The sequence below is a fragment of the Gymnodraco acuticeps genome, unplaced genomic scaffold (assembly GCF_902827175.1).
Source record: "Gymnodraco acuticeps unplaced genomic scaffold, fGymAcu1.1, whole genome shotgun sequence".
Taxonomy (NCBI): Eukaryota; Metazoa; Chordata; class Actinopteri; order Perciformes; family Bathydraconidae; genus Gymnodraco; species Gymnodraco acuticeps.
Window position 1 is genome coordinate 245,858 of NW_022991896.1, and position 56,955 is coordinate 302,812.

The 56,955-nt window shown below is 41.6% G+C and overlaps 6 protein-coding genes across 6 annotated transcripts in view; 3 read left to right on the forward strand and 3 right to left on the reverse strand.

The window, feature by feature from the left end:
* The window catches only part of LOC117535548 (keratin-associated protein 10-4-like), a 2,531-nt gene extending 462 nt beyond the window's left edge, over positions 1–2,069 (reverse strand). The window contains exons 1-4 of the mRNA XM_034200061.1: positions 2,038–2,069; positions 1,077–1,976; positions 843–985; positions 42–797 (exon numbers count right to left, since the gene is read on the reverse strand). Of these exons, the coding sequence (XP_034055952.1) occupies positions 42–797; positions 843–985; positions 1,077–1,976; positions 2,038–2,069 (1,831 nt within the window). The remainder of the gene's footprint in view (positions 1–41; positions 798–842; positions 986–1,076; positions 1,977–2,037) is intronic.
* LOC117535549 (keratin-associated protein 5-5-like) lies at positions 2,069–4,350 on the reverse strand. Its single transcript, XM_034200062.1, has 3 exons — positions 4,320–4,350; positions 3,466–3,512; positions 2,069–3,328 (listed from the first exon to the last, which is right to left on the reverse strand). The coding sequence occupies exons 1-3, from the start codon at positions 4,348–4,350 to the stop codon at positions 2,069–2,071; spliced, it is 1,338 nt and encodes a 445-aa protein (XP_034055953.1).
* A 32,733-nt stretch (positions 4,351–37,083) lies between these two features.
* On the forward strand, positions 37,084–40,897 carry LOC117535550 (polycystic kidney disease 1 like 1-like). The gene is made up of 5 exons (XM_034200063.1): positions 37,084–37,249; positions 37,618–37,838; positions 38,552–38,656; positions 40,010–40,150; positions 40,751–40,897. Exons 2-5 carry the CDS (start codon positions 37,827–37,829, stop codon positions 40,895–40,897), a joined length of 405 nt encoding a protein of 134 aa, XP_034055954.1. The 5' UTR covers positions 37,084–37,249; positions 37,618–37,826.
* A 1,191-nt stretch (positions 40,898–42,088) lies between these two features.
* LOC117535551 (complement C1q-like protein 2) lies at positions 42,089–44,769 on the reverse strand. The gene is made up of 7 exons (XM_034200065.1): positions 44,760–44,769; positions 44,280–44,486; positions 43,785–43,847; positions 43,572–43,613; positions 42,929–42,991; positions 42,620–42,748; positions 42,089–42,439 (listed from the first exon to the last, which is right to left on the reverse strand). The coding sequence occupies exons 1-7, from the start codon at positions 44,767–44,769 to the stop codon at positions 42,156–42,158; spliced, it is 798 nt and encodes a 265-aa protein (XP_034055956.1). The 3' UTR covers positions 42,089–42,155.
* Positions 44,770–44,804: 35 nt separating this feature from the next.
* Positions 44,805–48,046, forward strand: LOC117535569 (polycystic kidney disease protein 1-like 1). Its single transcript, XM_034200086.1, has 5 exons — positions 44,805–44,910; positions 45,036–45,135; positions 47,260–47,347; positions 47,441–47,608; positions 47,692–48,046. Exons 1-5 carry the CDS (start codon positions 44,829–44,831, stop codon positions 47,989–47,991), a joined length of 738 nt encoding a protein of 245 aa, XP_034055977.1. The 5' UTR covers positions 44,805–44,828; the 3' UTR covers positions 47,992–48,046.
* Positions 48,047–49,118: 1,072 nt separating this feature from the next.
* LOC117535552 (cingulin-like) lies at positions 49,119–50,948 on the forward strand. The gene has a single exon (XM_034200066.1). The coding sequence runs from the start codon at positions 49,119–49,121 to the stop codon at positions 50,514–50,516; it is 1,398 nt and encodes a 465-aa protein (XP_034055957.1). The 3' UTR covers positions 50,517–50,948.
* The last annotated feature ends 6,007 nt before the right edge of the window (positions 50,949–56,955 follow it).

The window sequence follows — 56,955 nt, forward strand, 5'->3', positions numbered from 1 at the left end:
GTGGGAGCAGCTGTAGTTGGAGCAGTAGTAGTTGGGGTCACAGTTGTGGGAGCAGCTGTAATTGGGGCCAAAGTTGTTGGAGCAGCAGTTGTAGGAGCAACTGTAGTTGGGACTGCAGTTGTTGGAGCGGCTGTAGTGGGAGCAGCAGTAGTTGGAGCAGCTGTAGTTGGGGCGGCTGTTGTGGGAGCAGCAGTAGTTGGGGCCACAGTTGTGGGAGCAGCTGTAGTTGGAGCAGTAGTAGTTGGGACTGCAGTTGTCTGAGCGGCTGTAGTGGAAGCAGCTGTAGTTGGGGCTGCAGTTGCTGGAGCAGAAGTTGTAAGGGCAGCAGTAGTTGGAGAGGCTGTTGTGGGAACGGCAGTTGTTGGAGCGGCAGTAGTTGGGGCGGCTGTTGTGGGAGCAGCAGTTGTAGGAGCAACTGTAGTTGGGGCTGCAGTTGTTGGAGCGGCTGTAGTGGGAGCAGCTGTAGTTGGAGCAGCTGTAGTTTGGGCTGCAGTAGTTGGAGTAGCAGTAGTTGGGGCGGCTGTTGTGGGAGCAGCAGTAGTTGGGGCCACAGTTGTGGGAGCAGCTGTAGTTGGAGCAGTAGTAGTTGGGGCCACAGTTGTGGGAGCAGCAGTTGTAGGAGCAACTGTAGTTGGGGCTGCAGTTGTTGGAGCGGCTGTAGTGGGAGCAGCTGTAGTGGGAGCAGCAGTAGTTGGAGCAGCTGTAGTTTGGGCTGCAGTAGTTGGAGTAGCAGTAGTTGGGGCGGCTGTTGTGGGAGCAGCTGTAGTTGGGGCAGTAGTAGTTGGGGCTGCAGTTGTCTGAGCGGCTGTAGCGGAAGCAGCTGTAGTTGGGGCTTCAGTTGCTGGAGCGGCAGTAGTTGGGGCGGCTGTTGTGGTAGCAGCAGTAGTTGGGGCTGCTGTTGTGTGAGCAGCAGTAGTTGGGGCCACAGTTGTGGGAGCAGCTGTAGTTGGGGCAGTAGTAGTTGGGGCTGCAGTTGTCTGAGCGGCTGTAGCGGAAGCAGCTGTAGTTGGGGCTTCAGTTGCTGGAGCGGCAGTAGTTGGGGCGGCTGTTGTGGTAGCAGCAGTAGTTGGGGCTACAGTTGTGTGAGCAGCAGTAGTTGGGGCCACAGTTGTGGGAGCAGCTGTAGTTCGATCTGCAGTAGTTGGGGTGGCTGTTGTGGAAGCAGCAGTAGTTGGGGACAGCAGTTGTTGGAGCAGCTGTAGTTTGGGCTGCAGTAGTTGGGGCCATGGTTGCTGGAGCAGCTGTAGTTTGGGCTGCAGTAGTTGGAGCAGCAGTAGTTGGGGCCACAGTTGTGGGAACAGCTGTAGTTGGAGCAGTAGTAGTTGGAGCAGCTGTAGTTTGGGATGCAGTAGTTGGAGCAGCAGTAGTTGGGGCGGCTGTTGTGGGAGCAGCAGTTGTAGGAGCAACTGTAGTTGGGGCTGCAGTTGTTGGAGCAGCTGTAGTGGGAGCAGCTGTAGTTGGGGCCACAGTTGTGGGAGCAGCTGTAGTTTGAGCTGCAGTAGTTGGGGCTGCAGTTGTCTGAGCGGCTGTAGTGGAAGCAGCTGTAGTTGGGGCGGCTGTTGTGGGAGCAGCTGTAGTTGGAGCAGTAGTAGTTGGGGCCACAGTTGTGGGAGCAGCTGTAGTTTGAGCTGCAGTAGTTGGGGCTGCAGTTGTCTGAGCGGCTGTAGTGGAAGCAGCTGTAGTTGGGGCTGCAGTTGCTGGAGCAGAAGTTGTAGGGGCAGCAGTAGTTGGAGAGGCTGTAGTGGGAACGGCAGTAGTTGGGGCCACAGTTGTTGGAGCAGCAGTTGTAGAAGCAACTGTAGTGGGAGCAGCTGTAGTGGGAGCAGCTGTAGTTTGGGCTGCAGTAGTTGGAGTAGCAGTAGTTGGGGCGGTTGTTGTTGGAGCAGCAGTAGTTGGGGCCACAGTTGTGGGAGCAGCTGTAGTTGGGGCAGTAGTAGTTGGGACTGCAGTTGTCTGAGCGGCTGTAGTGGAAGCAGCTGTAGTTGGAGCGGCAGTAGTTGGGGCCACAGTTGTTGGAGCAGCAGTTGTAGGAGCAACTGGAGTTGGGGCTGCAGTTGTTGGGTCTGCATTAGTTGGAGCAGCTGTAGTTGGGGCAGCAGTTGTTGGAGCAGCAGTAGTTGGGGCTGCAGTTGTTGGAGCAGCTGTAGTTGGAGCAGCAGTAGTTGGAGCAGCTGTAGTTGGAGCAGCAGTAGTTGGAGCAGCAGTAGTTGGGGCTGCAGTAGTTGGAGCAGCTGTAGTTGGAGCAGCAGTAGTTGGAGCAGCAGTAGTTGGGGGTGCAGTTGTTGGAGCGGCTGTAGTGGGAGCAGCTGTAGTTGGGGCCACAGTTGTTGGAGCAGCAGTTGTAGGAGCAACTGTAGTTGGGGGTGCAGTTGTTGGAGCGGCTGTAGTTTGGGCTGCAGTAGTTGGAGTAGCAGTAGTTGGGGCCACAGTTGTGGGAGCAGTTGTAGTTGGGGCCACAGTTGTGGGAGCAGCTGTAGTTCGAGCAGCAGTAGTTGGGGCGGCTGTTGTGAGAGCAGCAGTAGTTGGGGCCACAGTTGTGGGAGCAGCTGTAATTGGAGCAGCAGTAGTTGGGGCCACAGTTGTTGGAGCAGCAGTTGTAGGAGCAACTGGAGTTGGGGCTGCAGTTGTTGGAGCAGCAGTAGTTGGAGCAGTTGTAGTTTGGGCTGCAGTAGTTGGGACTGCAGTTGTCTGAGCGGTTGTATTGGAAGCAGCTGTAGTTGGAGCGGCAGTAGTTGGAGCGGCAGTAGTTGGAGCAGCAGTTGTTGGAGCGGCTGTAGTTGGAGCGGCAGTAGTTGAGAATGTAGTTGTTGGGGCTGCTGTACTGGGAGCAGCAGTAGTTTGAGCAGCAGTAGTTGGGGCTGCAGTAGTTGGAGCGGCAGTAGTTGGAGCAGCTGTAGTTGGAGCAGCAGTAGTTGGAGCAGCAGTAGTTGGAGCAGCTGTAGTTGGGGCAGCAGTTGTTGGAGCGGCAGTAGTTGGGGCAGCAGTAGTTGGAGCAGCTGTAGTTGGAGCAGCAGTAGTTGGGGCTGCAGTTGTTGGAGCAGCTATAGTGGGAGCAGCTGTAGTTGGGGCCACAGTTGTGGGAGCAGCTGTAGTTGGGGCTGCAGCAGTTGGGGCTGCAGTTGTTGGAGCAGCTGTAGTGGGAGCAGCTGTAGTTGGGGCCACAGTTGTGGGAGCAGCTGTAGTTGGGGCTGCAGTAGTTGGGGCCGCAGTTGTTGGAGCAGCAGTAGTTGGGGCCACAGTTGTGGGAGCAGCTGTAGTTGGGGCTGCAGTAGTTGGGGCTGCAATTGTTGGAGCTGCAATTGTTGGAGCTGCAGTTGTTGGAGCAGCACTTGGGGACCCAGTTGATGGATTAGTTGGTAAGTTAGTGGGTGCAAAAGTTGGTGCGTCTGTGGGCGCATCAGTTGGTGCAAAAGTATTTGGTTTATCAGTTCGTGCAGCAGTTGTCGGTGCAGCATTGTTTGTCACAGATTGCGTGGTGGCAGACAGAGAAAGGTCCACCTGGCTGGCAGCAACTAAATTGAAATTAGAGGAAAATATGGATTAGAGCTGATTCCAAGAAGCTACTGTCGGTCTAATATTCTGGTTTAATTACCGCTATGAACCTAAAATAAGCAAATTCTGCGCTGAACTGATTTAAATAGAAGTAACTTATGCTAATGTTGGTTATTTATACTTATTTTTTATCATTTATTTGTATTATATGTATGAATACATGAACATAACTATTGAATTGATTTTTTTTTATTTTTTAAATGATCTTGTGTTTTTCATTTGATTTTATTATGTGTTTGTCACAGAGTTGGGAGAAGTACTGCAATCTAGTACTTGAGTAAAAGTAGAAGTACTCAGATCTTGTACTTGAGTAAAAGTAGAAGTACTGCGATCTTGTAATTGAGTAAAAGTAGAAGTACTCAGATATTGTACTTGAGTAAAAGTAGAAGTATGCAGAGTAGGAATACTCTGTTAAAGTAAAAGTCCAGCATTCAAAATGTTCCTCAAGTAAAAATAGAAAAGTATTCTCATCAAAATATAGTGAAAGTAGCGACAGTAAAAGTCATTGTGCAGATTGGCCCATTTCAGAATAATATATGATATGTTTTATAATGATTGATCATGAAAGTGTTCTCGAAGCTGGTAAAGGTGCAGCTAGTTTGAATGACTTTGTATAATGCAGGGTAGCTTGTGAATTTACTCCAGGTGGAACTAAAGCTTGATTTAATGATTGTCACATCATTAATCCAGATCTGTAAAGTAACTAAAGGTATTAAATACTACTAAATGTACTGTATTTATTGTTAAGGTGCAGCAGTACCACTTACCTGCCAGTAGGAGGAGCAGGGCGTGCCTCATTGTGATACTGTCACACTGTGTGGAGAACACACACAGTCAGTAAGCCTGTATTACACACACACAGGAAGATTAATTGTGTTGAAGCTGCGGAGAATGCAAATCGTGAGAAGTAGAACAACAAGTCCACGCCTCCGTGTCCTCATTGTTTGTCTCTTTGTATCCATTTGTAGTCCTTTGGTGTACCTTTGTGTCTCTTTGTAGTCCTTTGGTGTCTATTTGTAGTCCTTTAGTGTCTCTTTGTAGTCCTTTAGTGTCTCTTTGTAGTCCTTTAGTGTCTCTTTGTAGTCCTTTAGTGTCTCTTTGTAGTCCTTTAGTGTCTCTTTGTAGTCCTTTAGTGTCTCTTTGTAGTCCTTTAGTGTCTCTTTGTAGTCCTTTAGTGTCTCTTTGTAGTCCTTTAGTGTCTCTTTGTAGTCCTTTAGTGTCTCTTTGTAGTCCTTTAGTGTCTCTTTGTAGTCCTTTAGTGTATCTTTGTAGTCCTTTAGTGTCTCTTTGTAGTCCTTTGGTGTCTCTTTGTAGTCCTTTGGTGTCTCTTTGTAGTCCTTTGGTGTCTCTTTGAATTCATTTAGTGTCTCTTTGTAGTCCTTTAGTGTCTCTTTGAATTCATTTAGTGTCTCTTTGTAGTCGTTTTGTGTCTTTGTAGTCCTTTAGTGTCTCTTTGTAGTCCTTTGGTGTCTCTTTGTAGTCGTTTTGTGTATTTGTAGTCCTTTAGTGTCTCTTTGTAGTCCTTTAGTGTCTCTTTGTAGTCGTTTTGTGTCTTTGTAGTCCTTTAGTGTCTCTTTGTAGTCCTTTAGTGTCTCTTTGTAGTCCTTTAGTGTCTCTTTGTAGTCGTTTTGTGTCTCTTTGTAGTCGTTTTGTGTGTCTTTGTAGTCCTTTGGTGTCTCTGAATTCATTTAGTGTCTCTTTGTAGTCCTTTAGTGTCTCTTTGTAGTCCTTTGGTGTCTCTTTGTAGTCCTTTAGTGTCTCTTTGAATTCATTTAGTGTCTCTTTGTAGTCCTTTAGTGTCTCTTTGTAGTCCTTTAGTGTCTCTGAATTCATTTAGTGTCTCTTTGTAGTCCTTGTGTGTCTCTTTGTAGTCCTTTAGTGTCTCTTTGTAGTCCTTTAGTGTCTCTGAATTCATTTAGTGTCTCTTTGTAGTCCTTTAGTGTCTCTTTATAGTCCTTTTGTGTCTCTTTGTAGTCATTTAGTGTCTCTTTGAATTAATTTAGTGTCTCTTTGAATTAATTTAGTGTCTCTTTGTAGTCCTTTAGTGTCTCTTTGTAGTCCTTTAGTGTCTGAATTAATTTAGTGTCTCTTTGTAGTCCTTTGGTGTCTCTTTGTAGTCCTTTAGTGTCTCTTTGTAGTCCTTTAGTGTCTCTTTGAATTAATTTAGTGTCTCTTTGTAGTCCTTTAGTGTCTCTTTGTAGTCCTTTAGTGTCTCTTTGTAGTCGTTTTGTGTCTCTTTGTAGTCCTTTAGTGTCTCTTTGTAGTCCTTTAGTGTCTCTTTGAATTAATTTAGTGTCTCTTTGTAGTCCTTTGGTGTCTCTTTGTAGTCCTTTAGTGTCTCTTTGTAGTCCTTTAGTGTCTCTTTGTAGTCCTTTAGTGTCTCTTTGAATTAATTTAGTGTCTCTTTGTAGTCCTTTGGTGTCTCTTTGTAGTCCTTTAGTGTCTCTTTGTAGTCGTTGTGTGTGTCTTTGTAGTCCTTTAGTGTCTCTTGGAATTCATTTAGTGTCTCTTTGAATTCATTTAGTGTCTCTTTGAATTCATTTATTGTCTCTTTGTAGTCCTTTAGTGTCTCTTTGTAGTCGTTTTGTGTCTCTTTGTAGTCATTTAGTGTCTCTTTGTAGTCCTTTAGTGTCTCTTTGAATTAATTTAGTGTCTCTTTGTAGTCCTTTGGTGTCTCTTTGTAGTCCTTTAGTGTCTCTTTGTAGTCCTTTAGTGTCTCTTTGTAGTCCTTTAGTGTCTCTTTGAATTAATTTAGTGTCTCTTTGTAGTCCTTTGGTGTCTCTTTGTAGTCCTTTAGTGTCTCTTTGTAGTCCTTTAGTGTCTCTTTGTAGTCGTTGTGTGTGTCTTTGTAGTCCTTTAGTGTCTCTTGGAATTCATTTAGTGTCTCTTTGAATTCATTTAGTGTCTCTTTGAATTCATTTATTGTCTCTTTGTAGTCCTTTAGTGTCTCTTTGTAGTCCTTTGGTGTATCTTTGTAGTCCTTTAGTGTCTCTTTGGATTCATTTAGTGTCTATTTGTAATCCTTTTGTGTCTCTTTGTAGTCCTTTGGTGTATCTTTGTAGTCGTTTTGTGTCTCTTTGTAGTCCTTTTGTGTCTCTTTGTAGTCGTTTTGTGTCTCTTTGTAGTCCTTTTGTGTCTCTTTGTAGTCCTTTTGTGTCTCTTTGTAGTCATTTTGTGTCTCTTCGTAGTCGTTTTGTGTCTCTTTGCAGTCCTTTGGTGTCTCTTTGTAGTCGTTTTGTGTCTCTTTGTAGTCCTTTTGTGTCTCTTTGTAGTCCTTTAGTGTCTCTTTGAATTCATTTAGTGTCTATTTGTAGTCCTTTTGTGTCTCTTCGTAGTCCTTTTGTGTCTCTTTGTAGTCGTTTTGTGTCTCTTTGCAGTCCTTTAGTGTCTCTTGGAATTCATTTAGTGTCTCTTGGAATTCATTTAGTGTCTCTTTGAATTCATTTATTGTCTCTTTGTAGTCCTTTGGTGTCTCTTTGTAGTCCTTTAGTGTCTCTTTGAATTAATTTAGTGTCTCTTTGTAGTCCTTTGGTGTCTCTTTGTAGTCCTTTAGTGTCTCTTTGTAGTCCTTTAGTGTCTCTTTGAATTAATTTAGTGTCTCTTTGTAGTCCTTTGGTGTCTCTTTGTAGTCCTTTAGTGTCTCTTTGTAGTCGTTGTGTGTGTCTTTGTAGTCCTTTAGTGTCTCTTGGAATTCATTTAGTGTCTCTTTGAATTCATTTAGTGTCTCTTTGAATTCATTTATTGTCTCTTTGTAGTCCTTTAGTGTCTCTTTGTAGTCGTTTTGTGTCTCTTTGTAGTCATTTAGTGTCTCTTTGTAGTCCTTTAGTGTCTCTTTGAATTAATTTAGTGTCTCTTTGTAGTCCTTTGGTGTCTCTTTGTAGTCCTTTAGTGTCTCTTTGTAGTCCTTTAGTGTCTCTTTGTAGTCCTTTAGTGTCTCTTTGAATTAATTTAGTGTCTCTTTGTAGTCCTTTGGTGTCTCTTTGTAGTCCTTTAGTGTCTCTTTGTAGTCCTTTAGTGTCTCTTTGTAGTCGTTGTGTGTGTCTTTGTAGTCCTTTAGTGTCTCTTGGAATTCATTTAGTGTCTCTTTGAATTCATTTAGTGTCTCTTTGAATTCATTTATTGTCTCTTTGTAGTCCTTTAGTGTCTCTTTGTAGTCCTTTGGTGTATCTTTGTAGTCCTTTAGTGTCTCTTTGGATTCATTTAGTGTCTATTTGTAATCCTTTTGTGTCTCTTTGTAGTCCTTTGGTGTATCTTTGTAGTCGTTTTGTGTCTCTTTGTAGTCCTTTTGTGTCTCTTTGTAGTCGTTTTGTGTCTCTTTGTAGTCCTTTTGTGTCTCTTTGTAGTCCTTTTGTGTCTCTTTGTAGTCGTTTTGTGTTTCTTTGTAGTCATTTTGTGTCTCTTCGTAGTCGTTTTGTGTCTCTTTGCAGTCCTTTGGTGTCTCTTTGTAGTCATTTTGTGTCTCTTTGTAGTCCTTTTGTGTCTCTTTGTAGTCCTTTAGTGTCTCTTTGAATTCATTTAGTGTCTATTTGTAGTCCTTTTGTGTCTCTTCGTAGTCCTTTTGTGTCTCTTTGTAGTCGTTTTGTGTCTCTTTGCAGTCCTTTAGTGTCTCTTGGAATTCATTTAGTGTCTCTTGGAATTCATTTAGTGTCTCTTTGAATTCATTTATTGTCTCTTTGTAGTCCTTTGGTGTCTCTTTGTAGTCGTTTTGTGTCTCTTTGTAGTCCTTTAGTGTCTCTTTGTAGTCCTTTAGTGTCTCTTTGTAGTCCTTTAGTGTCCCTTTGAATTCATTTAGTGTCTCTTTGTAGTCCTTTAGTGTCTCTTCGTAGTCCTTTAGTGTCTCTTTGTAGTCGTTTTGTGTCTCTTTGCAGTCCTTTGGTGTCTCTTTGTAGTCCTTTAGTGTCTCTTTGAATTCATTTAGTGTCTATTTGTAGTCCTTTTTGTGTCTCTTTGTAGTCCTTTGGTGTCTCTTTGTAGTCGTTTTGTGTGTCTTTGTAGTCCTTTAGTGTCTCTTTGAATTCATTTAGTGTCTCTTTGTAGTCCTTTAGTGTCTCTTTGTAGTCCTTTGGTGTCTCTTTGTAGTCGTTTTGTGTCTCTTTGTAGTCCTTTGGTGTCTCTTTGTAGTCCTTTAGTGTCTCTTTGAATTCATTTAGTGTCTATTTGTAGTCCTTTTGTGTCTCTTTGTAGTCCTTTGGTGTCTCTTTGAATTCATTTTGTGTCTCTTCGTAGTCCTTTTGTGTCTCTTTGTAGTCGTTTTGTGTCTCTTTGTAGTCCTTTAGTGTCTATTTGCAGTCCTTTGGTGTCTCTTTGTAGTCCTTTAGTGTCTCTTGGAATTCATTTAGTGTCTCTTTGTAGTCCTTTAGTGTCTCTTTGTAGTCCTTTAGTGTCTCTTTGTAGTCCTTTAGTGTCTCTTGGAATTCATTTAGTGTCTCTTTGTAGTCATTATGTGTCTCTTTGTAGTCCTTTAGTGTCTCTTTGTAGTCCTTTAGTGTCTCTTTTAATTAATTTAGTGTCTCTTTGTAGTCCTTTAGTGTCTCTTTGTAGTCATTTGGTGTCTCCTTGTAGTCGTTTTGTGTGTCTTTGTAGTCCTTTAGTGTCTCTTTGAATTCATTTAGTGTCTCTTTGTAGTCCTTTGGTGTCTCTTTGTAGTCCTTTAGTGTCTCTTTGAATTCATTTAGTGTCTCTTTGTAGTCCTTTTGTGTCTCTTCGTAGTCCTTTTGTGTCTCTTTGTAGTCCTTTAGTGTCTCTTTGTAGTCCTTTGGTGTCTCTTTGTAGTCCTTTAGTGTCTCTTCGAATTCATTTAGTGTCTCTTTGTAGTCCTTTTGTGTCTCTTCGTAGTCCTTTTGTGTCTCTTTGTAGTCCTTTAGTGTCTCTTTGTAGTCGTTTTGTGTCTCTTTGCAGTCGTTTTGTGTCTCTTTGTAGTCGTTTTGTGTCTCTTTGCAGTCGTTTTGTGTCTCTTTGTAGTCCTTTAGTGTCTCTTTGTAGTCGTTTTGTGTCTCTTTGCAGTCCTTTGGTGTCTCTTTGTAGTCGTTTTGTGTCTCTTTGTAGTCCTTTAGTTTCTCTTTGTAGTCCTTTAGTGTCTTTGTAGTCCTTTGGTGTCTCTTTGTAGTCCTTTAGTGTCTCTTTGAATTCATTTAGTGTCTCTTTGTAGTCCTTTTGTGTCTCTTTGTAGTCCTTTAGTGTCTCTTTGTAGTCGTTTTGTGTCTCTTTGTAGTCCTTTGGTGTCTCTTTGTAGTCGTTTGGTGTCTCTTTGTAGTCCTTGTGTATCTCTTTGTAGTCGTTGTGTATCTCTTGTAGTCGTTGTGTATCTCTTTGTAGTCGTTGTGTATCTCTTTGTAGTCATGTAGTATCTCTTTGTAGTCATGTAGTATCTCTTTGTAGTCCTGTAGTATCTCTTTGTTCGTCCTTTGGTGTCTCTTTGTAGTCGTTTTGTGTCTCTTTGTAGTCCTTTAGTGTCTCTTTGCAGTCCTTTAGTGTCTCTTTGTAGTCCTTTAGTGTCTCTTTGTAAGTCCGTTTTGGTGTCTCTTTGTAGTCCGTTTTGGTCTCTTTGTAGTCCTTTAGTGTCTCTTTGTAGTCGTTTAGTGTCTCTTTGTAGTCCTTTGGTGTCTCTTTGTAGTCCTTTAGTGTCTCTTTGTAGTCCTTTAGTGTCTCTTTGTAGTCAGTGTTGTGTCCCTTTGTAGTCCTTTGGTGTCTCTTTGTAGTCCTTTAGTGTCTCTTTGTAGTCGTTTTGTGTCTCTTTGTAGTCGTTTTGTGTCTCTTTGTAGTCCTTTAGTGTCTCTTTGTAGTCCTTTAGTGTCTCTTTGTAGTCCTTTTGTGTCTCTTTGTAGTCCTTTAGTGTCTCTTTGTAGTCCTTTGGTGTCTCTTTGTAGTCCTTTGGTGTCTTTGTAGTCCTTTAGTGTCTCTTCGAATTCATTTAGTGTCTCTTTGTAGTCCTTTTGTGTCTCTTCGTAGTCCTTTTGTGTCTCTTTGTAGTCCTTTAGTGTCTCTTTGTAGTCGTTTTGTGTCTCTTTGCAGTCGTTTTGTGTCTCTTTGTAGTCGTTTAGTGTCTCTTTGTAGTCCTTTAGTGTCTCTTTGTAGTCGTTTTGTGTCTCTTTGTAGTCGTTTTAGTGTCTCTTTGTAGTCCTTTTGTGTCTCTTTGTAGTCCTTTAGTGTCTCTTTGTAGTCCTTTGGTGTCTCTTTGTAGTCCTTTGGTGTCTTTGTAGTCCTTTAGTGTCTCTTCGAATTCATTTAGTGTCTCTTTGTAGTCCTTTTGTGTCTCTTCGTAGTCCTTTTGTGTCTCTTTGTAGTCCTTTAGTGTCTCTTTGTAGTCCTTTAGTGTCTCTTTGTAGTCGTTTTGTGTCTCTTTGTAGTCGTTTTGTGTCTCTTTGCAGTCGTTTTGTGTCTCTTTGTAGTCCTTTAGTGTCTCTTTGTAGTCGTTTTGTGTCTCTTTGCAGTCCTTTGGTGTCTCTTTGTAGTCGTTTTGTGTCTCTTTGTAGTCCTTTAGTTTCTCTTTGTAGTCCTTTAGTGTCTCTTTGTAGTCCTTTGGTGTCTCTTTGTAGTCCTTTAGTGTCTCTTTGAATTCATTTAGTGTCTCTTTGTAGTCCTTTTGTGTCTCTTTGTAGTCCTTTAGTGTCTCTTTGTAGTCGTTTTGTGTCTCTTCGTAGTCCTTTTGTGTCTCTTTGTAGTCCTTTGGTGTCTCTTTGTAGTCGTTTTGTGTCTCTTTGTAGTCGTTTTGTGTCTCTTTGCAGTCCTTTAGTGTCTCTTTGTAGTCCTTTTGTGTCTCTTTGCAGTCGTTTTGTGTCTCTTCGTAGTCGTTTTGTGTCTCTTTGTAGTCCTTTGGTGTCTCTTTGTAGTCGTTTTGTGTCTCTTTGTAGTCCTTTTGTGTCTCTTTGTAGTCCTTTGGTGTCTCTTTGTAGTCGTTTTGTGTCTCTTTGTAGTCGTTTTGTGTCTCTTTGTAGTCGTTTTGTGTCTCTTTGCAGTCCTTTAGTGTCTCTTTGTAGTCCTTTTGTGTCTCTTTGCAGTCCTTTGGTGTCTCTTTGTAGTCGTTTTGTGTCTCTTTGTAGTCCTTTTGTGTCTCTTTGCAGTCCTTTAGTGTCTCTTTGTAGTCCTTTAGTGTCTCTTTGCAGTCCTTTGGTGTCTCTTTGTAGTCCTTTTGTGTCTCTTTGCAGTCCTTTGGTGTCTCTTTGTAGTCGTTTTGTGTCTCTTTGTAGTCCTTTTGTGTCTCTTTGCAGTCCTTTAGTGTCTCTTTGTAGTCCTTTAGTGTCTCTTTGCAGTCCTTTGGTGTCTCTTTGTAGTCGTTTTGTGTCTCTTTGTAGTCCTTTAGTGTCTCTTTGTAGTCGTTTTGTGTCTCTTTGTAGTCCTTTGGTGTCTCTTTGTAGTCCTTTAGTGTCTCTTTGTAGTCCTTTAGTGTCTCTTTGTAGTCATGTTGTGTCCCTTTGTAGTCCTTTGGTGTCTCTTTGTTGTCCTTTAGTGTCTCTTTGTAGTCGTTTTGTGTCTCTTTGTAGTCCTTTAGTGTCTCTTTGTAGTCCTTTAGTGTCTCTTTGTAGTCGTGTTGTGTCCCTTTGTAGTCCTTTGGTGTCTCTTTGTTGTCCTTTAGTGTCTCTTTGTAGTCCTTTAGTTTCTCTTTGTTGTCCTTTAGTGTCTCTTTGTAGTCCTTTAGTGTCTCTTTGTAGTCCTTTAGTGTCTCTTTGTAGTCCTTTAGTGTCTCTTTGTAGTCCTTTGGTGTCTCTTTTTTGTCCTTTAGTGTCTCTTTGTAGTCCTTTAGTGTCTCACACACACTAACACAAACTCACACACATTACATGTTACTTGTTAGGCGGTCAGCTCCGGACAGCGCAAAATGCGTACATGAAGACATTTTACTCCATCATCCTGTGTTTTTATAAATATTGTAACTTTATTTTGTATTTATTGGAACATTTTCTTTCCAATAAATTCATATTCGTATAAATTATTGTATCTTTAATTTTACAATTTTTTTTACATTCATATTTATATTTTATTATTTAAAATTCTACTTCTTATGTTCATATAAATATTTCTATTTAATTTTCTTTATTTTACATTTTATTTGTAAATATTTTGTTTATTTTAAACTACTTTCTCAAACCCAGTAGAAGCAGCATGATGTGTTCATATGGTCTAATGCTAATCCACACAGTGTTTCCAGTAGCTGAATGTGAACAAGTAAAGAGCTCTTATTAAAAACAGGATAATATAAAAACAACATAAGACACTTTTAAAGTACTTTTAGCTGATAAAACGTCTATATTTCAACTATTTTTTATATTTATTGGAACATTTTCTTGAACTTCTTATTTTAAATTTTTTTTTTTTATTTTAAAATGTATTTGTACATTAATTTTATTATTTTAAATTGTACATCTTATGTTCATATACATATGACTGTTTTGTAGTACTTTTAAAGTTAGTACTACCAAAAAAAAAAGTTTAGCTGATAAAACGGGGGGTTACGTATTGTAACCCTAGTTCTATAAGCACAGGCGGAGCCCCCTACTGGACTCTATGGGTACTACTCTCATCAATGATACGCAAGCGTTCACACACTGAAGTTGTATAAACGTAGCCGGCCAATCAGGGCGAGCCTACCTGATTGCACGCGCAGGCTCACAGTATATAAGGCAGCTACACCTGCTGACTGTCATCCTACACCATCTTCAGCGAGCGGCATAGGGAAGACAGGGCCCCTAGGTAGAGGGCTCCGCCTGTGCTTATAGAACTAGGGTTACAATACGTAACCCCCCGTTCTATCTCACACAGGCTCCGCCCTCTACTGGACTCTATGGGTACAGTGGGTGGAGCCCCGATGAATAAACGTCCTGTCGCCCCACACATCGACCCACCACACTGCCCCTGACCGGCCTTTGGTTAACAGCCAACCAATCTCCCTTTTTGTACTTAAAGTCATATTTGAACACTTTTGCACTTTAACTGAAGCAATATTTAAGACTTAATAATGCTACTCATACCAACAGTGCTCTAAAACAATTACAGCTTTATTTTTACATGAATATTACTATTTTGTAGTAGTTTTAATGTACATTTAGCTGATTAAACGTCTATATTTTTATATTTTTTTATATTTATTGGAACATTTTCTTGAACTTCTTATTTTTATAAATTATTCGACAATTTATTATATAGACCAGAGTACTTTTAAATTACATTTAGCTGATAAAACGTTTGTATTTTAATCAGAAATCGTGCAAAATGAGTCCTTTTTGTACTTAAAGTCATATTTTAAACCTTTTTTCCCTTTACTTAAGTAATATATAGGACTAAATAACTTCGCCCTGAAGCCATTACAGATTGATGGGAATCAGCGAGGACTCACCTTGAGTCGACGGATGGAGGTCCGCAGCAGCTCTGCAAGAAGAGGGCAATGGATCTCAAGATAACGTGCCTTCCTCCCTCAGAGTCTCTTCTTATGAGGCCTCGGTCTCCCCCCCCCCCCTGAAGGTCTGATGGATTTCTCAACTCGTCATAAAACCTCCCCAAACTGGTTGACATCGGCCACTCTTCAGAGCAATTACCAGAGGGGAATGCAGCGAGAGCAATCTGCAGAAAATAGTTCCTAATGTGACGCACTTGGGACAATAAGGACAGAAAACACCTGAGACACACAGGTGGGACAATAAGGACAGAAAACACCTGAGACACACAGGTGGGACATTAAGGACAGAAAACACCTGAGACACACAGGTGGGACATTAAGGACAGAAAACACCTGAGACACACAGGTGGGACAATAAGGACAGAAAACACCTGAGACACACAGGTGGGACAATAAGGACAGAAAACACCTGAGACACACAGGTGGGACATTAAGGACAGAAAACACCTGAGACACACAGGTGGGACAATAAGGACAGAAAACACCTGAGACACACAGGTGGGACATTGAGGACAGAAAACACCTGAGACACACAGGTGGGACAATAAGGACAGAAAACACCTGAGACACACGGGTGGGACAATAAGGACAGAAAACACCTGAGACACACAGGTGGGACATTGAGGACAGAAAACACCTGAGACACACAGGTGGGACAATAAGGACAGAAAACACCTGAGACACACAGGTGGGACAATAAGGACAGAAAACACATTAGACACACAGGTGGGACATTGAGGACAGAAAACACCTGAGACACACAGGTGGGACATTGAGGACAGAAAACACCTGAGACACACAGGTGGGACAATAAGGTCAGAAAACACCTGAGAAAGAACCCTTTAAACGTATAACAATAACCTAAGAACATTCTATTTTTCTTTTCTGAAAACTTCGAGCCATTACAGATTGATGGGAATCAGCGAGGACTCACCTTGAGTCGACGGATGGAGGTCCGCAGCAGCTCTGCAAGAAGAGGGCAATGGATCTCAAGATAACGTGCCTTCCTCCCTCAGAGTCTCTTCTTATGAGGCCTCGGTCTCCCCCCCCCCCCCTGAAGGTCTGATGGATTTCTCAACTCGTCATAAAACCTCCCAAACTGGTTGACATCGGCCACTCTTCAGAGCAATTACCAGAGGGGAATGCAGCGAGAGCAATCTGCAGAAAATAGTTTCTAATGTGACGCACTTGGGACAATAAGGACAGAAAACACCTGAGACACACAGGTGGGACAATAAGGACAGAAAACACCTGAGACACACAGGTGGGACATTAAGGACAGAAAACACCTGAGACACACAGGTGGGACATTAAGGACAGAAAACACCTGAGACACACAGGTGGGACACATTAGACACACAGGTGGGACATTGAGGACAGAAAAAGGACAGAAAACACCTGAGACACACAGGTGGGACATTGAGGACAGAAAACACCTGAGACACACAGGTGGGACAATAAGGACAGAAAACACCTGAGACACACAGGTGGGACAATAAGGACAGAAAACACATTAGACACACAGGTGGGACATTGAGGACAGAAAACACCTGAGACACACAGGTGGGACATTGAGGACAGAAAACACCTGAGACACACAGGTGGGACAATAAGGTCAGAAAACACCTGAGAAAGAACCCTTTAAACGTATAACAATAACCTAAGAACATTCTATTTTTCTTTTCTGAAAACTTCGAGCGGCTCCTGGACATTAACCTATCACTGGGACAGTTTTTCTTCGTAAATAGACGGAGGGTTTCAGCCATATTTCAATATTTTTACAGTAGCGTGGCCTAGCAACAGCTAAAGCCTGGTACTGCATGCTATTTAGCTTAAGCTAGTTAGCAGCAAAATGCCTCCATTATCTACAGATGACTTCCACAAACTTCTACAGAAGATGGCCATGTTGGAAATGAAAATGCAACGGTTGGAAGTTAACGTGGAAGTGAATGGACTAGGTTGGAATGACACCACTTTACCAGTGTTGCAAAAGAATGGACAAAGGCATGCTAACTCAAAGCTAGTTAGCAGCTACAAGGATTCCAAGGAACAGGAGGGCTGTGTACCGGGTAATACATCTACAAGTGGTAGTCCTCCCTTGAAGTCTGGGTGCAAGACCGAAGAGTAAATCATTTCCATGGGATTTGGGAGGACGAACAACAGGCAGAGCCCATCGCTCTGAAATCTGTGATGCGACCGGCTGGCCTGCATTGTTATCAACCAGGAAGAGCGCCTCTTCAACCCCTGTTCCTACTAGGAAACAGCCGTGGACAGCTGCTAAAGGGAGAACTACAAACAATCCTCCTAAACCACCGAGTGTGCCAATCCAGAACAGATACGATCCACTGACCCAGAGCCGGAGATCTCTTTCTGATGACCTGGATAACCTGTCCTCTTCACACAGCAGGGTAAGGACCAATAGCTACTCCAAAAGTAAAAGGCTAGAGGGAAAGCTAACGACTGGGCCTGAAACTCTGATTGTGGGTGACTCTGCTGTAAGAGATGTAAAAGGTCTGTGTAATAAGAACAACACCAAAGTACTCTGTTTCCCCAAGGATAAGGTCTCTGACTTGGCTGAGAAGATCCTGCATATTGGGGCTGAATATCTGACTGTGAAGAATGTGGTACTGCACATTGGAACAAATGATGTTGTGAAACAACAGTCAGAAGTGCTGAAAGAAGACTTTAAATGTTTGTTGGAAACTGCCAGCTCTCTAAATGCAGAGGTGTTCATCAGTGGCCCTCTACCGCCAGTCAGAAGAGGAGTGGAGAGATTCAGCAGATTGTTTGCACTGAACACCTGGCTTTCAACTGTCTGTACTGACCATTCTGTCCATTTTATTGACAACTTTATCTTTTTAAGGCAAATGGAGTTTGTCTGAACAAGTCAGGAGTGAAATTGTTTATCTCTAACATATTCAACTGCCTACGTCATCAATCTGTTCCCTCTGCCAAGGACAAGCAGCAAGAGGAATCAAAACAAGAGAAAGACACAACACATCGCTAAGAAAACCTTGAAAATCTATCACTGCACCCGCCTGAGGAATGTCTTGATTATGGGAGACAAATGGAGGAGTCTCCACCGCCCTTCACCCCCCTATCACCTCGGAGGATACTCTTCCTTCACCCCACAGCTCTCTCTACTCTCCGCTCACCCTTTCACCCTTGCCCACCCTCCTGGAGATCGCTGAACACACAAAGGAGATACAGAGGGTTTGCACCAATTCCTTCCTGGAGTTCAAAGACCAAACTAAAGCGATACGCAGGGTTGGCAGCATGTCCTTTACCCCCGCTTCTCAACGACGCCCACCAAAATCACCGCAGAGATGCGCACCATCTCCCCTGTCTCCATCACCGTGCCTACGTCAACCACCTCCCCTCCCTTCAAGAAAGTATCTGCAGTCTCCGAAGCCTGATAAGGATGTGTGTGTACAAAACGCAACAAACTCTTACTGATATGGGCTGGGTCCAGGCTCAAGGGCGTATGGCACTCTCAACTCTTTCAAGGACATGCCAGGGCCCTGCCTGCCTGTAGCTTTGCCGATATCTGTGTTGATAGGTAATAGATTAAGAGCGGTGAATCAGCTTGGAAACAGGAAGCGCTCAAATGTTTGTGTGAGTTTATCAAATGTAGCAGTGATTCCATGTCAGCCACAGCTTGTCACAAAACATCTTACTGATAGTGTATCTAACAAACTTAAACTAGCTTTATTAAATGTCAGGTCTTTGGCAGCAAAAACATTTTTAATCAATGATTTTATCACTGAGCACAATCTCGATTTTATGTTTTTAACGGAAACTTGGATTGAACAAAATAACAGTGCAGCTGTTCTTATCGAATCAACCCCTCCCAACTTTAGTGTTATGAGTCAGGAAAGAATGCAAAAGAAAGGGGGTGGAGTTGCTATTCTGTTCAATCCAAGCCTATATCAGCAAAACTAGGGGCTGAATCTAATCAGCCCTAACTATAAGCTTTATCAAAAAGGAGGGTCTTAAGCGCACTCTTAAAAAAGGATAGGGTGTCTGCCGCCCGAACACAAACTGGAAGCTGATTCCACAAAAGTGGAGCTTGATAAGAAAAGGCTCTGGCTCCCATTGTACTTTAAACATGACTTTAGTAAAGGACCAAAAGTATTAAAATATGACTTTAAGTACACAAAGGACTCATTTTGCACGATTTCTGATTAAAATAGAAACGTTTTGTCAGCTAAATGTACTTTACAAGTCCTCTGGGTGTTTCCCAGTGTGTTATTGTGATGGTTTTTAAATGATCCTGTTTTAATAAGAGCTTGTTACTGGTTCACATTCAGCTACTGGAAACACTGTGTGGATTAGCATTAGACCATATGAACACTGTAATGTACATTTCTTACTGGTCCCATAGCTGCTTCTACTGGGTTTGAGAAAGTAGTTTAACATTAAAAAAAGAGCATGTAAACAAAATAATTACAAATAAAATGTAAAATAAAGAAAATTAAATAAAAACATTCATAGAAAATGTTTTTTTAAATGGTAAAATTAAAGATACAATAATTGATACAAATATGAATTTATTGGAAAGAAAATGTTCCAATAACTACTAAATAAAATTACAATATTTATAAAAACACAGGACAATGGAGTAAAATGTCCAATAAAAGGTCAAATCAAACACTACTACATCTGACTGGAGGGTTCACAATGTGCATTGAATGCAACGAAGCTGCTGATTGAACCTTTTGTACATTTGAACGGGACCTAAAGCTATTTCTGTGAAACATGAACATTAAATAATAAAAAGTATAAAAAAAGAGTGTTTTAGAGTTTGTAAAAAGGCTCCGAGTGGCAGCGTCTCTCAGCGTTCACCACGTGTTATCAGGCCTCCATGAAGGGAGGGTTCCTCACCTGTTGGAGTCTTTACACTGAAACACACTCTCTTTCAGGTGTGCTGGATCAATAACATGTGAATAGGAGGTCTGCTGTGCTTCATTGGGAATTTATCTTTTTCATTTTTGAAATATGAAATTAAATAATGTAAATTAAGACAAAATTAAATACGGTTTATTGCGGTGATAACTATGTATATAACACACACACACACACACACACACACACACACACACACACACACACACACACACACTTTGAGTACACGCTTCAACACTAAAAGTAAAGTAAGCATCGTTGTTTTGATGGATTCCTTGCGTCCCTCACTCGCGTCGTTTCCCTGCGACTAGTCCCTCCCACCAGGGAAGCATGGAGAGACGCAAGGAAACCACGAGAAGCAGGGAAATGAGTTTTAAGAGCAATGGGACGTCCTTTCCTCCGGAGCGTCACGTGAAGCGACGTCCGTTTGTGATGACGCTGCACAGCTGATTGTCTGACAGCAGCTCTGTCCCCGTTATTTCAACAAACACCCCTGCCTCTGTTAGTACACATTTACTGACACAAACATTTGTATCATCTGTTGTAGACCCAAATACATTAAATAAAATAAGAACTCATTCTCAAAAAATGAGATTAAAAGCGATCATGAAAATGTTTCCAATAAATGAAGAAAATGATTTTTGACCACTTTGTTGTTCAGATATATATATTTGTAACTAAATGAAACATTAATTGAAACAAAACACGGTATAAACTGAGGAGTGACTCCCGTGAGGTTCATGTATTTTCTTCACTCCGCTGGGAAACTGCTCTCATGTCAAGAAGCATCAGATCAGTGCATGCACTGCCTCGTCCAATCAGTGAGCGATACACAGTAAGGGGGTGAGGCGAGTGTCTGAGGATTTCATCGAAGGATGGTCTGGTGGTTCCTCGGTTATAGCTCCTCGCTCCTCGATCCTCGGTCCTCCGTCAGAAATAAGGCCATTGGGACGCAACTCAAGATGGCGTAGTAGACAAATCAACTTCCGGTGAGACCGAGACCGAGGAGCGAGGAAATGAAAAATAAGAGAAGTGAGAAGGGCCCCTCGACTCCTCGACTCCTCCGGTAGTGACCCGGAAATGAATTTCAGCGCGCCATGTTGAAGGACATCTAATTTCTCTAAATGCACTTCGAGAACCGAGCGTCGAGGAGGCTCTCTGGAGGAGCTATAACCGAGGATACACTGATGGGTCCTCCACGGCTCCTTCGTGGATGCATTTCCGGGAACCGAGATGTTTCAAAGGGTGCGTCTCACTTCGGTTATTTTTCATTTCCTCGCTCCTCGGTCTCGGTCTCACCGGAAGTTGATTTGTCTGCGCCATCTTGAGTAGCGTCCCAATGGCCTTATTTTTGCCGGAGGACCGAGGAGCGATAATGGAGGAGCTATAACCGCCCCCTTACTGTGTATCGCTCACTGATTGGACGAGGCAGTGCATGCACTGATCTGATGCTTCTTGACATGAGAGCAGTTTCCCAGCGGAGTGAAGAAAACACATGAACCTCACGGGAGTCACTCCTCAGTTTATACCGTGTTTTGTTTCAATTAATGTATCATTTAGTTACAAATATGTGATATATCTGAACAACAAAGTGGTCAAAAATCATTTTATTCATTTTTTGGAAACATTTTCATGATCGCTTTTTTCGTTTTACATTTTCATTTATTGTCATTTCCATTCAGTCAGTCATTAAGTGCTATTTAAAATGTGAATTTGCTACATATCCAAACAAACAAACAAAGTGTGCAATCCAATGAATGTTAATCTAACTGGGTTTTGATATATATCTATTTTTCTTCTCTCAATTATTTTATTTCTATTGTGCACTCTAATCAATATTAATTTGTTGGGTCTACAACAGATGATACAAATGTTTGTGTCAGTAAATGTGTACTAACAGAGGCGGGGGTGTTTGTGAAAATAACGGGGACAGAGCTGCTGTCAGACGATCAGCTGTGCAGCGTCATCACAAACGGACGTCGCTTCACGTGACGCTCCGGATGGTCGTGACGCACAGCCGGACTTATCTCAGCCAATGACAGCTCTGCATGCATCCCCTGGATATTATTTTATAGGCTCTGTGCACAAGATGGCGTCTATCAACTTCCGGCGGCTGGGTGTGAGGCTGAGTACTTCCGGTTTGAGTACAGAGTTTTGACAACTTGACAGTTTGTTATGACACACCGAGAGCAAGAATGAGCGGATTTCGGGGTAAAGAAAAGCGATTGGCCTTCCAGCGTGTAAGAAAGTCGGCACTACATTGCTGTGTGCCCCTTTGTACAAATTCGTCCCGTTATCAGAATCAGAATACCTTTATTAGTCCCACAGAGGGGACATTTGCAGCGTTACAGCAGGAAAGAGCCACAGACAGCTTAGTGTTGCATATCTTACATGCGTTAAAAAAGTAATAAGTTATAATATAATAAACAATATGCTAAAAAAAAGTACTAAGTTATAATATAATAAACAATATTCTAAAAAAAAGTTACATAATTTTCAAAAATACAGATACAAAACAAATCAAATCCTGTAGCAGTTCTTAGGATTTAGCAGCCCGGTATATATTACAGTTATTAAAGATGGCATATGTATATAAATTATATATTGCACATAAAGCACATATTGCACATAGTTTGACGGTAGGCTATTTAACAGCAGCAAGTTACACAACGTTATAATCGGGAGATAAGTTTCCATTCATTTCGGCAAGCCTGGGCAACAACGATTAAAAGATTTCTTGCTCCCAAACCAATTGTGTATTTCATTACAAAAAGCAGTTATACTATGTTTAGGTACTAATGAATGATATCCTCAAAACAAACGCACACATAAATAACAGGAAAATACATAATTTAATAAATCCACAATATGATAACATTGTACAGATTAATTTAATAAACTTTTACAAAACATAGGTTGATGTTATATCGGGGGGGAAATACATATTTAAACATTTCAATTAGTCTCTGCATATTTAAGTAATGCTAGTTTATATAACAGATGATCAGATGTACAATATCCAGAAAGTAGATGCAAAAAATATATATAATGTGTGCATTTCCAACATTTCCTCTGAAAGAGTGTTATATCAATGCAAGATAAGTTAGTTAGCATCCACAACTTTTGTTAATGATAACTATTGAGTAAGTTCAGTAGTGAGCCATTCGTTTTTATTTCGTGGTGCGATGTCTGCTGAGAAGTCCTTGTATGCCTCGCTGACTTTGAGGACATCTGGGTCTGGCAGCTCCCCCCGCACGGCCTTGTAACGTGTACTCCTTTGAACATATATGATAATTAGGACTTTAAGAACAATTTTACACTCAGACAACAATCACAAAGTTGTAGCAGGCTACATACAATTACTTAGGACAATAGATATTACCTTACACCGTCAGCAACTGTAAACTGCTTTGGCTTAGTGGAAATGAACACCATGTCACTCACTCTGCCTGGTTTCACACCCTATTAATTACACAAAAGAATTGTCAAATTAATTGAAAAGGTCGTTGATGCAACATACTAAATCAGCTCTTGGCACAAAGGAAATACTCATTAAACCGTGGATTGGTTGTGAACACATACTGTACTTACCATGGTTCTTGGCTTGTGCCATCGCTGCTCTGTTTCAGTGCAGCTGAGGACAGGGGGGACAGCAGCCAGGTTGAGTGTGGAGTAGTGTGCGGTCTGGAACAGCAGTGCAACATTGTGGTTGCAGAGTGCTGTTCCAGCTACACAGGAACACTTTGCCACTGCAATCTCCACAGGTGAACAGTTCTTAAAGAAATCTACACATTAAAACAAAATGTCAGTCATTTTACATTTAGGACACTGCTTCAATACAACACAGACAAATGAGAAAGCTGAGAGCAGGCTGATCAGTAGTAGTAGGTGTGGGAAAAGGCTAAACCATGTCAGGTTATCAGTCACATCACATACACAGAAGTTCTGCTGTTTGGAATACTGTAATTTAAGGACATTCAAACAGATAAGCTTGTATAGCCTGTCTCAGCTCTCTCAATGTATTATCTTATATCTACATAAAATAATGTCAGTAGAACGTTGAACAGCTTAACATAGATGTAGGGTACAAAACCAGCACTTACCTAACACTGGCCAATACAAATAACTGGATCCTACATGGATTATACTAACCATTCAGTAAAGAACAGCAGCCGTCACAACCAGTTTCTGGGGTTTCCATGAAAGCAGAGACGGTTTTCAACCTCTCATTAAGAATCTTTGATGAAAGCTAAATTTGGGTTTAGCTAATGGGTATATCCAGTCTCTGATAGTGTTACGTTATTATGAGAGTGCTCTGTTTGATTCTGAAATTGTATATATTTATATAAATATATACATATATATATGTGTGTGTGTGTGTGTGTGTGTGTGTGTGTGTGTCCGCATCTGTAGCCTGTTATTGTCTCATTATAGGCTACCGCACTGTGAATGAATCAAAGTAAATATATAAGTCGTCATGAACACATCTGTCCATCAGACAGAGGGCTGCTGCCTCCTGTCATCATTAATGGACGTCTCTTTAAAATGACCGCTCAGAGGAGAGGAGTTCTCATTTCTCTAACCGCCTGCTGCTTCCCCTCCTCTCTCCTCGGTTCCCCTCCTCGGCTCCTCCGCTCACATCTTCTGTGGGCGGGACTAAGTCTCGAGGATAGGAGTCGAGGATAGGAGTCGAGGAGGGGAGTTAGAGAAATGAGAAAGGGCCCGTATGGCTGATGGGAACTTAAATTACAGAAAATAAAATATTAATAATTCAGATTTTTTTAAGTGCAGTTTATACCTGGTGAGCTGGGCGAGTATGGCCAGGGCGGCCCAGTTCTCCCATTGCATTCTGGGATATTGAGTCAAGAGGGGGACACAGTAGGCTTGTTTGAGATGAGCTGCGGCTCGCCTCGAAAGTAGACGAGAATAGCCGATCGCAGCCGGGGGAGGTCTCAAAAAGCTCGCCTGAAGTCAGACAGCTCGGAGTCGGCTTCTTCTTCTTCTTCTCTCGGTTTTTTGGCGGATTGCAAACAACTTTAAGGTGTATACTGCCACCTCCGGAGTCGGCTTGACTCAGTTTGCATTTATAAAGAATGCACAAATGTGTTTAATCGTTAATGTCAGATATGCACTAAGTAAATACATTTGTTCCTGCTCAAGATTAGATTCAACTTTATTGTTATTGCACATATTACAGGTACTGAGACAACGAAATGCAGTTTAGCTTCTAACCAGGTGCAACAAGCAGTGAAGTGAAAAGTAATGTAAACAATCTACAGAATAAAATATAAAATGAATTGAATGATGAATAAACAGTGAGGGGTATGAATACACTAGATATACACAGCAGCCTGTGAGCAGTATGAGCAGTGTGTATGAATATGCTAAGATATATAAAGTATGAAAATGGTGAGCAGTGCAAGTATAGTATAAAATATATATATACTAATTTCATGATGATAAACATTGGAACAATGTGGAACAATGATGAACAATGTGAATGGAAGTGGCGACGTAAAACTGACACAAAACAACAACAAACTTTTGCCGAGCCAATTGGAGAGTTTCATCAGCAGCACGGGGTAAAAAACACCAATGAGCACACAGCTCGAGATACCAGCGAGTCGTTTCCCATCAAGCATTTCGCTTCCACAGCCCGTGGAGAGCAGCGCCATATATGGCGCTGGTGGAGAGGAACTGCGCCCCCCTCGCCGCGCCTCGCTCTCAAGTCTGCGGGCGTCTTTGTCCCGCGAGATTTCAACGTCTCATGTGGGCGAGCCTCCAGAGCAAGTCGGACAAAATGACTAACCATCATGCAACGCACTAGCAAGACGTTGATCGCAATTGCGCAGGTCTGCGTCGGTCTCGCTTGTCTCAAACAAGCCTACTGACTCAGTAATCCGCCCAGATACAGATGAGACCTCACAGCCGTCAACACGACGCCTCCGTCTGTCTGCAGAGCCTCTGATAATAATAATAATAATAATAATAATAATAATAATAATAGAAGATGGAACAAGGTAAAATAAAAGATATATAGAATACAAATGTAAATAATAATAATACAGCAAAAATAAATTGATAAAGTCACTATTGAAACAAGATATTACAGTAAAACGTTGAGCATTTGTATGAACGTGTTCAATATATGTAAACACAAAACAACATTATAAAGGAAATGTTTAAAATGAAGCAGAGCTGGATAAAAACGATTTGAGGGTCAGAATGAAAAACAGGATTCACACAAGGTAAACATTAAAAAATAAAACAATAATACAAAAAAGTGTATTTCAGTAAAACGTTGAGAGTTGAATGAATATGTTGTTGTGTTGTTGTTCCTCTCACTGTTTAAAGCATTTTCAAGCATCAAGAATAATTTACCTACATTTGATAGATGTGTCCAACTTATAACTGAACCTATGAGGCGATATACCTCTCCTCTAGTGAGTGGCCCAGCCCTTCGTATATTCTTCTGTATGTGGCCCTCTGTGAAAAAGCTTTGGACACCCCTGGGGTAAAGGATGTGTGTGGTAATGTCATTCTTTACCTCGGACACGTCCAGGTGTTTGATGCTCCAGCTCGGGGAGGGTCCAGAGTTGTCGTGCCAGATGTGCACCCCCCACACAGGGCCCAGGCTGTCGGCTGCACTGTGGGGTCAGAGACAGACCGCCTTTATACATGAGCAAAAACAATTCAAAGCAGCTCAATAATTATGTGAGATTGATGTAAAACGCAGCTGTGTATTGACTTTATGTGGAGTTTTAGGATTTCACCTGATGATAAAGGTGTCTTGAGAGTTCCTCCTGAACAGAGTGCATCCTGGGACATGTAGTTCTCTTGTTTGTGAGAAACCATGTTCCCCTTTGAGCACAATGTACACCTGTTAAACACATAGAGGTTTCCTTTAAATATCGGATCATTTGGGGTAGCTTAGTTTAATACAAGTCAAGGAAAACAAGGTCTAATCACAATAAAAGAGAGATATAGAATAATCAGGAATAATACACTTGTTTTAAAAGAACAGAATTCAAGTTGTTGTTTGCCCTTTACTATCAGTAAGATGTCCAGGGACGTTTGGATTATTTGTATGTGTGTTATCAAAGCCATCTGCTGGATTCACATGGCCTTGCCAGTGACCTGTTTAATGTGGATATAAAGATGGGAACAGAGCGAGACGTGTTACACTTCTCTGTCTGAACAGCGATATAAAATGACTACAAAGAGACACTAAAGGATTACAAATGGGTACAAAGAGAAAAACAATGAGGACACAGAGGCGTGGACTTGTTCTGCTTCTCACGATTTGCATTCTCCACAGCTTCAACACAATTAATCTTCCTGTGATTCTGCTGAAAAGTTAAGTGCCTGCAGTGTCAACTCTCTGCATTCAGGTGTCACTCAGAGCCTTTCAAATGCTGTGCATCCACATATAAGTCCTGAGGCGTTCAGGTACTCTTCTCTGTTTGAACATCTGTCAAATAACATCATAACTTATACAAAATGTACACCACCCCAAATTGATCATGTTGTTGATAGTGCTATAGATGCGCTGCGAATAAAATTAGACTCTGTTGCTCCTTTGAAAAAGAAGAAAATAAAACAACATAGATTAGCTCCATGGCATAATGCCGAAACCCGCAAAATAAAGCAAAAGTCGAGACAACTTGAAAGGATATGGCGTTCCACTAAACTAGAAGAATCTTGTTTAATTTGGGATATTACTCTCAATGAATATAAGAAAGCACTGCGTAAAGCGAGAGCAGCCTACTACTCAACTAGAATGCTTTTCAGCCATTAACCTTGAACAATTAAATTCAATGATTCTCTCTTCTAAACCATCAACGTGCATGTTAGACCCAATTCCAACTAAGCTGTTGAAGGAAGTTTTTCCATTAATTAGCACTTCTTTATTAAATATTATGAATATGTCTTTATTATCAGGCTATGTTCCACAATCATTCGAAGTAGCAGTGATAAAACCGCTTCTTAAAAAGCACAACCTCGATCCAGAGGTTTTAGCCAACTATAGACCTATTTCTAATCTTCCGTTCCTCTCAAAAATTCTTGAGAAAGCGGTCGCAAAACAGTTGTGTGATTACTTAAAAAACAATGATTTATTTGAAGATTTTCAGTCTGGCTTTAGAACACATCATAGCACAGAGACAGCTCTGGTTAAAGTCACAAATGACATTCTAATAGCCTCTGACAAGGGACTTGTCTCTATTCTGGTCTTGCTCGATCTCAGTGCTGCATTTGATACTATCGACCATGATATCCTATTGCAAAGACTAGAGCACTTAGTTGGCATACAGGGAACTGCTTTAGACTGGTTTAGGTCCTATCTATCTGAACACTCTCAGTTTGTACGTGTCAACGATTAATCTTCCACGCAAACCAAAGTTAGCCATGGAGTGCCACAGGGCTCAGTGCTCGGACCTATTTTGTTCACATTATATATGCTTCCGTTAGGCAATATTATAAGGAATCATTCTGTAAACTTTAATTGTTATGCGGAAGATACTCAACTATATTTATCAATCAAGCCTGATGAAATTAATCATCTAAATAAAATTCAAGACTGCCTCAAGGACTTAAAAACATGGATGACCTTACATTTTTTGATGTTAAACACGACCAAAACTGAAGTTATTGTACTTGGCCCGAAGAACCTACGAAACAAATTATCTAAGGATATACTAACTATGGATGGCATTAATTTGGCCTCCAGTGAGACTGTAAGGAATCTTGGTGTTATATTTGATCAGGATTTATCCTTTAACGCCCACATAAAATCAATTTCAAGGACCGCCTACTTCCATCTACGTAACATTGCAAAAATCAGGCATATCTTGCCTCAAAACGATGCAGAGAAACTAGTCCATGCATTTGTTACTTCAAGGCTGGATTATTGTAACTCTTTATTATCAGGGTGTACCAAGAAGTCAGTCAAGTCGCTTCAGCTGATTCAAAATGCTGCAGCTCGTGTACTAACCATGGGAAAAGGGACCACATTACTCCTGTTCTGGCTGCCTTACACTGGCTCCCTATAGAACACAGGATAGAATTTAAAATTCTTCTTCTCGCCTACAAAGCCCTTAATGGGCAGGCGCCATCTTACCTTAAATAACTCATTATACCCTACTGTCCTACTAGGGCATTGCATTCCAAGAATGCAGGGTTGTTGGTTGTTCCTAGAGTCTCTAAAAGTACAATGGGAGCCAGAGCCTTTTCTTATCAAGCTCCACATTTGTGGAATCAGCTTCCAGTTTGTGTTCGGGCGGCAGACACCCTATCCGTTTTTAAGAGTGCGCTTAAGACCTTCCTTTTTGATAAAGCTTATAGTTAGGGCTGATTAGATTCAGCCCCTAGTTTTGCTGATATAGGCTTAGTTTGTCGGGGGACATCTTACTTCTTCCTTCTCTCTGTCTATACCTGTGTACTCTCATGTTCCGATTAACCCAGCTTCCCCAAATGTCTTTCTTTTTAGTGTCTATACGCCGGGATCCGGAGTCATGGATGATCCTGCTGTCCTGTGTCCTGGATCGCGAGCCCTGGATCTTGAGTCGTGGCTGTGGTCCTGGATCATAGGTCCTGGATGGATATCCTCGTGGATTCATCTTCCTATTATACACACATTGTAGTGGAAATTTTATTATATCCTGATATGTTCAAAGTAACCAAATGCTTCTCATTTGGTTACTGTGCTGTTTTCCTCTATCTTCTCTACTTCAAGGCCACAGAGCTGTTTTGGCTACTGAGTTGACTCACACAAAGTCACACGAGAACTTCTACAGCTCAAGGCCAGGTGTCTAATAACAATGTGACCGTGTGAAGATTTATTCTCCTCCCCACCTTTTTACTCTCCCTTTATATTGCTTTGCTATTATATTAAACTGCGCACACTCGCGCAGACTATCCTATACTCTGTGAGACCTGTGTCTATATTTTATTGTATCTGATGTTTGTTTGAGGCCTCGAATAAACATCACCAGAAAGACAACTGTGTCTGATTCACCATTTATTTGTTTTCTGACTTGTACTCTACAGTATTGGGGTTTTTAGATTTCCATAACAATTGGCGCTGCGAGCAGGGTCTCTGCAAGTTCGATTGGGAACACCTCCGGACGCTGGTGGTGGACGCTCCAGGATCCGCGGATCTTCCTCTACCCCGACAGAAACCGTATGGGACGAGAGGACCAGCGCCGGGGGTGGAACTGATTGACTTCACGAGATCAAACGGACTTAAAAAGGCTTTCCAATACTGGGTGAGATGTACAATGTCTAAATTGTTTAAAGTTAAACGTAATTAAAACTCCATGACGTTTATGAAAGGGGCTGCTCGAAGAGGGTTTTATCCCGTCCTAGATCGTGGGTTTACGATGAGTTTTTGCGTGGTTTGTACTGGGGAACAAATATCACAGAGGGTTTATCCCGTCCTAGATCGTGGGTTTACGATTAGTTTTTGCGTGGTTTGTACTGGGGAACAAATATCACAGATTTTGTCATGGGAGCAAGGCAAAGTAGGGGGCTTGTACAACCTCCTGGGGGGCCGATTGTAGACGTCATGAGAGTAAGAAATGGTGAAAACAGTCTGTCTAAATTAGATATATGGACGGAAATGTTCGGATTTCCAAAGGGAGGTTTTTTTAGAGTAAATTAAAAATCAAGAACCTAAAGAATAAATTACAAGAACAAGAAGTAGAAATAAAAATAAAGTTAAAGTAAAAGACTTATATAGAAAACTGGACACTCACAGAAAGTGTTTATAATAAATACTGGGAGGATTAAGCAGAATGCCGTGAAAGAAGGCAGTTGGCCTTGGGGCATTAAAGAAAATATTAAGGTTGGAATGAATGTGAAGAAAATAAGGAAAATAAATTATTTTCAAAACCATGTAAACCCCAAACATCTCTGTGTTCTTCCATTGCAGGCCTGAATGACCTCTCCTCGACTGGGTATCCTTTCCCTCCCCCGGGGTACAACCCTGGCAATCCGGCTGGGCCACCTCAACCACCTCCACCGCCACTACAAGTCCCAGCCATGCAGTCAACAGACTCCCCGTAAGCTCGTCCACCCCCATCAGCCCCAAGTGGATGTGGACAACAGCGGGATAAACAAACCCAAGCCCAAGCAGGTGTTTGGGCAACACACCTCAGTAATGCCTTTCTCAACGGACTCACAGACACAGAGCAAGCTACGCAGAATGCTGGTCGGTCACAATACCGAGGGAGAGGCAGAAGAGGTTTTCCGAGGCAGAAGACGAGAAGCAAGACCTTCATTTGACGAAAGATGTTTCAAGTGTGGCAGTGTTGAACATTGGATTATGGGACTGCTCACAGAACACTGGCGAGTGGAGGCAGAGAGGGGGACAGCCAGGACGGGGCCATTCACAATCAGACTGACCTACACCAGATGGGGAGGAGGGGATCCGATCGAGCGAGACGGAAATTCAGCCAGCATCATCGAACCAGGGAAGTGAATACACACACACACATCTTACTATTGAAAATTGGAAAATGTAGAAGACATGCCTGTGGTTAAAGAGGGTACATATTTGAAATATGACAGTGAAACAGCATTTGAGAAATGTCCCACACTAACTTTAGCTATCATGGGTGTTGATGTTCTATAGTAAAAAGGGCAGATTTGCCTGATTGCAAATTTAGTGGTAGATTTATGCACTCAATAGGAGCGGCTGGGGTAACAGTAAAGGAGAAGTTTTTGTATCACTTCAGAGTGGAGCTAACGGTGATGATAGTCAATCCATTTCCCACATCAGTAAAAAAAACAGTTTATTTTATCCTCCGTCTGCCTAATAAATTTACTGGGCAGAGATCTGAAACTCCGGTTCGGCTTAGGCCTCATTTATTCCACAAATGAGGGGTTTAAAGTCCGGCAGCCATCTCCTACGATGGTTCAAAAACTTTTGATGATAAAGAACTGTGTGAATGTGTATTAAATGGCTGCTGACATATCCTGATTCTCAGGCGTTGTTGCGTTTGACTGATCAACGTGTTTTTCCACCTGCTGTGTCCATGGAGGCTTCTCATTTGCATTATACGTGCTAACGTTGTTGATGATCCGTGTAAATGTGGTTCCCTGACCGGGAATGATGAGAGTTTTCTGTTAGAATGTGTGAATGAGGAGCTCATGCTTAAAACTAAGCTTGAAGTTTGCTGCGCAGCGCTGGTTCCTGTTGCACACCCACACAACACAAACTGTGTCAAATCCCAGGGGCGGTCCACACATTTCACTAGCCAGGGGGCCCACTGAGAGATAGAGGGATTTGGGTCTAATCGTTAAAGATTTGGAGTCAGTCACTGATTGGACACCTACACACACAGAATATGTTATGTACTATATGTCAGGTGACATGTATAAGATGAAAATGTGCACAAACGTAGCCGTTCTGCGCACATTGCTGTTGGTTGAGGATGATGGGGTAATTCTCATATCTCTGAGCTTCCTGCCGCGCTTTCAGATGGGCCATACTCACTCTGGGCAGCTCACAGATATGACGTATGTTTAATGTCCACGTTCCGTTCAAATCAACGCCCGTACCCATTGAAACGTGAAGCTGTTGATGGCATTCAGCCAGTGTTTACCTCTCTGTTTAAACAAGGGGTCATTATTCCGTGTAACGATTCCGGTACGTACTCCAGTGTTTCCTGTCAAAAAGATCAGAGACAAAACCTCCTGACGAGTGGAGATTTGTCCAGGATTTACAGCTGTAAATGCTATGCAGCTATGCACGCTCGTCCCAAGTCCTTATCTGATTCTTTCCTAAGTTCCAGCCACTGCAGCATTTTTTTACTGTAATAAGATCTCTCAAATGCATTTTTCAGTGTTCCTGTACACAAAGACAGTCAAGCCAGTGTTTTGTTCACATTTGAATATAAGGGTAAACCTTACAGATTCACACGTTTGTGTCAAGGCTACTGTGTACAACCAGGCATTGTGTACAAGGTTGGTCTCTCTCCAAGTTTCTAAAGGCATCGCTCTCATACAAGGCCAGTTTGATGACCTCATGATTTGCGCACCCACAGCAGTGTTCATAACACACGGCTGTTGTTATGCTTGTTGTGATGTTACATTAGTCCGTTCTCTGCTTGTAATTATGCCGTTACAAGTTTCAAAGTTGTATTTATCATCTGAATTTGCCGAAACAAGGTTGGTATTCTGAAGCCAATACTTTGTTTATTCTAAAACAGATGAAAACAAACGGTCTTTTATACAAAATGGAAATATTATACAAGTAAAACTACATGTTACTTTAATCCCATGTAATTGTAGAATGAACACAGTCTTCCTTTGTATAAGTCAGGTGTTTTGAGTAGTCAAAATTACCTACAAATCATTGTACACATTTGTAAATATTATTTTCCACTTGTTACCATTGTGAGGTTATTTTGTATGCAGCGCTGCGTGATTTTGTAGCTAGAAATTCAGACTAAAGTACTCAAATATTGTACTTGAATAAAAGTAGAAGTACCAGAGTGGTACAGTAAAAGTCCTGCATTCAAAATGTTCCTCAAGTAAAAGTAGAAAAGTATTCTTATCAAAATATAGTGAAAGTAGCGACAGTAAAAGTATTCATTGTGCAGATTGGTCCATTTCAGAATAATATATATGATATGTTTGATAATGATTGATCATGAAAGTGTTCTCAAAGCTGGTAAAGGTGCAGCTAGGTTGAATGACTTTGTATACTGCAGGGTAGCTGGTGGATTTACTCCAGGTGGAACTAAAATCTGATTTAACACTTGATTATATTTCACATCGTTCATCCAGATCTGTGAAGTAACTAAAGGTATTAAATAATTAAGTGAAGGAAAAGTACACCAGGTACCTCTGACTTATGTTTACTGCCAACCTAAAAGTATTTTTTTTAAAAATAGTAATCAATGATGTTTTGAGAAGTTATTTGGCTGATTGTTTTTATATCAGCTCAGCCAGGTTATATGGGAGGCCCAGTCTACGTACACTCTAAAAACAAATGCTTGGCTTAACAAAGAGAATCAAGGCAATAGGTTGCATCGATGGTTATTGAGTTAAGACAACTTCTAATGACATTTTGTTAGAGCAACAAAGTTATTTGAGTTAGGGGAAAAGGCGTTTCCTCTACAATCAGAGGTGTTTTCAATTACCACTTACTTAATAATTGGTAGCATAAACACAAGTTTTTAAGTTGATTACTCCAAACGTTCCAGCTTGTTTTACCGTATGATTTAAATGTAATCTTAAATTGTGTATACTTAATTACCACATGTTGAACATGGACAGATGTTTTTAAGTTGACAGCCATTTGTAAATTAAGTTGCTCCAAATAATATTGTATTCAATAGGGTTTTCCTTTTAGCTTATTCATGTTTTTGCCTTTAAAGAAAGACATTAATTGATTCCACAACAAAAATATTAGGCAATTCACTTTTTATTTTTGAACTGCAGTTGTTTATTTCAACACATGATGTTTCAATCAGGAGAGTTTGAATTTCAAGTTGTATTTGAATGACAAAAGATGACGCTCACCTTAAAATGTCCTTTGTATATTTCTATTTGTCTTAACTGTGGGAACTTGTCCAGGCATCTTAAGTGGGAGTGGACTTGAAATCCTTAACTCAAGGGGTAGAACAATTAAGTTATCAAGCCAATTGCATTACAATACCTCAACTTGAATTTAGGGTGAAGTCAATTAATGCAGAAATCAGAGTTCAAATGACACAATTAAGTTGCAACTTAAACTGTTTATCTAAAATCAATTAACTCACATTTTTTATCTTGCAACCAGTGCATTTAATTAAGTGGAGGTGAAAGGTCGCTTGAATTGGGTTTTTAGATGTACAGATCACTCATTTTGATATTAATATTAAACTTAGTTTTCTTTTCTTCAATTTTTCATCCTCGTGTAGAATGCTATCATGAAACACACATGTGGTTGTTTATAGCATAAAGAACATCTGAGTTAATGTGAGGTAGGGAAATACTCATTTGAGTATGTGCATATAAATATGTAATTTACAACAGCTGTAAGATACTTGAAAAGTGCTTGAATTTGATTTTGGAAAAGGTGTAAGAACCCTCTTATTGACCTTTGCCTGAAGGTGACGAACACGACTGTGTGCACACCTAGACCGGACTTAAAAGACGTTCCTCTGACCAAGGCTGACCTCATTTTGTATGTTGATGGGTCTGCCTCTCGCGACCAAGGGGGCACTAATCGGGTGGGGTGTTTTTCTATTGTTTCAGATTCTGCTGTACTCCGTTCCGGATCAATCCCATGTCTCAGCACAAGCAGCAGAGCTCATCGCACTAACTGAAGCCTGCACATTTGCAGAAGGCAAAACCGTGACTATTTACACTGACTCACGCTATGCTTTTGGGGTAGTGCACGATTTTGTGGCTATTTGGAAGTGTAGACAATTTCTGCAAGCAGTACAGACCCAGTTTCCCTAAGAAATTGGGTCCGCTAATTTATCTGCTGATTCAGCCGCAAAGGAAGAGTCTGATTCCTCTCGCACCTCACGCACCTTACACTCATTTGTTAGAATCCCTGTCTCCTCCTTCACTGACAACATGTCGTCACTTCAGCAGCTAGCTACACCAGTTGAGAAGGCTCGGTGGAAGGCTGTTGGGGCTGTTTTTGACACATGGGTTGGACAATGTGTAAAAAGGGGGGATGTTAGAGGCTATAAATCAGGAGTGGTTCTGAAGGGGGGTGAAGGGGGGCAATTTGCATTAAGCAAAATTCATTTGAGCACCTAATGCTGGATTTCATTGAGTTTAGCCCATCAGAGAACATCTTAAATTAGAACAACGGTTCACATTTTGCTAAAGAGGGAACGGCACAATCAAAAACAAACTAGCAAAATGCTGTGCAGAGACAGGTCTGTTATGGACACAAGCTCTGCCCATTGAGCTGATGTACATGCGGATGTGGGAACGAACACGGAGCCAACTCAGCCATTTGAAATCCTTTTTGGGGCTCCTCCACAGATTGGACTCAAGGCTCCAGGATGTCCTCTTCCCTCCACAACTTTGTGTGAGGATGCTATGTTGCTATGTTGTATGTTAACCTGTCATTCACTTTAGCGACTGCCACTGGTCCTCTTAACCATCTCCAACCCGGCGACTTCGTGCTGGTCAAGGATTTCCGGAGAAAGAGCTGGAAATCCAATCGTTGGCCCCTACCTGCGTCTGGTCACCCAGACAGCGGTCAAGGTCGCCGAGAGAGAGCTACGTGGGTCCACGCCAGCCACTGCAAGGTCGTAGTCACAGGAAAGGGGAAACAAAAGTAGATGACAACAAGTGATGTGTCCTAGTCACCAACAAAAGTAGATGACAACAAGTGATGTGTCCTAGTCACCAACAAAAGTAGATGACAACAAGTGATGTGTCCTAATCACCAACAGAAGTAGATGACAACAAGTGATGTGTCCTAATCACCAACTTGCACCACACTTGCACTACATACACCAAAACACACTACACACAAGGTGTCACGAGCGAGTGCCAGCTGAGCGGTTCCATATGCTCTCTGGTTCCTCGTTTGTGTTACCGGTGTGCGGAGTCTGACTGTCCGTGTCACAAAATCGACCGAAGGAATACACACACACACCCCATGGAGCATTCCCACCTCGTGATGACGGCTCGCCTGGGAAAACGACGACGCAACCGTGAGCAATACAACCGGAGAGCCTGGACAATCATAAAATGGTTCCTCTGCATACTTGCCATGATAGTTGTGTTAAGACTAGTCCTATATTTTATGTATCCATGGTCAGCACACAGCATGTCAGCCGAAATTGAGGTATCTAAGAGGTACATGGGGAGAGTAGGGCGAACCACATGGGCAGAGGGGCTGATCAAGACAGGGATTGGTAACATTACTCTAAGGGATGGGGAAGATAGCACAGTGCAGTTACAGTGTTTACAATATCTCGTATTGCATATTCAGTGTCCCTGGAAGAATCCTTTCTAACGTAGCATTCCCTGATGTTAACCATATTTCCCTCCAACTGGCCTGGCCCAGTGATGCTGGGTTTAGCTCGCCACAAGATTACGTTTGGTTGTGCGGCGACAAGCTCTATCAAGTTCTGGCTCCCCTCTGGATAGGTACATGCACTCTAGTGGATTTGAATCCAGCAGTCACGGTCCTCACGTCCTTAATGTACACGACACATCATTACCCAGAGTTCCAACACCCGGACCACCACAAGGTAAAAAGAGAGCTGACGTCCACTGGAGCTAAATTCTTTGGTGGCTTGTTTCCATGGTGGGGTACAGTAAACAATGCCCATAACATAGATACCTTACACGTTCGGCTAGAGAACCTCACTTACGAGACAAGGTAAAAAGCCCCATTCATAATAGCCTCTAGAATATGCTCATGCAGCACCAATTTGCTCTTGACCTGTGTCATATTATATGTCTGTTTGATTATCCCAATACTGAAGAAGTGCGTTTCCAGCATGGTATCCTCAGCTTTCGTTCAGTGTACTGCTATTCCATTACAAGACAATCCTTTGCGCCACAGTGAGATAGACCAGCTCTTATCAGAAGAGTCTGATTCCGACACTACAATATAATCAATATAATCATGTGAATCGAGTGTACTCTCCTCTTATGCTTACATTATATTGGAGTCTGTCCTCCACAAAAACAGCCAGTTTTCTATGATATATTTGTGATGTGTTTACTTAAACCAGTGATGGAGTGTATTCATTGATGTGTTATATCAGTCTATCCTGTCATTTGTTTTTATTGATCAAGTATGATCAAAAGGGGAGAATGTAGTGGACATTTTTATTCTATTCCTTATATGTTTAAACCAAATGCTTCTCATTTGGTTAGATGTGCTGTTTTCCTCTATCTTCTCTACTTCAAGGCCACAGAGCTGTTTTGGCTACTGAGTTGACTCACACAAAGTCACACGAGAACTTCTACAGCTCAAGGCCAGGTGTCTAATAACAATGTGACCGTGTGAAGATTTCTTCTCCTCCCCACCTTTTTACTCTCCCTTTATATTGCTTTGCTATGATATTAAACTGCGCACACTCGCGCAGACTATCCTATACTCTGTGAGACCTGTGTCTATATTTTATTGTATCTGATGTTTGTTTGAGGCCTCGAATAAACATCACCAGAAAGACAACTCTGTTGGATTCACCATTTATTTGTTTTCTGACTTGTACTCTACAGTATTGGGGTTTTTAGATTTCCATAACAGCCTCCAGGGACGTTTGGTCCGAGTGCTTCAGTCGGCTTAGGCCACACAAAGTGAGAAACAGACACATGATGGGGAGGACACTGGAAACAATGCTGCTCCATAAACAAGTAAAACAAGTTGTTTTCACCTGAAATAACTACAACAATCTGCCAATAGAACAAGTGAACATTTGCTTGGTAAGATTTCTTGAAATAAGATGGGATATTTAGATGAATCAGATCGTGTAATTAGCTGGGAGAACTTATTTTAAACTATATTTTACCAGGATCAGGAAATGTTGTGTTACAATATAAGCCGCAAATGCTGAAAAGTGTTCTGTTTTCTGATGTTAGTTGGTGATGTTAGTTACAAGATGATGCATCGTCTCAAAACAAGACCCGATATCTCACTGCGGTGTCACTTCTGAAGTTATTATTTCTTATATCAGATGTAAAGACATATTCTGACTAGATATTAGACGAATAAACTGGGCAAGATTTTGAGTGTTTGTAGAGAGTTATGAGGAATTTCCAAATGTGCTGAAAGACTTCCTGTATTTCTGCAGGTCTGCTGCTGCGTCCAAACTGAAGCTCCTGCAGTCAGACGGCTGGCTGGACGGACATACGGTCTCTCTCCACTTCACCTTGTTCAGCCCTGCACCAAACCTGTTCACCAGTGTGACCCTGCACACTGAGCAGAGCCCCCCCGCTGGCCTACTGCCCTCTGCCAGGGTCCAGTCAGTGGGGGGCTGTCACTCTCCTGCTGTGGGGGAATATGGTGTGCCAGGTAAAATACTGCATTAGCTTTTAATCTGTGGAAACCACTAGTCTGCAGCTGGAGAGAATCTACAGACAAAAAGTCACACACCAAAATACAAACAGAGGTGGGAGAAGTACTCAGATCTTAGATTTTAGTAAAAGTAGAAGTGTTCAGATCTTGTGCTTAAGTAAAAGTAGAAGTACTCTGATCTTGTACTCGAGTAAAAGTAGAAGTACCCGAGTGTAGGAATACTCTGTTACACTAAAGGTCCTTAATTCAAAATGTTCCTCAGGTAAAAGTAGAAAAGTATTCTCATCAAAATATAGTGAAAGTAGCGACAGTAAAAGTAGTCGTTGTGCAGATTGGTCCATTTCAGAATAATATATATGATATGTTTTATAATGATTGATCATGAAAGTGTTCTCAAAGCTGGTAAAGGTGCAGCTAGTTTGAATGACTTTGTATACTGCAGGGTAGCTGGTGGATTTACTCCAGGTGGAACTAAAGTCTGATTTAACACTTGATTAGATTTCACATCATTCATCCAGATCTGTGAAGTAACTAAAGGGATTAAATACATGTAGTGGAGTCAAAGTACAATATTCACCAGGTGTCCAAATTCATTCTATAACAAGAGTAAAACGGGGCTGGCGTTCGCCCACTGGTGAGAATGAAACCCTTGTCGAGCTCGGGAGAATCTTTTTTTAAATGTTCATCATGTGCTTCTTCCTCCCCTCCAGCTCCTCTTCCTCGTCCTGTCTCTGCTGCAACTCTGTCGTCAAGTGTACGCTGTAGGGGAGCAAGGGCTGATGGGATACTGGAGGACTCCCTGCAACTGGCTGGAAGTGAGTCTACTGCATATGCATTAACACACACAGGCAAACATATAACTATCAACATACTATGATATCTTTTTGGCTTGCACACAACTTTAAGACACAGTAAACACACAGAAACACACAGACACACACACACACACACACACACACACACACACACACACACACACACACACACACACACACACACACACACACACACACAGGATGGATATCCTCGTGGATTCATCTTCCTATTATACACCCATGCATTTCCAAACATTTGGACTACCTATGTTGCAAATGTATTATCTTTTCAATTTACACACGGCATCTATTGCACGTCTGTCCGTCCTGGGAGAGGGATCCCTCCTCTGTTGCTCTCCCTGAGGTTTCTCCATGTTCCCTTTAAACTGTGGGTTTTCTCCGGAAGTTTTTCCTTGTACGATGTGAGGGTCAAAGGACAGAGGGTGTCGTATTGTCATACTGATATTTTCTACAAACTGTAAAGTCCACTGAGACAAATGTAACATGTGTGATATTGGGCTATATAAATAAACATTGATTGATTGATTGACTATGATATCTTTTTGGCTTGTACACAACTTTAAGACACAGTAAACACACAGAAACACACACACACACACACACACACACACACACACACACCACACACACACACACACACACACACACACACACACACACACACACACACACTTGGCCACACACCAATGCAAACAAGATCACAATGACCTATCTGCATGGCAAAGTAACCTGCAGCTCTTAAACCAACATACCTGTGGAAGGTCACAGCATGGTCTTAACTTTCAAATAATCTACCTGTGTATGCTTTGACTGCTGTCGAAATATAATAATAATAATAAATAATAATATTTTGTATTTATAAGCGCACTTTTCATTTGCGTAAACAAAACTCAAAGTGCTACAAAATTAAAAATTAAAAAGGGTGAAACAAAACAATAAAAACAATAAAAAACAATTTTAAAACAATTAAAACAACATAATAAAAGCTGTGACATTCATGCCGGCATGGCATAATGTGGGGGATTTAAAAAATCTAGTTAAAGGCTATTCTAAAAAGATGCGTTTTTAGGCCTTTTTTGAAAGCCTCCACAGTCTGTGGTGTCCTCAGCTGGTTTGGGAGGGCCACAGTCTCGGAGCAGCGGAGCAGAAGGCTCGGTCTCCCATGGTCTTCAGTTCTGTCCTTGGAGGGATGAGGAGGTTTGCCTTTACTGAACGTAGGTTCCTCGTGGAGGTTTGTGGGGTGAGCAGTTCCTTGATGTAGGAGCATTTCCATATATGCACTGATGAGTGAAGAGGGTGATTTTATATATATAACTCTCTCTCTGTTTGCAGGTCAGTTTGCTGACTGGGTATTTAGTGTACTATATGTATTACATCTATCGCTCCGTTATCGTCCTGGAGGTTGTGGAGCTGCTGCACAAACACAGCTACAGAGGACATGTGGATGTCAGCCTCCTGGCAACATGGGAACAAGTGAGACGGAAAAACAATATTTAATGTTGAGAAAACAGCTCACTGCTACTCCTGCTTTAGTTTGAAAAAAGGAGCTTCCCTTGAAAAAAAAAGAGCCTCATCTTTAGGGGGGATAATCACACTTTACATAATTACAATGTTACTTTAAAGGTAAATACTGAATGAAAGCCCGATTTTGAGGTTTAGAAATCCCCAAGAGATCATGGTGTCAAATGAAAGTAATTATTGAAAGGCATTATAATCCAAGTTATCAAGTGCTCTACATGGCTAACAAGGGAACAGGAAGAGAGGAGGAATGCACTACAGTGTGGGAGAGGTGCTGACCACAGTGGAAATAAAACTGTGAACCAAGGCAGAGTCATGAAGCTAAAAAGTTATTTATTTACCAATGTTTAACTGAATGAATGACATAAAATCAAACATTTACAAGATTTGTGTAAGTTAAATTGGAATAACACACGCAAAAGTAATTTCTAAAAGAAGAAGAATAACATTTACTAAAAGACATGTTGGGAATAAACTAGTGGGCTCACATTAAGAAGCTTTTAATGATTTAAAGGATTCTACTGACTCAGTGTTACGTTGTGTTTTGTTTCACAGTGTATTCGATCTCTGCGTGGCATTACACTCTTCCTCCTCACCATGAAGAGTGTCACCGCGCTGAGAGTGACCTCCTCCGACAGTCTGCACCAAACTCTGCCCTCCAAAGCTCATCGCTACCCAGAGCATTACAATGCCGTTATGTGATGACTTTCAAAGAGAAAAGCAAGAGCACTCGGAATAAAGTATTATTTTTTTTTTTTTAAATGTTTTCGGATTCACATCGCATAAACACCATTTCCCAACGTGCATTGCGGCTAAACCATCCAATTACCGAGCTGAGGATCTTGCCTACGTCTGTTTCCGGTATTTGTTTATGACGATGTGATGTGAGATGTGGGACTGGGTTGGAGATTTGCACAGGGGAAAAAACACCATTAAACAGTTACACAACATAACAGAAATAATATCGATAGCAGCGTCCCTAGCAACCACCTTGGTAACAATGAAAACGTTGTATAGACACAATTTCCTGAAGTAATCTTCGTAATAACTAGCAAACTAAAGATCATGTACATCCACTGCACACATAATCTGAAATAACAACTCATATTTCTCGCATCAAATGACATCAAAACGCATTTTAATGGCCAAACTAACTTTAAAATAGGCATTTTCCACCGAGAATAAAACGAAGGTCGGCCATGTTTGTTTTTTTCTGCGGGGAGAAATTTGAAGATCACGTGACATAGACGCCAGCCATTGGAATGAATGGTGAAAAAAACGTGTTTTTGTAGAAATACTATGTCCCAAGTTGTGGACCAACGTAGTTATTACACGTTTAGATGTGAGACTGGGTTGAGCACCCCCTGCTGCTCCTTTGTAGTCTGTCGTTGTGCCAAAAGACAATGAGGCCATCTTCACCGGCGCATAATCCACACTAGGGACAGTGTAAAATTGAAGCTGCAGCCAACACTGTTAGTGTTGTTCTTACCGGTGTTGGTGTTCACATCTTACACTCTTAGTGTTAGTAACACTGTGATAGTGTTATATTGTCAACACTTTGGAAAGTGTTAATTTAATACTTGCTCGTGGTTTCTATATAAACTCTTTCATAGTGTTACAATTAACTACATGGGTGTTGAATTTTAAGATTTCAAATTTGCTGTGTAATCAAACAGGTGAACCTAAAAATGTAACATATGACTGGAAATATACTTCAGTTAGATTTTAATCATAGGATTTTCTAGGGGTGCCAATAATTGTGGCACATGTGTTTTGGAGAAAAATATGTATTTAAAGTCAACATTTTTCTTTGTTTCAATCATTTTACTTCAGGGCACTGTATCTATGTGTCTTGTTCATGTAACCAAGCAAACACAAACATTATATTTATAGAGTCAACACACTTTTTTATTAATATGTAATGTTGAAACGTAATGCAGTGGGTGTTTTACAGTGGGCTTCACTGAGGAAAGAGTAGAAATCCACTGAAAATGATGCGATTATGCGAATCATCCCGAACGCCGTAGTTGGAGGGCAGAACGATGTAGACAACATCTCCCTTCTCCAGCTGAAGAAGCATCGCGTTAGACGCAGAGACCACGCCAGATCCATCAATGTAATCTGAAAGCCTCATCTTTCGCTGGTTGTTGTGATATAATACAACAGAGGTATAAGTTGATCTGCGGCTCTCCCACATGTTGAACCTGAAGTAGTAGACTCCTCTGACGGGGGCTGTGAAGATACCTGCATCAGAGGAGAAGATGAGTGAGGGGAGATTGTTTCTGGTGCTTCAGCAGGACTTAAGGATGGATTTTTAAATAAGGAGCATGTAGGAGCTCTTGACTTGGTTCTACTTTCTACCATGATCCATTGTAGGATTACTAAGATATGTTTTCATTAAGAACGTGTGTGTAGTAGGCCTACCTGTAGTTGGGCTGTAGGCCTGGCCGATATTGGTGAAGACTTTACTGAACTTCAGTGTGATATCAGTCTTGAAGGGTCCGACTGATCCTGAATCAGTGAGACCGGCTGAGAACGCCACCTGAGGACGGTCTGTGAGAAAGAGGAGGATGCTCACAGAGCGATGAGAACTCATTAACAAACTGTCTATTAAAACAAAAAAAGTCAGTGGTTTGGATTCTGATAGCCAGCAGAGATTGATATTTAATATTCTCCTCAGGATACCAGTTCCTTTCTTTAAAACATTTTGACTCTTCATAATCTGTTTCTTACCTGCGTTCTCCCTCTGGAGCTCCTCCACCTCCTTTTCACTGGAGCTCATTCTGCCCTCTCGAGCTGAACAAATGAAAAAGTTTAAAAAATATGGTCAATATTTATTTTCAGTTTTTGTCACTTTTACACATCACACATTTTTATGAAAACAACAACAACCTTGTTTGTCATTTCTTCCATCTTTCTTGTAACATATTATATTATAACATTAAATACAGCAATATTGACATGAAATGTACATATACCCGTATAAATAAAAAAAAAATATGACAAGTGGAAACCCGTGCAGATATAAGAGGTATCTTTGTGTGCAATGTGCAACATTTGGAGCGCTGTGCAGGACTAACGGTATTGAAAGGAACAACATATTGTTTGCATTGTGTGGAGTAATGTAATGCATAGAGTCGATGCTGAGGGTCAGTGGGGGTCCCGGGCCTTGGTAATGAGGCAGGGGAGGGGATCCTACCTGTGCTCCTCTTCTCATTTGCTGTTGCTCTATCCAGGAGATCTGCAATACAAAAAGCAGCTCATTATCTGATCAAAACCGCACGTTATATCTTATCAGTATGTTCATCTGATTTTCTCTTTTCTCACTTTTGTGTTTTATTTTTTGTATTCTTCTTTGGTTACTTTGTACTCCTACCTGTGCTCTTCTTCTCCCTTGCTGTGACTCGAGCCAGAAGATCTGCAACAAAGAGGAAGAGCAGGTTAACAGCTGATAAACTACCTCCATATATCTCATCAATATGTTGAATTTGTTTCTGTGAAATATATCTTTCACTTCTCTTTTCTCTCTTTTTCGTTATACACAAAAACATTCAATGTTTATTTTTTAATAATAGTTTCTGTTTCTTACCTGCGTTCTCTCTCTGGAGCTCCTCCACCTGCTTTTCACTGGAGCTCATCCTGGCCTCTAAAGCTGAACAAGTTTAAACATTGTAAAATATAAATGATGGTCAACATTTGTCTTCAGTTTTTGTAATTTTTACATTCAAGAATGTTTCTACCATACTAACATGTTCATTTTCAAATGTTTGCTCGGCCGCTTTTTAAATATGGGAAAAATGTTCAGTTTTTATGAAAACACAACAAATCTTCTCAATGTTGTCTTTGATTACTTTGTACTCCTACCTGTGCTCTTATTTTCACTTGCTGTGACTCGAGCCAGGAGATCTGCAATGCAAAAAGCAGCTCATTATCTGACAAACAACCACACGTGATATCTTATCAGTATGTTCATCAGATTTTCTCTTTTCACCTCTCTTTAACACTTTTGTATTTTACACAAAAACATGTCTTTGTATCTTAATAGTTACAACATTTCCCTTTTTATGATGTTTCTGTAACTTACCTGCATTCGCTCTCTGGAGCTCAGCCCAGACGTCAGTGCTCATCTGGGTCTGACTGCTGCTCTGATCGAGGGCTGCTTTCACTTCTTGGATATCAAACTCCCCCTCTTTCTTCCCTGTCCCCCCTCCATCCTCACCCTGAGCCCCGTCCAGAGCAGACAGAGCAGCAACGCCAGAAAAACTGCAGCTCTCCTCATTCTGAAATATCGCTGTTCAGACAGAGAAGTGAGACACGTCTCACTCTGTTCCCGTCTTTATATCTACGTTAAACAGGTCACTGGCAAGGCCATGAGAATCCAGCAGATGGCTTTGATAACAAATGTGATATACATCCAAACGTCCCTGGACATCTTACTGATAGTAAAGGGGAAACAACTTGAATTCTGTTCCTTTAAAAAAAGTGTATTATTCCTGATTTTTCTATATCGCTCTTTTTTTGTGATTAGACCTTGTTTTCCTCGACTTGTATTAAACTAAGCTACCCAAAATCATCCGATATTAAAGGAAACCTCTATGTGTTTAACAGGTGTACATGGTGCTCATAGGGGAAGATGGTTTCTCACAAACAAGAGAACTACATGTCCCAGGATGCACTCTGTTCAGGAGGAACTCTCAAGACACCTTTATCATCAGGTGAAATCCCAAAACTCCACATAAAGTGAATACACAGCTGCGTTTACATCAATCTCACATCCTTATTGAGCTGCTTTGAACTGGTTTTGCTCATGTATAAAGGCGGTCTGTCTCTGACCCCACAGTGCAGCCGACAGCCTGGGCCCTGTGTGGGGGGTGCACATCTGGCACGACAACTCTGGACCCTCCCCGAGCTGGAGCATCAAACACCTGGACGTGTCCGAGGTAAAGAGTGACATCACCACACACATCCTTTACCCCAGGGGTGTCCAAAGCTTTTTCACAGAGGGCCACATACAGAAGATTATACGAAGGGCTGGGCCACTCAGAGGAGAGAAGAGGTATATCGCCTCATAGGTTCAGTTATAAGTTGGACACATCTATCAAATGTAGGTAAATTATTCTTGATACTTGAAAATGCTTTAAGAAACACAGCAGCTCACAGCTCTCCAGAGGGTTTACTTTATTTTGTTAGCAGCTCATTCCCTAAAACAGAAGCTTCAGATTGCTTTTAATAAGAGGAAATATGAAGGGTCTATTTCAAGGTCGTTATTTACATTTGTTATTTGGCTTTTTTCTTATCAACTTAGATTTGTCAGAAAATCTTTTCAACTTTAATTGACTGAATTTATTTGAAAATGGTTCTTATTTACACACGAATACTGTGTTATATATTTGAACATGTATATTTAAGAAGTGCAATACAAGACAGGCAGAAGTTTCATTTGTTGGCCATATTTCTTTATACTTTTTTAATTAGCTGAGGGCCGATTCAAAACGGTCCGCGGGCCGCATTTGGCCCCCGGGCCATAGTTTGGATATCCCTTGCTTTACCCCCTGTTTCCTTCATTTCAGAAATACAAATTAGTTTTTCTCGGTGAAGGTAGAATCGAAAAAAATGAGAAAATTCTCGACTTATTTCCTGTGGGTGAATTACGGCAGTATGTCACAACACTAAAACTGTGTCCGTCTGTCTCTCTGTCTCTCTGTCTGTCTGCAGTATGTCACAACACTAAAACTGTTTACAAACTCTTGCACAATTTAACTTATCCTGTAACTGCTTCACAAACACTTGCAATTTATCCTCACTATTTTAGACCGTTCTGCATGAACACTTCTGACATTTTTGCAGGCGTGTTTGTGAAATATATACGACTGGATAAATGAGAGTTGGATTGTACTGCATGTTTTGTGAGAGTTTTTTAAAAAATCATTCAAGAATTTTCACTTTTTGTTGGATTCTTCATTTTTCATGGAGGCATTCCCTGGCTCCACCAACAATTCAATTCAATTCAAAACCTTTATTTATCAGGTAAAATCCCATTGTGATCAATGATCTCTTTTTCAAGGGAGACCTGCAGCAGTAAGTTCCACAAGAAGACATAAACAACAGAACAACAAAAGGACATCATACAGCAAAATGTACAGGGATTACAATTTACATATTTAACCACAAGTACAGGTACCAACAGCATCTGATTTTGTAGCATCCAACCGAGCTTTAAAAACATGTAGTGGTACTAGTTTATACAATGCAATATAAATAGATATAAGGCATAAAACAATACAAATAAAATAGACTAAGTTGCAAATAATGCAGGAGTAGTTCAATAAATAGAAGTAAAATATAATAAGATGAGCTAAATAGTCTAGTTGTCAGCGTATAGAGTCCTGTTGTTAACCCGGAAATGTACCCTAAAGTTAGAAATGTATTTGTATTGGACAGATTGCCTATTTATTTGAAAAAGAATTGCCCACAGTAGAGGTAATCATTTCCATCTTGTGCTCTGTACATCCAATGGTGGCACCATTACTCATGGTAGTCACAATCAGCTCAGAGAGAGTACACATATGGCCACTTTCTGGTTAAAACTGCTATCATTGATCCTGAAAATCGCCCCAAAACCACTCCAAATCGGCCACATCATTGTTTTACTTTTGTTTACATATGCTATAATGCCATTCATCTTAATTAACTCAATTTATGCTAATTGTGCAAAGTGCCCAACATATGCAAGTTAGCATCCGGCAGTTTCTATGTACTTGGGACCCCTACTATACATTACTATCATAACACTTTGGGGTACTCAACATTTCAGGGTTCACTAGAATGTAAAATGAAATGCTGTAATTTAAATACTGCTTATTGTAATAATAGATAAACATGTGAGATGCGAACAGATGGTATGAAGTTGTGAAGGCACAGAGCTCAGGGGTTCATCAGTCTTATGGCCTTTGGGATAAAATGGTAGGGGGACAAACGGCCTTTGGGATAAAACGGTAACACAGGATCAGTCATATGTCGTTCTCCGGGTAAAGTGTTGGGGATCTGCGTGTTTCTTAATGCAGAGGGCAGCTGAAGGGACGTGCGTGGCTCTTTGTGGCTCAGTGCTGGTTGGCTGTGAACCAAAGTGACGGGCGGGTGGAGAGGATTCTGGTAAAATGCACTCGTGGAATAGGCTTGTATGAGGTACATAGTCCTCATACACATACACTCAGATACAAATATTAATATCTCCCCCCCTTGCAGACGCTGAGTCTCAAGCTATCAGACTATTTGGCCGATTACCACATCTGGATATCTTTGTACAGCTGCCCCAACGCGTTCACACACACTCAGAGACTGTGTGTGAGCCTGCTGCTTCTGCTGGGATATGCATGTGTCAGCACACTGATCATATCACACATGGATGATCAGGTTGGTTAATAAAACCTATACAGTTTAATATTTAGAGCCCCAAGAGTGTCCGAAACATTTTAACGCAGATCCGTTGTTTACAGTTGCCCTTCCAGTTTGGCTGTGTAGAAGCAACAGCTGTTTCTGTGCGGACAGGACTTCTGAGTGTGTGTGGTGTTGCCAGCAGCAGCACACTATTTGGTATCTGTTTGGCTCCAAATACCAAACAGATCATTGCAGCATCCCATGATCCCCTCTGTTTCAGCCCTGTTTCTAAAGTGCTGGACAAAACGTGTAAGTATCATCAACATTTGTTTGCCACAGATCTGATTTTCTGGAATAGTGCAAAAGCCAATTTGAAAAATCCCATTGACTTTTATTTGAGGGAGCCATTGCGATGCTAACATGCTAACATCCAAGTTTGCTAACAAACAGACGTCATCCCTGCACCGCTCTATTGCAAAAGGACCTATAAGGCTTGCTGTCCTCTGTCTATACCCTGTAATGATTCAATATAAACTATACCAGTCATTTGAATCGTATTAAGGGTGTGTTTTATTTCTAGTTACCTCTTAATAACAAATGTACTACCCCCTAAGTCCCTGTACTTCTTCCACTCTACCAACCAGTAGCAGTTATTTATAATTGGTACCCAATATGTACAAAACATTTACAAACTGTTATTTTAAATATGACTAATTCAATACGTTTGATATATCAAACCAAATAGCTTTAATATTGGAGCATCATCCTTCAGACGCCTGGTGTACCACAACGATGTAAAACACATAGTGAGATTTATATTTAATGCTTCAAACACGATTATATTTAGTGAAATAGTGCAAAAATCAATTAAAATCAACTGATCTGTATATAATGTCAGTATTTTTTTAAGTGTGTCTAAGTAGAAACAAACACACAAATAATGCACTTATAATAAATAATTATATATTTTATGTTAATAAAGACAGAAAAGACATGTGTGCTTACAAAGAAGCATGTGACTTTGACTCAAAACAACATCAGGAACAATTAAAACAAATTAAATGTTTGCATTGTGTAACTGTAAAGACCTTAAAGCACAACATTTATTCTGCCTATAAAGTCATAAAGTGGGACAAATTAATTGCATTTGACTACGAAATCACATGTGACCTTAACGGAATCACATGTGACCTTAACGGAATCACATGTGACCTTAACGGAATCACATGTGACCTTAATGGAATGACATGTGACCTTAATGGAATCACATGTGACCTTAATGGAATCACATGTGACCTTAATGGAATGACATATTCACAGATGAGAGTACGCGATGACCTCATCACATGACATCACAGATGGCCTTCAAGTTGAGATTGCGAGAGCTCTGAAGTGCAGGCATTCTTCAGTTCTTCAGTTCAGAGCGGTGAGTGGTACACGTATTCAGTCAGAGCAAACTAACTTCACAGTTTTCTAGACAAAACACGTATTACGTACACACGTAGATTTCTATTCCTACGCACAACACAAGTCCACAGACAGCGCCATGGATAGAACACAGTCAGACCAGAGCAGCAAGGAGACATCCCACAGCCAGAACGATGAAAGTCTGCTGCAGTTTGACGCAGAGACCGTCAAACTGCTCGTGATGAGAGGAGATGAACTCTTTGAGTGTTTGACAGTCAGTGAGGAAAGATACGGCGCTCTGGAGGAAAGATACGGCGCTCTGGAGGAGGAGATGGAAGCTAAAGAGGCTCGACACAAGCAGCAGCTGGACGAGAACCTGGTGACCATAAACCTGCTGAAAAGAAGAGAGGAAGAACTCCTTCAGAGCCAGGAGAAGTCCACCAAGGACCTGGCTGAGAAACAACAGAGCTGGGAGAGTGGAAAACAAGGCATGAAGTATGTAGTGGACGAGAAAAACTACCAGGCCGCTAGAAACCACACCTTGGAGACGGAAAAACGAAAGATGGAATGCAAAGTGAAAGGGGTGATGAAGCACAACAGTCAGCAGACCTTTAGAATCCACAGCTTGGAGAAGGAAGTCCAGAAGCTGGTGCTCCAGTTGGAAAAGCAGGGAGAAAAGAACTCTGAAGACCAACAACCGATGGAGGCCAAACTAAAACAGGTGGAGAAGGAGAACGAGGATCTGGCAAAGAAGAACACAAGCTGGGAGACGGATGTCAAACAGCTGAAAGACCAGATGAGAGAGAAGGAGGAAAAGTTCTCCAAAGACCTGGCCGAGGAACAGCTGAGCTGGGAGAGTGAGAAACATCAGCTGGAGGGCGAGAGGAGAGAGATGGAGAAGACATTGAAACAGGTGGAGGAATCCAAGAAGAAGCTGGCTGAGGAGAACCGCAGCTTGGAGTTGGACGTCACACTGAATGTCTTGCTGGTGAAGCAGTTTGAGAAGGACATGGAGGTGCAGCAGGAAGAGTTCTCCAAACGACACCAGAGCTGGGAGACCAAGGCCAGTTCGATGGAGACCGAAATAAAAGAGGTCACTCAGGAGAAGGAAGACCTGGCTCAGACACTTCAGAGCCAGGCGACTGAATTCAAAGACATTCAGGCTCAGTTACATCAGGCAGAGGATGAGAACAACATGAGCTGGGAGACAAGAGTCCATCAGCTTGAGAAGGAGATGAAGGAGCAGAAGGAGAAGTGCTCCAAAGACCTGAGCCAGAAACACCAGAGCTGGGAGACCACGGTTCATCTGATGGAGACTCAACTGAAGGAGGCGAAGGAGGAGAGGGACAACCTCGCTCAGACGCGACTGAGCTGGGAGACCAAAGAGAAGAAGATGGGGGAAGAGAAGACACTTCTGGAGGACCTGTGTCTTCACAGGAAGAATAAGAGCAGAGGATTCTTCGCTCGCAGGAGGGCGACTGAGGAAAGGGACGTCGTTTTGCAGAAAATGCTGCACAAGATGGAAGAGAGGAGATGAGAAAGAAAGCAAAGGGGGAGAAGGAGGAGAAGGAGGAGGCTGGACGTCAGTAGCTGTCTTTTCCTCTCCTCTCTCCCTCCTCCCTTTCTCTCACCTCCTTCCTCCTGCCTCACCCCCTCCTGCCTTCCCATTTTCATACTCAGGGTTTTCTCCTGGAGCTCAGGTTTTCCCACAATCTGTATAATGGATGTAAAAAAACTCACTTGAAGTCCCTCCCCCTTTAACTGTACCTACTTCCTGCTCCCTCACCATCTCTCTCCTGACTCCATCCTTTACCTCCTTCCTCAATACTTCGCCTCCCTTCACTCCAAACTCTCTCCTCCATTTCCCTCACCTCTTCCTTCCTACATCACCCTCTCTTCCACTTTTCATATTTAGTGTTTTTTAGTTGTATTTAGACTTGATTTTCAAATAAAATGTTAATTAAATGTATTCTGTGTGTGCCTCACTGTGTAAACGTATACAGTATATATTAATTACTGTATGTTGGTTACTAAAGTACCGGTTCTATTTGTGATTTAAACAACTTTGAATTTAATAAATATAACAATAGAAGATGTTTGTGCAGATTGTTCTTTTATTTTGGGGTTCAATTACATTGTTTGTTTTTTTAGTTTTTTTTTAAATGTGTTGATTTCATATGAGCTGTTAAAGTGTTCAAAGCTCAGGGTTTACATTTTAATGTTATTTAAAGGTCCCCTATTATACTGTTTTTCAGGTCTCATATATACAGAACATGTCTTGTAATGATACAGAAACAGGAAGAGTCTGTTGAAGACTCAGGAGAACATTGAGGAAGTTGGTCAGGAGACTGGGGCCCTTCTCACTTCGGTTAAATGGATTCCTTGTGTCCCTCACTTGCGTCGTTTCCCTGTGACTAGTCCCTCCCACCAGGGAAGCATGGAGGGACGCAAGGAAACCACGAGAAGCAGGGGCTGCTTCTCAGGTCGACTATTTTCATTTCCTCGCTCCTCGGTCCTCTGTCTCACCGGAAGTTGATTTGCCTGCGCCATCTTGAGTACCGTCCCATGGCTCTTATTTCTGTCGGAGGACCGAGGATCGAGGAGCGATCATGGAGGAGCGATAACCGATGAACCACCAGACCATCCTCCGATGAAATCCTCAGATACTCACCCCGCCCCCTTACTGTGTATCGCTCACTGATTGGACGAGGCAGTGCATGCACTGATCTGATGCTTCTTGACATGAGAGCAGAGTGAAGAAAATACATGAACCTCACGGGAGTCACTCCTCAGTTTATACCGTGTTTTGTTTCAATTCATGTATCATTTAGTTACAAATATGTGATATATCTGAACAACAAAGTGGTCAAAAATCATTTTATTCATTTTTTGGAAACATTTTCATGATCGCTTTTTTCGTTTCACATTTTCATTTATTGTCATTTCCATTCAGTCAGTCATTAAGTGCAATTAAAATGTTAATGTGCTACATATCCAAACAAACAAAGTGTGCAATCCAATGAATGTTAATCTAACTGGGTTTTGATAGATAACATATCTATTTTTCTTCTCTCAATTATTTTATTTCTATTGTGCACTCGAATCAATATTAATCAAACTATTGTTCGTTTATACATTTGAAGAATGGCGTTTATCTTTTTTGAAAATGAGTTCTTATTTTATTTCATGTATTTGGATCTACAACAGATGATACACATGTTTATGTCAGTAAATGTGCACTAACAGAGGCGGGGGTGTTTGTGGAAATAACGGGAACAGAGCTGCTGTCAGACTGCTGTGCAGCGTCATCACAAACGGACGTCGCTTCACGTGACGCTCCGGAGGAAAGGACGTCCCATTGCTCTTAAAACTCATTTCCCTGCTTCTCGTGGTTTCCTTGCGTCCCTCCATGCTTCCCTGGTGGGAGGGACTAAACGCAGGGAAACGACGCAAGGAATCCATTTAATCGACCTGAGAAGCAGCCAGGGAAATCGTCCTTTCCTCCGGAGCGTCACGTGAAGCGACGTCCGTTTGTGATGACGCTGCACAGCTGATCGTCTGACAGCAGCTCTGTCCCCGTTATTTCCACAAACACCCCCGCCTCTGTTAGCTCACATTTACTGACACAAACATTTGTATCATCTGTTGTAGACCCAAATAAATACAATTAAATAAGAACTCTTTCTCAAAAAAGATAAACGCCATTCTTAAAATGTATAAACGAACATTAGTTTGATTAATATTGATTAGAGTGCACAATAGAAATAAAATAATTGAGAGAAGTAAAAGATGTATGTTATCTATCAAAACCCAGTTAGATTAACATTCATTGGATTGCACACTTTGTTTGTTTGTTTGGATATGTAGCACATTAACATTGTAATAGCACTTAATGACTGACTGAATGGAAATGACAATAAATGAAAATGTAAAACGAAAAAAGCGATCATGAAAATGTTTCCAATAAATGAATTAAATGATTTTTGACCACTTTGTTGTTCAGATATATATATTTGTAACTAAATGAAACATTAATTGAAACAAAACACGGTATAAACTGAGGAGTGAGTCCCGTGAGGTTCATGTATTTTCTTCACTCCGCTGGGAAACTGCTCTCATGTCAAGAAGCATGAGATCAGTGCATGCGCTGCCTCGTCCAATCAGTGAGCGATACACAGTAAGGGGGCGGGGTGAGTGTCGACGAGGATTTCATCGAAGGATGGTCTGGTGGTTCCTCGGTTATAGCTCCTCGATTATCGCTCCTCGGTCCTCCGGCAGAAATAAGGCCATTGGGACCAGTGGCGTTTTCTCCCGGAGGCCAAGGGAAGCCAGGCTTCCCCTGTTTTTTCGGATTGTAGTTATAACTTAAATAAATAAAAACACTTTGTTTTGTTTCTGTAATTCTACTTTCCTGTGTGTTCCTGCCGGACCGTCTCTCCCCCATTCTCATTGAGTATTTTACAAAGAGTGAAACAGCGCCCCTCTAGATGTCATGGTGAAACAGTAGATTGCATTCACTGTTGCGAGAGGAGGCCAGCAGAATCTAGCTTCCCTTGGTGAAAAAAAATTGAGGGATTAACCAATCAGATGAGGCCCACGTGATGCCCCTGCCAACCTGTGATTGGTCAGGGCCATGCCAGGGGAAGCCAGCCGCCTCTAGCTTCCCTTCAGGGGCGGCTGGCGATTTGATTGGACACTGCCATCCAATCACATCAACATCAATTTGAATACTGTAACTGTCATCACCGCCGTTAGAAATGATCAAGCAAATGAAGCATTATGGAGGGAGGAGATTTGGCGTACTTAATTAAGCATAACTTCACTAAACTTCCGCTACAGCAGCAACTAAAAATTAAAGCAGATGGCAGGACAACGCCCACACTCGAGCTGTGTACACAGAGGAATAAGGGATCTAATCGGACGTTCAATGAGGACAATTATGTCCGCACGGAGTGGCTAACTGGAAGCGCTAAACTTCAGCGTCTATTTTGCTGGCCATGTCTTCTTTTTGACAAGGGTTCGTGCTCCCTGAACAATCCTTGGGCAACTTCAGGATTCATCGACCTTGCCAACCTGTCACGGGCAATTGAGAGGCACGGTAAATCTAAAAATCATATAGATTGTGCTGTGAAATTAAAGCTTTTTGGACGCGTCAGGATTGACGAGGCTCTGGATGTAGCAAGAACCATTAGCACAAAGAAGCACAACGAACAAGTAAAAAGAACCGGGATATTCTGAGGAAACTCATCATTGCTGCCCTGTACCTTGCACGTCAAGAGCAAACATTCAGGGGACACAATGAGGCCGCTGGCAGCTCTAACAGGGGCAATTTTGTAGAGCTGGTACGTGCATTTGCAGAGTTTGACACTGCACTCGCGGAGCACTTGGGATCGTCAACAGTCTTCAGTGGTATGTCAAACACCATACAAAATGACATAATTGAGAGCATAGCTCGTTGTATCCAGGATGAGACTGATAAAGAAATACACATTTCTCCTTTCATTGCTGTACAAGTGGATGACACATCAGACATCTCCAATAAGTGCCAACTCACTATCATAATCAGATATGTGAATGAAAAAGGCAGTGTGTGTGAACGTTTCCTCGGCTTTTTTGATGTCAGCTTAGAAAGAGATGCAAAAGCTGTAACATCAGTTGTCATGAGAGCCATCGGGAACTACAGCCCAACAAACAAACTGATTTGTCAGACTTATGACGGAGCAAGCTGCGTGAGTGGACAGCACGGTGGCGTTCAGGCTTTAGTGAAAGCACACTGCCCCAATGCGCTATTCATCCACTGCTATGCTCACAAATTAAATTTGGTTTTAGCACAAGGCCCAAACAACATCCAAGCAGCCAAACTGTTTTTTGCCAATCTCGATGCCTTCCACAATTTTTTCTCACGTTCATGTAAGAGATCAGCACTACTGTCTGAAGTGTACCAGGGGGTTCTGCTGTGAGGTGGAATTTTAAAAGCCGCGCAGTACACGCCATCCATGAAGGACGCGGGTCGCTCTGTATCGCTTTTGACAGGATAATGACAGAGCCGGGATGGGACAAAGAGACCATTGCACAGAGTGCTTCCTTGAAGCAAAAACTTGAGGATTTTGACTTCACCTTCCTGCTCGGGGTCTTTCAGTCCATTTTCGGCCTCACAGAACCACTCTTCCAGGTTCTGCAAAGCAAGACGGCGGACATAAAAAAATGCCAGGATCGGATCATGAGCACTCTCAGCGCTCTCAAAGCCACAAGAACAGATGAGACATTCAGTCGCATTTACGATGACACGGTCAAAGCAGTCGGCGATCCTGTGCCCCGACGTAAACGACGTCGCCGCGGCTGGGACGACCTGGAGCAAGGGTTTAACCAGCACCAAGAAGGAGACGAGGAAACGGTTATGTCTTTCCGGCGTCTTTACTTCCAGATTGTTGACGGCATAGTGTTGCACATGACCCAAAGATTTGCAGATATGGAGCACCTGCACTTTTTTCGGATACTGGAACACACATCATTCACATCGTTCTGCAACCCTGATGCATTTCCCAGCAGTGAGCTGGCTCAGCTGATCAACACGTATCCATTCTTTGATGAGCAGAAGTTAAGGAATGAGCTGCACACGCTGTACAACAACAGGTTGTTTCACAAGCCACCAGGAGAGCTGATACAGCTTCTTATTGAGGATGACCTACAGGGCACACTCTCCGAGGTCTACAAGCTGCTCCAGCTCATGCTCACGATACCAGCCACCAGCACATCAGCAGAGCGCTCCTTTTCCTGTCTAAAAAGGATCAAAACGTATCTGAGGAACACGTGTGGACAGGACAGACTTGTCAACCTAGCCACAATATCCATTGACTCTGTTGTTGTGGAGGACCTAAAGGCCGCTGGGAAGTTCTATGACATTGTTATTGACCACTTCGCTACCATGAAAGACAGGAGAATGGCCTTCCTCTTCAAATAGGGTGAGTGAAATGCACACCCCTTTCTCTCTGTGCATACCTGTTGCCTGAACTGCCCGTGTAGCTATGTGTGCAATTTCTGATGTGGTTCTGTTGGTTATTGTGCATTGCTTGCCTGGATTTAGCTGCAGGTGTTCGGTCTGAAGTAGTTGTTTTATTGCAGTTGTTTAATTAGCACAGGGTGCTGCTATCCGAAAATCAGCACCGCAGATAGCATGCCATATAGGGCCCGATCACCTGAATAGATGAGATTGTTTATATTTTTGTGTTACTTTTGGACTACGGACTGAACTAATTACAGAGACGAGGACTGTTGCTGCACTTGCAGTGTGTGTTAGTGTAACAGATGTAAATATGCAGTGGGGTTTATTTAATTTAATTTTGTATAATCACACACATTCTGTGTTTTATATTATTGTATTCTGTGTTCTTCATTTTATTGAATGTTAAATACCTGGCAAGGTCGGAGAGCTGTGCTCAGGAGTTTATTGTTGTGAGGACTTTAATTTCCTTTCTTTGTGATTTTACTTTTTGTATATATTGTGTCCCTCACGTTTCCTCTTCCCTTTTTGTAAACGTTCCAAGCAATGAGAGGAGTCACTGAGGGAAATGTATGTAAAACTGATCATTTTATCTGTTATCAGATTCAGACATTAAACAGAGATCGTCTCAACTTTACGCTGACTCGGCGGGTCTCGTCCATTATCAACACAACGCATACTGATACTTTGATGTGAACGTAAAACTTTAAAGGTCTCCTGATTTAGTTTGTGAATGAATGCTTCTTATTTATTAATTACCGAATCTGCACTGCGCATTGAGCGGCTGGTATTGCATTGGTGGGGGGAGGTTGGCATAAATTAATAAGAAAATGCTTAAATTAATAAGAAAATGCTTAAATTAATAAGACGAGAGAGTTTCAGCTGGAGAGTGCATGCGGACCTGTCGCTTAGATAACAGGCGTGTACAAGTCCTGCATCTGTATGATACAAATGTGTGTAAAATGTTACCGGGCGC

What these genes read in the sequence shown, in the direction of transcription:
- LOC117535549 (XM_034200062.1), bottom strand. Translation starts at nt 4,350, where the DNA reads ATGAGGCACGCCCTGCTCCTCCTACTGGCAG. An exon ending in CCTGCTCCTCCTACTGGCAG is followed by an intron (nt 3,513 to 4,319) that starts GTAAGTGGTACT and finishes ATTTCAATTTAG; the next exon opens with TTGCTGCCAGCCAGGTGGAC. An exon ending in TGTCTGCCACCACGCAATCT is followed by an intron (nt 3,329 to 3,465) that starts GTGACAAACAAT and finishes TGGGTCCCCAAG; the next exon opens with TGCTGCTCCAACAACTGCAG.
- LOC117535550 (XM_034200063.1), top strand. An exon ending in CTCCCTGCAACTGGCTGGAA is followed by an intron (nt 38,657 to 40,009) that starts GTGAGTCTACTG and finishes CTCTGTTTGCAG; the next exon opens with GTCAGTTTGCTGACTGGGTA. An exon ending in TCCTGGCAACATGGGAACAA is followed by an intron (nt 40,151 to 40,750) that starts GTGAGACGGAAA and finishes TTTGTTTCACAG; the next exon opens with TGTATTCGATCTCTGCGTGG.
- LOC117535551 (XM_034200065.1), bottom strand. An exon ending in GCTCCAGAGAGCGAATGCAG is followed by an intron (nt 43,848 to 44,279) that starts GTAAGTTACAGA and finishes AAACTTGTTCAG; the next exon opens with CTTTAGAGGCCAGGATGAGC. An exon ending in GGCCTACAGCCCAACTACAG is followed by an intron (nt 42,440 to 42,619) that starts GTAGGCCTACTA and finishes CCTCTGATGCAG; the next exon opens with GTATCTTCACAGCCCCCGTC.
- LOC117535569 (XM_034200086.1), top strand. Translation starts at nt 44,829, where the DNA reads ATGGTTTCTCACAAACAAGAGAACTACATGTCCCAGGATGCACTCTGT. An exon ending in CAAGACACCTTTATCATCAG is followed by an intron (nt 44,911 to 45,035) that starts GTGAAATCCCAA and finishes CTGACCCCACAG; the next exon opens with TGCAGCCGACAGCCTGGGCC. An exon ending in AACACCTGGACGTGTCCGAG is followed by an intron (nt 45,136 to 47,259) that starts GTAAAGAGTGAC and finishes TTCTTAATGCAG; the next exon opens with AGGGCAGCTGAAGGGACGTG.
- LOC117535552 (XM_034200066.1), top strand. Translation starts at nt 49,119, where the DNA reads ATGGATAGAACACAGTCAGACCAGAGCAGCAAGGAGACATCCCACAGC.